Consider the following 72,089-nt stretch of genomic DNA (forward strand, 5'->3'; position numbering starts at 1 on the left):
GACAGAGGGATAGGAGGTTTTCGTGTGATTATTGAAAAAAAAGAAGGGAAAGATCAAAATAATGGATGTGTGGATTGTGGACCACACACTTGAACCTATGACCCCAAACATCGCCTGGATATGACAGGATCTTATTTAAAAACTGTATGGGCTGCTTCCTGAAAAGAAGACAGGGAATGCTATTATCATCCAACAACATTTTCCAAAAACCCACCACATAGTAGGTGCTGCAGGTGTGTAAGGAAACGTGGCTTGCAAGCTCGCTGCAAACTGAAACACGGCCTGAGCCCACCCAAAACCTAAGCACCCCTGGAAAGGTGGACGTCAGGTGCTGCCAGGGTGCAGCAGTTTAGGAGAGCTTTGTAGGGAGGCGGGCCAGGTGGAGGTAAAAAAAAAGCCAAGAGATCACTGGGGACGTTAACGCACCGAGCACTGCGCGGGGTGCCCCCTTGTCAGGCCGGCTTGCCAAAGCCAGGCCCAGAGAAGGGCGTGTCTTGGACGCAGCCAGCACCAAGGAGAGAGCCAGACAGGCCGGCCGGCCACTGGAAGAGGCCCTCCACCCCGCGGCGTCTCGTCTTGGCACGCTCCCAGGTACAGCGCTTGACTGCTGCCAGGAAAGGGCTCAGGAAACCCCAGCAGACCCCCAGGGCGGACAGTGGCGTCTCTCCAAGAAAGCTCGGGATGCCGTTCTCACTTCTCCCAGACAGTCATGGTCTCCCGGCCCCCTGTAATCTGCTGGTTCGTACTTCAAAACTGATGATGAAAAAGCGGTTGTCTGGACCTTTGCTATAAATGTGAAGGAATGGAAACGTTAGTTCCGTGTAAGATTTCCGTTGATTATATTCATTCACAGAAAGATTACAGCTTGCTTCATCGTCATGCTTTCTGGTGTAGCCAGCCTTTTTTTTTTTTTTCCTTTTTAATTCCCTTCCAGTAGGACTAATGACAAGGACAAGGGAAAAGTGTAAAATAAAAATATGTATTTTAAAATTAGGGTGGAAATTCGACATTTCAAAACGGCAGAGCGGCGTGTTGATCAGCACGTACCCCCACCCCCCCAGCCATATAAATTATCGTGTTCAGATGTTCTGCTACACATGTGGATTTTTGCATAAGTATATGGTGCATAAAGTGGAAAAAGGTACACTTCAGTGAGTTTGGTGAGGATTCGGCGAGCATCTCAGAAGCATAGCAGCGAGAGTAGAGCCCACGAGAAGCAGGCCGCGGAAGGAGACGGCGCTATCCGATTAGCTAATGCGCCCTCGTTCCTGATTGCGGGGACTCCTGCCTCTCCCCGGCAGCTGGGTCAACCCGAGTTTATCCACCCTGCAGGCAAAGGGCATCTGGTCTCCACTGCGGGAGGGGCGGTATAGGCTGAGGGTACGGTTTTTCCTCCGCGAGCAAGTAAAAAAGATTCCTGGACTCCTCAATTCCTTTATTTGTAGAGAATGAGACCCGGTGCAGCAACTATGCTGGTGCTTCCACCAGTAACGAAGCTGCAGAGCTGTGGGTGCCATTTAAACACTCAGCTCCTCACTGTCCCAGTGCGCAGAAGATCAAGTCCGCACACCAACCCGCACTCCGGGCCACGCGCTAGGAAGGAAGGGAAGAAAGAAACCTGGGCATGGGGAGCCCTGGGTGTACCAACGTGCTGTGTCTCTCCTGTTGACCTCTACGTTTGGAGCAGGGCGGGCAGGTAGGAAAACATGGCGCCTGTTAAGCCCTTCCCTGCCTACACGCACCATATTTGTGCAAGAACTATCGTTGTTCTTTCAGACTGATGGGCTGTTCCTGCGTTCTTGCAAGGCTGGAAAATCTTGACCAGGAGTGCGAGGTGCCTTTTCTCTCCCTCTCTTTCTGATATACTTTATTTATTTATATACATATACATATATATATATATATATATATATATATATATATATATTAAAGATTAGACAGAGGGGGAGGGAGGGAGGAAGAGAGGGAGAGAAATAGCACTGTGTGGTCGCCCCCTACTGGGGACCTAGCCAGCAACCCAGGCATGTGCCCTGACTGGGAATTGAACCGGTTACCCTTTGGTTCACAGGCTGGTGCTCAATTCACTGAGCCACACCAGCCAGGGCTCTTTCTGATATATTTTGAAGATTAGTTCAAATGCTAGAAAGTTGTGACTTAAAGCTTGTTAAAAAATTAATTCATTGAATTACATTTTTATTAACACTCTCCAGCCCATACTACGGGCCACATGAAATGGATCTTAGTATACCAAGTATAGCTCTCTCAGCCCGGGCCTGGGAACTGTCCAAATCTTTTGTTCTCTTTGTTTACAGAGATGGATAGAAATGAATCACTTCTGATTCCAAAGTAATCTACAGGTATAGAAATAAACTCAGCCTCCCCGTCTTCAAGAAGTCATTCTTTCAATCAGCTTCATTAGCACCCATTCTTAAATTCCGTGCCTTCACCCAGTGATTGCTAAGGTGAAGCCCCCAGAAAATCCTCAGGGTGATACACCACACACAGAGGTATTCCACGGGTGAAAAGCGCTTGCTTCCACAGGGTTAAAGGAAGAGCTCACGGGATGGGAAGACGGTATTTTGATTTTGCAAGGCTGGACAAATACAATGCCAGCCACTTGAGTTATGCTGCTTTCAGTGTCAAAGATTGATATGAATTATATGTTGTTGTGTCTGCCCACAAAGAGCAAATTGGCTCCAGCGTCTTGTGCCACACATGTGTGGACATTCTCGATTTTCTTCACAGTTGTTACGGATGAAAAAGACAACGTTACCCCTGAATGTGCCTCATGATAGGGTGCGGTAATAGGAATCTAATACGTTGATCTGCCCTCAGGAGCCAGAAATGACCACCACAGAAAAACGGTTGGCCAGAGTTATTATCTAAACAATCTAAGCAGTTATGTGTGAGCCACGGGTATTGAGCATAATGGCCCTGTCTAGACTCAGCCCTTGTGCATGGTTTATTGCTGTCTTTTCTGCACTAGCTGGTCCAGCAAGTTGTTAATGATCTCTTTAATGCCCCCCCCCACCCACGACATAACCAGAACCAGGCAAACCTTGGCATTCTGAAACTAGGAGATTGGAGGACTTTCCTTTTAACCCTTTGAAGTAATTGGAGTCATTTGATTTATATTTACCAAGAGTCGCTTCTTGGGTGAACGTCATTAGATAAACACTACTTCATGATTTCTGGTCGATGTCAGAGGAGCAGCAACAGTGAGTCCATGATTACAGGCCCCCGCTTCATTTACCACGAGGTGCTGTCGCAGAAGAACAATGCAATGACGTGAGGCAGAGAGTGGATGAACTTAATGCCAGGTCAGGTCTCTGTGTGAATGCTGCTTTGGCTCTTTGCTAAACTCTGTGATCTCAGAACCACACCCTAACCATCCGAAGAGCAAAGACAATGCCTTCATCACGGAATTGTTATGAGGACTAAATGGCATACGAGATGTAAAGATGCTCGAACAATGACAATCACGGTTACAACTTCAATGAACGGCAGCTATTACTGTCACGAAAAGGGTGAATCACATTGGTTTTTTTCTCCTTTTCAGTGTGACATGCCACTATTTTTGGAAAAGCACACTTAAACGTTTTTGCCGAATCTATGGTTTTTCAGGAGTGTCTATGGTGGTCAAGTTGCTCTCACCGTACCTACGGCTTGGCATCTGAAAAGGAGATGACAATGTCTTTTCAGTACATGTTAGTTCACTTGTTTTTTTAGGTCACAGTGTCTTAGGTTGGGCTCCCCACAGTTACACTCTGGGGAGAGGATCCAGGTACAAGAGAGTGCCGAGTGCTCCAGGAGACAGTGGGGAGGAGGACACGGCAGGAGACGGGAGCTCAGAAGGGTTCCACACAGGGACAGTCCCACATCGGGTCCCCCCAGGCAGACTCCAGGGAGAGCTCCGAAATGTGAGCTAGGCCTCAGAGCTGCCCCACCTAAGGCAGGGAGGCTGGGCGTGCGCACCGCACACCGGTCAGCCATTGACTGAGGCCGCCCGGGCCTCCGGGCAAGGCACACGGAGGGCTCTGGGAGCAAGCCTGCAGGGTGGGTGCGGATAGATCCTGAAAAGTTGAGCAGAAAACACTTTCTCCGTGTTTATATTACGTATACGTTTAAGGAATGCCTAGTGTATATACATAAACACATGGACAGATGGGAATTCAATCCTTTGATTTCTATGGCTGCTTCAACTTCTACAATTTCTTCAACCTCTATTTCTACATAGGCAAGTAGAAAAATGCAGCATGAGGTCATACATTTCCTGGTGTCAGATCTGCGGAAAGCAGCCAGAGTTCCGACTCAGACAAATCTTCTAACTGCTCTTAAATGGTCCTTTTATCTCCAGCAGGAACCAGGACATCATCTACCACTGAGGTCACGGGTAAGATGACAGGCAGGACCTAAAACTGCAAAGCAAACTCAGGCCGTTTATTGGACGTGGGTGAGGACAATGCTAAATTCCTGTCATTGTCACCGTCGTGTCCTCCTTCAGTTTACGTAGAAATGACTTGCTGAACTGTCTGTTATTGCTAAGTCCTATCATTTATAGGAAATATAAACTTAATGCAACAATTAAAGTCAAGAAAAATTTACACTTAATAAATCCTTACAATCCACTTACTTTGGGCAAAAAAATTACATTGATGAGGGCCTTTGTTCAAACCCTTGTGAAAACTTGATCTTTTTGTGATGTAGTCTCTTAGTCGATGGACATAACTGATCCAGGTCTTGTGCTTTCCTTCAAAAGTGGAGCAACTTAATACTTAAGAAGCGAACCACTCTTACAGAATTGTCGACATTGATGTGTTTGAATCGTGTGTCATTCTAGCTCTCCCAAAACAAGGAAAATAGAATGAAGGATAACAAAAAGCACACACAGAGAGATGTTCTAACCTGAGGCACCGTGTGTGGACTTTATTATCTCTATCATTATGGATCCTGTATTTTCCCTGTTTGATTGATTATTGTCTTTTTCATTCAGAAGTACTACATGAATCCCCCCTATATTATGCTAATAAACTGTGGGTGCTCCCAACTCCCAGCATTCCCTTCTAATTTCTTCCCAACTAACCACCTGGTTAATCTCTCTCAGCATGGCTTCGAACACACCCTTCTTCTGCAGGAGAACCTTCCAGAGCTCCCCGCTGAGCTCTCCCGCCCTCACATTCCGGGCCTTGTATGATCATCTCCTCTACCTACACGTTCAGACTCACCTTCCTCCGCCTTTCCTTGCAGTTACTTATTTACACGGTGACGCGAATACGCCCTGTCGTCCCTAGCTGTCTGCATTTGTTCTCCCAGAATCCTCTGCACTCTGGTCACTGCCTGCTGACATCAGACCCAGACAGCAACACCCCGAAATGTGATTGCTTTTGAGGGTGGTGATCTTTATTGTCATTTTTTATGTTTTCCTGTACTTGGTATGATTTCTACAACGAATGTTATATATATACATATATATTTATTTATATATATATATAGAATAGAATAATAAAACTTATATGTATATCAAGAATAGAATGATAAAACTTATAAATAATATCAGTTGTCTAAGAGCTGTCCCCTGTGTGGGCTGCCTTTCTGAAGGCTTCGTCCATCTTCCCGAGCAGATAGATGCCTGTCCAGGGTGCTCTCCGAAAACCGCCCCTCCCCCTCCCGCCCCGCCCCCACCACGCCCCAGCCCCGCGGGGTGAGGCCCCCTCCCTCCTGCGCCGCGCTGGGGTGAGCCAAGTGCTCCCCCGTTTCAGCTCCATTATGGGAAGGAGAGCTTCTTCCGGCCTTCGCTTCTGCTGCAGGGCTTGATTTTATTCTAAATGCGCAGCATTTAGCTCTCAGGCTGGTTTTTAGATAAATGTGAAGAAAAAAGAAGATTCTCAGAAGCCTCTTGATTTATATAATTTCCAGAAAACAGATGTACAAATGCAACGTTTTTCCCCGTAGTGAAAGCATAAATCAAGCCAGGGATCTCCAGTTTTGCAGGGGGAAAAAGTCCTGGTGTTGGACTCTACTAGTGGAGAGCTTCTTACTAGCCTCTCCTACTGACTAGCTCCGCGTTGTCAGGCCAGCTAGTTAAACTCCTCGTGCCTCAGAGTCTTCCTTTGCCAAACAAACAAACAAACAAACAATTATTCAGAGTCACAGTGAAGACTAAATGAGCTGCTACACCCGAAGCACTTAGGTCACGCCCTGCCCTGTCCTGAGTGGCCCTGAGTACCAGCCGTGGTCACGAGAACCAGCCTCGCCCTGACGTCACTGGAGCGTGGGTTGCAGATTATTCAGTGATGGAAAAACATGAACGCTGAATTGGCCGAATCCTAAGCTTACACAATCAGGGCATCCTCACTGTGCCTACATCCTGCCAACAGCTCGCAACATTTAATACTAACATTATGTGGAATGAGCGGAGAGAGAAAAAATGGCCGTTTTATGGAACTTGACTGTATGACTGCCTCCACACCCAAGTCTTTAAAAAATTGACAGTGATTTGCATAGTTGTTTATCCTCCAAACTAGACTGTCCTTATTATCTTTGCTGATTACGAATACAAGAAAAGCTCATTGTAAAATAATTTAACAATGCAAAGTGCATAAAGCAGTACATAAAAGCATTCCATGCCAAACTACGTTTATCTATATATCTATACACATGAACAAAACAGTTTTAAATATATGTTTGCAGCCCATTCCCTACATTTCTTTCCTTTTAATTCATGATATAGCACCACCATCTTTCCCTGGCAGCGCAAATGGGTCCACCTCATTCTGTTTAATGACGGCATGTTGACTAAATGAATGACCAGTGTTGTGCTGACAGACATTTGGGCTATTGCCCAGCTGTTGTTATAAGCGACAAAAGAAACACCTTTTCACTTAAATATGTTTGGTGCCATGTTTAATTAATTCCTTGGCAGAGATTCCAGTGTCGGGCTTGGTGGGTCAAAGGGCACACGCATGGACAATGTTCATAGACGAGCCAAATTGCCTTTCAGACAATGGAGCCATTCGCACCTGTAGCAACGACACAGGAAAGTCCCCATTTTCCCACTTCTGAACATACTGGGTATTATTATTATTGTTATCCGTTTGGCAAATCTGATTATTAGGTAATCTTCTGCATTTTTTCCTTTCTGTGAAATGCCTAATAAATCCTCTGTGCCTCTCTTAGAATATTCATCCCCAGAGAGCACAGATTGAATTTATTAATTGATCTCGATGTTTATTTTAGTAATTAACTCAAATTCCTACCTCCCATAAACACAGATGCATTTTAGAGAGGATTTGCATTTATTTTCCACCTAATGTTCTCGAAAATGCACAGAAGTGCAGGGTTGCCTTTTTGGCTCCCGCCTCCCCAGGCCCCAGGGCCTGCACTTGGTCAGGGTCACGGTGCCCCCGATGTTGGCAGGGAACCCTGAGTGTGGGCGTCTCTGCTACAGCATCGCTAATACAAAAGAACTGTTACCTCCTTCCACAAACAGTCCTGAGCCTGAAAGGCTGGGATGCTGCTGAGGCATTCTCATCGAATCTAATATTTAGAGAATATTCCTGTTTCTATTTGTGATAAGGTACACAGACACAAGTTATGTTGGGATACAAGCTGAAAGGGTTAGCAGTGTTTTTAAAACAGTTGTCAGACTCATGGGAAACACCTGGTGAAATGTCAAATTTTTTTTGCCTGAAAAGTCCTAACACTAGTACTACACATATATTAGGAAGTGTTATTTTTGTCTAAAAATCTGTGCTCTATAGAAACAAAACAATCATAGATGATGTCATTAATAAGAATACTTTTTAAAAGATTTTATTTATTTATTTTTTAGAGAGGGAAGGGAGGAAGAAAGAGAGAGAGAGAGAAACATCAATGTGCGGTTGCTGGGGGTCATGGCCTGCAACCCAGGCATGTGCCCTGACTGGGAATCGAACCTGTGATGCTTTGGTTAGCAGCCTGCGCTCAATCCACTGAGCTACTCCAGCCAGGGCCGTAAGAATCCATTTTTAGTTAATTTCCCTACATTTGTTTCCTGAACTTGACCATGATGTATTTATTAAGGATGGGAAAGCAAGAAGTTGGACTTGTTTTGTCAGATGCCAACTTTGGGGCTCAGTCCGCCTGCAAACACTCCAGCTCCAAACGGTCCTCACATCCACAACAAGAGACTTGGACTCCACATGGCAGAAACTGGCCCAACCCGTTTCATCACGGTGCCATACTCACACAGTGGTTTCCGCGGATGCCGAGTGTCCAAGGGTAACATTTAATGCAATGTACATTGAAAGTAAAAAGCTTGACCCGTAGCAGAGCAGCTGTGTATTTGTACCTGGAGTTAGCTTCGCGAGCACGTGACATCTTTAAAATCATAAACAAAAATCTTTCCTTTCAAGGGACCACAGTGGAGGGAGGGGAGTTTTCATGTTCTGTTGTGCTTCCCTGGACAGCTTTACTCTTTTCTAACGATGCACATATACTACTTACTAAAAAACGTTCCCTGAGATTATATAGTCGGTAAGATTTTAGCTTTTTGTTCTGTTCTTTGTACATTTTTATATCCCCAAAAGGTAACAGAACTTTGAAGTCTTGTTACGAGAGATTTGCACACGTATAGAGGGTGGGAACGTTCCCCACAGCGCCGGGGAGCCGCCCAGAACCCCAGAAGGAAGCCCGAGGCCCTGGGACTCTCCGGCCTTCCCCACCTGCCTTCTGCCCAGCTCGCTCCCGAAGGGCCTCAGGCCTCCCTCCAGCTCGGCACCATCTTCAGTGAAGCACGTGACTGCGAGGGAGTGTTAGCGGCTCGAACTCTCGTGGGCAGTTGGAAAGAACAGATTGCGCCAATAGGATAAATCACTGCTTTCGGTTTGAGCAACTGCTTTTTACTAAATCTTTGATCACAGATGGCATTACTGATCCTTCCATTTAATTTTTGTGTTTGCAGTCTGATAGATGAAAAATGTTTTCTTATTTTACTAGATGTTTGTTCAGCCTCAATGATACGGAGGTTGAACATCTTTCTCCTGTTTCGCTTCCATCCATTGTGTGCGTGCGTGCACGCATGCGCGCGAGGTTCTCTGGCTGCGCCCTTCGCTCCTTCCTCACCAAGCCACGTGGGGCAGGCGAAGGGAGAGCTTACCGAGCCCTTTGTCCGAGGTCAGGGACGGGTGTCCGCGTTGACCCTGAAGGATGGGTAGAGGTGCCCGCTGCGCGTGAGGAGAGAAGAGCGCTTGTGTCTCAGCTCGGCCCGCCTTTCCACATCCTCTGCTTTGTGAGGCTGGGACCAGAAACCCGACATCTGCCTCCCCGTGAGGTCTGCCATCGGGAAACTGAGGAACCTGGAAGGCAGGAGAAGGGCTTAAGCCTCCCTATGTACTTGCTGTTACTGTTAGTGCCTCCCCAGCAAAGTCTCTGCACCCTGGCAGTGCCGCCTTTTCTCCTCCTCCTCCTCTTCCTCCTCCTTCTTCTTCTTCCTCCTCCCCTCCCCCCTTCTTCTTCTCCTCCTTGACATTCCAGGAACCAGCTTCGCCATGACTCCGCCCACCCCGCTCACTCCTGGGATACCAGCTCCCATCCGGTGACTTCTCTCTCCATCCCTCGGAGCCCGTGGGATTCCTCCTCCAAATGGCTATGATCTGTGCACCCAGCTAGCTCCAGCCTCTCCCACTTGGAAGCTGCTTGCTCACGCTCCCCTCCCTATTTTACCATCCAGTGCCCCTTGAACCCATTTATACAGAATTCTTCCCATTGAAATAGCTGGTGTGATTGCTGTTTTCCTTACTGGGCCCTGAGCAACCTGTGCAGGGACACACGCAGTCCAGCTCTCCCCTGCCAAGGGCGTGGGGCGGGGAGCTGCAGGGCAAGTGCATGGGCGTCCAGCTGGCAGCTGGAAATGCCAGACTGGAATTCAAAAGGGATGTTAAGACTAAAAGTATCAGAACACTCTGCTTCCTTATCTACGGAGACCCAGGCTCGGTATAAACAATCACTTCCAGCTTTAACTTTTCTGACATAGAAATGTACACATATTTTTGTTATAAAGATGGGGTTCGCCCCAGGAGTAGCTGAGCAGATGGCTTTTGGAGATCGCAAGCTGCGAAGCAATAGGAAAGTATTAAAAAAACAAAACAAAACTCAGCGGCATTCTTCAAGCTTTGTGCCATCAATGAAACCAGAAATTTTACGCAGCAGCGTGGCCTCTGAAGTTTCTAGAGAGGGGTCGCAGTGCAAACGTCCTATTATTCCGAGTAGCTGGAGTAAAGCGGAGCGGAGACGTGGGTGGAACCCCGCAGCGGAGGCGTCTGGAGTGGATGAGCAGTTACCCATTACCGCCCCCCGAGAGCCCGCCTTCTTCCTTCCCCAGTTTTCTCAAAACAGAAATCTCAATGCCGCTGCAGAGCCTCAGATGGGAGGCTAAAGCTTTTTCAGATCTCGAGCATGAAAGACCAAGAGGAAGGTTGAGAAAACAAAACACTACAAAAACCATATCCTCGAATTATTATGTCATCGGAAACTTTCCAGTACACTTGAGACCTCTATTCCCGGCGCGTTGCCAACCAATTGAAGTGGCCGTCGTCGTTAATAAGCGGCTACGAGATGGCACTTTTGAAAAAGATACTGCGTTTGGGGTAGACCTCAGTGCGCCTCTGTAAGGTAATAAGTTCAAGGGAAGCCTGGCTGAGACACTCCAGTGGTTTCAAGGCGGTTTAAATGTAATAAAATAGGCGTGAAATGCTCTAATAAGTGCTCTTAAGTCGGGCTTCATCAGCCGGATATTTAGAGGTTTAAAGTAGAAAAACCTTTTTTCGAACACAACAGAACCTGAGGCGGGATCAAGAGCGGTGGATGTGAGCTCGGCCCGAGCACTGTTTTAAAGTTTATAATGCGCTACGACAGTGCAGGGGCACACTCGACAGTTGTGACAGGTTTGGGGGTTGTTTTTTTTTTTCATTTCTTGTTCCTCATCCTGACCCTAACCTTCTTCCTCCTCTCAATCTCTCCCATTGTTTCGCCGTTACTTGTCGGGCAGGGACTAGTTCAAGGCTTTTATTTCATTATGAGAAAGAGTCTTTCAGTTTGTCTGTGAGATGCTGATTTCCTATTTTGTTTTCCATGGGTTCTGTTGCTTACTACGTGATGGATTCTGTTATAGGGAAGGACCAAAATGTTTAACCACAGACAGAATCCATCAGGCCGATCTGGTGGTGTTACTGAGTTGTTGTACAGTGTTTTCGTGTGGCGTAGTTTTGAATGTTCGAGTGTGGATTTTAATTTCATACTCCAAGCTTCCTCTATTTTCCTATTTGTTAAGTTCTGTGGACAAACTAACAGAATAGAAGCATCAAGAACAACATCCTTGTTATAAGCATGAAGCGGGTCAGCATGTGGCGAAATGAGAGCGTTCGGGCTGCTGGACGTTTTTCCTCGGTACCTAATCACTGTTTCCATCTTTAATTAATTCTGGGCCCAGAAGGAATGGTTTTGAAAGGACTCCCCTGCTCGTTAAACCATATACAAATGCACTGATTTTCTTTGATGTCCAGGGTTTGCTGTCGGGCTAAACAAAATTACGCGGCACTCAGGGCCTGAGCAACGAACAGCTTGGCGGAAAGAGGCGATCCCAAAGCCACAGTTTCCAGAAAATGCCCTTGTGTTCCCACGTCAGGTCCGTGTATCGGTGCGCGGCCCTACAGGAGCAAAAGGCAACAAGGGGTGAGGCTGACCCATGCGAAGGTGACAAGGGGAGCAGGCCTGGAAAGTGCAGATCATGCGCAGTCCGCCTGCCTGCGCGTTCACTGATGACCCGGCTAGACCCCTGGGAGGCGCGGACGAGCTGTGGCGGCTCTGGCCGCGCACCGATTGCGCAAGGAATGCTGTTCGCCTCGAGCCTGAAGTTAATAACCTTTTCCAGAGACGGCTCCAAAGGGGTGTTTAACAACGGTAGGACCGGGCTGGGGATTGGGAGAACTGATCGAAATGGTTCTTAGCTGCCCACCAGCTTCTAGCATTATGACCCGAGGGTAGTCATTCTCGAGTTTTGTGAGTCCATTTTTTCCCTCCTCCATTCGATGGGAATTTCACTTTTTAAAACTTTGTTATGTTTGTAGTTCAGTGCTTTCTGAAAAAGCATTTATCAAAGTTATTTATTTGTCTACTTATTTTTATTTAATTTTTCAGCACCATTTTCACCCCATCCCCTCTTCCACCAACACACCCCCTGCAATCACCAAGTTCTTTATTTTATTTTTTTTAAAGATTTTATTTATTTATTTTTAGAGAGGTAAGGGAGAGAGAAAGAGAGAGTGAGAGAGAGAGAGAAACATGGATGTGCGGTTGCTGGGGGCCATGGCCTGCAACCTAGGCATGTGCCCTGACTGGGAATTGAACCTGTGATGCCTGGTTTGCAGCCCGCACTCAATCCACTGAGCTACACCAGCCAGGGCACCAAGTTCTTTATTGACCTAAAGCTTTATTAATCAAGTAATAACATTATTATCTGAATAAGCCTGTGTACTTTGGTAACTTGTAAGAAGAGTAAGCAATCATACTTGTCTTACTAATATAAATATATGGACTTCAAAAGACAATTTGGTTATATAAAAACATGGGGTCAAATGTATATGATAACAAAAATAAAAGCAATTTCCAAGAATTAAAAAAAGAACTCTGCACATTAGGGAAGTTCTGATTACAAACTGGTGAAGTGCTTCAGCACCATTTCGCTTCTATCAGAGGATGATTGAGAATTGACTATCAGGGCTGGCAAGATGGAAATCACCCACAACTTCTTCCTGTATGAAAATCATAGCTTAAAAACTCCGTGGGCTACTTCTTGAAGATTGGCTCTTGATATACCAAAGGGAAGATAAAGGAATATATAAAATACTCTTTTTCCCTTTCATCACGTATGACCTTCAAGCCTAAGGTCTTCTTTAAATCCTGTTTTGAATGTCAGAGACTGAAAAGTAACTCTTTCTTTTTCTTTCCATTTCTTCAGGCACCTTAAGCTCACCACCTCTATTAAACACTGGTGCTTTGGTTGATTATGTACATGGAAAGATAAGAAAGAAAAAAGCAATGCTTTTCAAATGATTAGCTGGATTTCTCTCTGCTATTAATCACCTCTCTCTATTAGTCTACATTAGCTATTCCTTCATTTATCATCTTATTAATCACCTGCCAATCTATGTGGCCATAACACATAAATAACTTCTTTTTTGTATACATGCAAAAAAAGTCTGGAATATTTGCTAATGAACACAAATATCTTTTTTATTTCCTCATTTTGGAGGTATTTTGCTTCCTTCTTTGCACTTTTGTGAGTAGCTCAATTTTCTTTTTCAATAAAAAGCAGTGTATTTTTTTAGAAAAACATTTTTCTTAGAATGAAAGGAACATTAAAATAATTTTTCTTTTTTTTAAGATTTTATTTATTTATTTTTAGAGAGGGAAGAAAGGGAGATAGAGAGAGAGAGAGAAACATCAATGTGTGGTTGCTGGGGGCCGTGGCCTGCAACCCAGGCATGTGCCCTGACTGGGAATCGAACCTGCGACACTTTGGTTCGCAGCCCGCGCACCGCGCACTGAGCTAGGCCAGCCAGGGCTTAAAATAATTTTTCCTTGGTAGCACAGGATAAAGCCCCAGAATTCAGGCCATGGTGTTGTAACCAGGATTAGATGAGATGACAGGGGCTAGGTGCTTCCCAGGACCTAATAAGGGACACGGCCGATGTGCACACGTGTTACTACTTCAACCCTTCTTAAAAATCATGTTTAAAAATTATGGATATTGTGTTGGTTTGGGTTTTTTTGGTGTGTACATAAGAAAATACCAATGTATTTTCTAGAAATTATCTTTCATAAAACAAATTTTGACTGTGGTTCGAAAAGTTGAGTCTAAAATAAATTAGAGATAACTTTAGCAGCCAAAACGGGACAAAAGGAGCAATGTAGGAGAGGATAAGGTAATGCTTACACAGAATAGGAATCATCCACATGTTAAGAGACAATTGGAAGAAATTTTAAATCTAGTCATAAAAGAAAACATCTAACATGAGTGCGACCATTTCCCTTCTGTTCCGTTGATAGCTGGACTGAACAATCCATTGTGAAAATATGAATTAAACTTGGTGTGCGTAAGTTCTGGTAAAATCTAAAAACAGCTTCATCATTTCCATGTGTATTTGCTAATACACCAGACAAAACAACAGTGGGAGTGCTCAAGACTGAACCCCAGTCATGTGAGGGGATCCTGCCAGAAAAGTTTCCCTTAAATACTTTTTTTTTAGTTACAGTAATGATTCCCAAGGGGAAGCAAGACAAATACATGTGGACCGATTCTTTGGCCATGAGATCTTTGACTCACACGATTCCAGATACAGTTTTAAAATTCTCCTCCTTTTATTTGCTTTACCTGTTTTATTTTTTCAAGTACTCTCATTCTTATTTATCCTCATAATGGTTGGATAGTTTCCTCTACTTTAAATATTTTCTGTGGGCATTGATTTCCTTATTAACTCAGATCTGAAAGACCTGAGCTGCTCTGACATGCCGTGTTTACGACCAAAGGGGTTTGCAAACTCAAGTTGAGTATTAAAGATACATTCCAGCTAAAGCAGGGTTCTGTGCCTCCACTATTTGCCTTTGGATATAAGAAATGCAAGCGTAAAACACGGCAGTCTCTGAGCGGGAAGTGAGAGCTGCAGTTAACCCCAAATTCTCAGACTCAGAGCCACAGTCTAGTCTTCAAAGAGGGGGACCTGGGAGACCCCCGTCCTACGCACACCGCCTTTTCAGTACCTCGGATCCCTAACCACTTATGGTGTTTCGTGTGAGGAACACGGCAATTCCTGCTCACAATAAACTGTATTTCTTGAACGAAAATAGTTTTTTTAACAGTGATTTTACTCAGATTATTTAGCGATGGTTTGTAATTTTCTAGCTTTTTAATGCTTTATGAGATGACACTGCAGACGCTCAAACATTGTTAGTTTTTCATACCTTTTACTTAGCCTGAGAAAATTAACCTATACTGCTGACTTTGTTAATGTAAATGTAATGAATTTTCTGGGTCATGATCGTGGAAAGAACTAAATATATACTCAGTCATTCAGGGGAAAAAGGAAGCTTTCTAATTCCTGAGCCATGAATTTTCCATTAAAATTTTAATTCTTTAATCCATAGAGGAAGCCGTGGCAGGTTAATAATATAATAGAAAGTTTACCTATAAATCTTCTTAAAAATACACTGCATATACAATTAAGGTATAGTCATATTTTAAAGGAAAAATGAGAACTTGTTTCATGTATAACATCCTGGAGTGACATTGAGACTTTGAAAATGAAGTTACTTTTATTACTCCCTTATTAAGGGGGACCCCTGGGTCAAGACAGCCGGAGATGGTCAATAAGCCCATCCTAAGAAAAACAGGAGTAGAGCTTATGTTTTCATCAGTCATCGCTGTGTTACTAACCACCGGGATTTCAAGGGTTTGTTCTTAAAATCTCCTTGAGTTTGTTTCCACAAAGCAACAACGATATATCTGAAAAGCAACGAAAGTCACTATTTCTGTGTTGTGCATTGTGTGCTGAATGAAATGCTTGGAAGAATGGCCTTTCTCGGATTCGTTAGACATCAGCTCATGCTTTTAGAAAAAGAAGGCACTAACACGTGGAAATGAAGGGAATAATATCGGAAACTTCCTTAGAGAGTGAAGTTTATTGAAATAACAAAATGTAATAGAGAAGAAAGATTCGGTTAAAAACAGGTGTCGTTGGCTTTTAGGTAACGTTGCTATGAAAGGGAAGTCTTATTCATATTTCTCAGCCCACAGCCTATGTAAAATTAACAGAAAAAAGAGCTCAGAATGAAAAATATGCTTAAAATGTATCTTAATACAATGTTCTTTTTCCCTGTAAAACTTGTCAATCAGCAGTGGGAACTTCCCACTGGTCCCACGCTCATTCTGAAAGCATTCCATTGTTCTTCACTAGAGCTTCCCATGGGGCGGGAGGTGGGGTTGAGATCTCGTTTGTGTTTCCTTTACCCACAACTATTCTTACTACCATTCCTTCTCTCACATGCTCACCTGACAGTGAATACCATCATAAGAAACAAAGGGAACAAACAAATTCAACATCGGGAGCAAGAGCGTACACTAACTCACTGGCAGTAAAAGGAACTCCTATTGTAATTCTAAGTTAGAGTCTCTGCATTTACATTGTCCCCTAGACTTTGGCTTTGGTCCTTGTCTTGCTCAGAGTGTGGTCCAAGGACCAGCAACCTTGCATCACCTGGGAGCCAGTTAGACAGGCAGCATCTCAGGCTCCACCCAGACCTCCTGGGGTGAAATCTGCATTTTAACCCAATCTCCTAGTGTCTCGTGTTTATTAAAATTTGAAAAAAAACACACCCCGGCTGGTGTAGTTCAGTGGATTGAGTGCGGGCTGTGAACCAAAGAATCGCAGGTTCGATTCCTAGTCAGGGCACATGCCTGGGTTGCAGGCCACGGCCCCCAGAAACCGCACATTGATGTTTCTCTCTCTCTCTTTCTCCTCCCTTCCCTCTCTGGAAATAAATAAATAAAATCTTTTAAAAAAACTGAAAAAAAAACCAACAACAAAACTCACTCAGCCTACCTAGAAAATGGTATTAAAACTTCTCATCATGCTGTTACATGAGCTGAAGACCAAACTAAAATGGTGCTGGATAACATAGCCAGGTGAACCGAGTCATTGAATTTTTAATTAATTTTCCACTTTAAGATGTTATCCAACCTCCTGTTTTCCATGGGATATTAGCCCCTGAAGTCTGAGAAGTCTCCACTACTAGACTGTGGCATTTATTTTACTCACACCCCTGTGATGGGGCTGGAAAATTCAGTTCTTTAATTTTCCTACCTCTCCATTCAAGACATCCAATGATTTTGTTAGGTGATCTTCTGCTTTCGTTTTCCTGCATTTTTCTCTAGCCACCAGTCGAGTGTCATCCCTCCCAGAGCCCTCGGTCCCGAAGCAGTCTCTACCTCTTCCACAGAGCTTCCTAAAACAGCATCTCCCAAAGTGAGTTGGCAGGAAAACCATTTCTACACCATAGTAATGAGAATGACGCCCTACAGCGTTCAGTGGGAGGGCGTGCTTAGGAAATGCTTGGTAAAGCATCAGCAGCATCTGGACCGGCAGGTGGGCCGCGCTTTGAATGGCACCCCAGTGCAGGCAGTGAGGCCCTCAATCTGGAAAAGACTGGAAGTTGAACAAATGCCGACGCTCACCCTTTTCCATTGGCTTATGGTCGTTGGGCAATCTTCAGTGGGCTACAGCCTTATCTGACCAGGGAATCTTTTCTTCACATAGCATCTGTGACTGTGTTTTAAAAGTGCAATTAGAGAAAACTGCTTTCTTACATCTTTCTCCTGCTTAGGAACTTGGACCAGCTTCTCTGTTTATTTTTTTCTCCCCTTCATAATTTATCTGATTGGAGTTTGCTGTTTTGTCCTACCTACCCCCAACTATGCTTCCCTTGGCTCTCCAATACCCACAGGTGGCTGTCATCTATGACATCTATTCTCTCTCTGACATCTGTGTGAAGGATATAAAACCCCACCTCGCCATGCCTTTGCACATGACATTCCCCCTTCCTAGGAAAAAAAAAAAACTTTCAACGCAGCTCACCTGAAGCACATTTAAAACTCAGTTAAATTTCAGACTTCTCTGTCTTAGCTTAAATTCCTCCAAAGTAGACCCAGAGAAAAGGGTTTGTCTGAAAGTGATGTATTAGGAAGGTACAAGAAAACGTAGGTAGGGGAGGAGCAAGTGGGTCAGGATGAGAAGGGGCCAAGCAAAGCTGCCATATGAACCAAAGTCCCAGAGAGGGTCACTCGGGCTCAGCCTCACAGGGGAGCTCTAGAGACAGGGTCGTGATGCCTCCTGGCCGGGCTCCTCCCTGGTGCAGGAACCAGGGGACCCAACGGCATTGATTAAAGGCTACGAGTTTGCATTGGGGCAGAAATGCACAGGCAGCCCCAGCTCTCCTCAGGCAAAGGCACCTGGGTGATGGCTGCCGGGAATGGAAGTGCAAATGGATGTGTGAGTGCAAAACTGCCTCAGTGGTGGGGGTGGGCAGAGCACCACGCTTCCACCACGGCTTCCCACCCCTCTCTCTTCTGAAGTGCGGCTCTCCGTGGATGCACGTCTCACTAAACGTGTCACTAGCATTGCTTAGTTTTGCACCTACTTGCTCTCTATCTCTTTGTATACAGTTTTTTTCCAAATTCAACAAGATTTTAGCTCTCCCCAATGTTCATGCATGATGATTGTCTTGTAACTTGTGCATTCTCAGGCAAACTCGTTTGTTTATTCAGGAAACATTACTGAACAAAAAGTTAAACTTTGCTCATCCAGAGGAGGAGTAGTGTAAGGCTGCCATAGAACTGCATGCTGCTGGGAGAAGTAGGGCAGGTGCTGGGATTTTTTTTTTTTACCACAGAATAGAAATTACACTGTACTGAAATTAAGAAATGAGTTTATTTCCCTTGGTGTTTTGATCATGATAAAATAGAATCTCTTGTCCTGGGTTGGAAATATAATGAAGATTCTTAGGTAGGTTGGTGGGAGGTGAGCTGATGATGGTGTTTGGAGTGAGGAGAGCTGAGTCAGTAGACTTGCATCACTCCCTACTTTATGGATTAAAGATATTTAGGACTCTATTTTCTTTTTCTCTAACATAAGGTTGATGATAATAATTTTTTCTCTCCCTCGGTATCGAGGACTAAAGGAGAACATATAAAAGGACTTTATAAATCATAAAGTACAGTGTCCATTTAGCAATCATACCAAGTATAACAGGCAAACAAATAGAACGGTTGTGTAATCAAAACCCAGGTCTGGCTGCCCGCAGCAACGAAGGCAGACTCAAGGGACAGGTGCTGGTGGGAAGGAAAGTGGTTTTTGCAAGTGCCAGCCACCTGAGAGAATGAGGGACTCTCATCCCAAAGCCCTTCTCAGCACCTCAGGGCAGGCAGAGGTGTTTAGAAGGAGGGAGAGGGAAAACAGAACAAAGAGACCAAGGGAGGGGACTGAGAGAACTCTACTGAGAGGACTACATGCAAGCCAACGGAGTCTCTTCAGATAACCGGTTGAAGGTCAGCAAACCTTCTGGAGCTGGAACGTTGGAAGGTCAGACAGAGCCTGTCTCCCCTGAAGTCAGCTCCTGGTATGCTCAAGCAAACGGGCTGCTCACCTGCAGTCACACATCAGCCAAAGTCGGGATCCACTGAAACAATGTCCAAGGGGTTGTGGGATGAGAGTTACAATTCTCTTACTGTTAAAGTTTTTATTTAAGAGCAGACAATATTGAAATCTAGTGCAATGTTTTTTGGGAGCCAGAAAGCTCTTAACCAGCTCAAAATTCTAAGTTGGTTTTTATTCCTTTAAAATTTTTATACCTAGAAAATATGTAGCATACCATCGCCAAGCGAAAGATTGGCCGCTGCTTAGAAGCCCAGAGTTGGTGATCTCCTGGTTGTTTGGGATGCATATTTCAAACCACATTGCCTTTCCATATCATTTCTTTTTTATTTTTAATCGTTAAGAAAGCTTTTAGCATGAGAGGTTCAAAATTGGCAATTAATTAAAACAGTTGCCCGGTTTCCTTCAGCCGTGTAGATAACCCTGATTGAACTCGGCAGCTGGGAGAGCACCACCCTTGAATCTCAATCTCATCTAATAATGAATTGGTTGCACAATGTTGCAACTCTTGAGTACTCAGGCTGACGAACCAAACCAAGACCAGAAAGCCTCAATTTTCCTCTACTTTTCAGAGATAAAGATTTAGACCGCATTCAATCTTGTAGAGAGCTCTTTGAAATGCGTATTTGGGACACGTGTTCTAGATTGTGACTTGTTCCGTTGCGTGTTGGAAACCTTCTTCTCGTGTGGCCCCTCCAGAGGGGACAGAGTAATGTTGCTGGTGATGGGGCTCCTTGGCTCCCCGCCATCCAGAGCTGAGAGAGGGGAAAACAGCAAAGGCCCCTGGGTGGTCCCTGGGCAGTCCCTGGGCAGTCCCTGGGCTCCGGCTGCCTGTCCCCAGCACCTTCGCAGGGAGCTCTCATTCCGTGGTACATGGCCGCCATCGCCTCTCGAAGAAAGCCAGCATCCTTAGGCTTCGAGAAGGGACATATGGCTGCCCCAGAATCTGGAATTTTCTGCACCTTGAATGTCACATCCAACTCTGGGCCCGGAGAAACCGAGAAGAGCTTTAGGAGCAGGTACCATGGGATTCCCTCTGGAGTTGTGCAAAAGGAGGTTTAGAATCACAGTGAGTTATCCCCAGCAGGGTGTCCCTGGGGCAGAACCAGCCACGAGGGTTCTGGGACAAGTGTTTTATTCAAGTGCTTCCAGGAGAAATCACCACGAAAGTGCTAGAAGCAGAGCAGGGGATGAGAGAAGCTCAGTAAGGAATGTTAAAGAGTAAAATGACAACAGACTCACAACTATCAACGACCAAACCTAAAAGGAAAAAAAAAAACTAAACAAAAAACTAAGATAGCAACAGAATCACAGAAATGGAGATCACATGGAGGGTTATCAGTTGTGGAATGGGAAGGGGAGACAAGGGGAAAAGGTACAGGGAATAAGTAGCATAAATGGTAGGTACAAAATAGACAGGGGGAGGTTAAGAATAGTACAGGAAATGGAGAAGCCAAAGAACTTATATGTACGACCCATGGACATGAACTACGGGGGGGATGTGGGTGGGAGGGGCTGAGCAGGGCAGAGGGGAATAAAGGGGGGCAAATGGGACAACCATAATAGCATAAACAGTAAAATACATTTTTTTAAAAAATAAGCATAAATACCAGGTACAAAACAGACAGCAGGATGTTAAGAACAGTAGAGAAGATGGAGAAGCCAAAGAACTTGAGTGTACAACCCATGAACATGAACTTAAGAGGAGGGAAAGCTGGAGGGATGAGGGACACAGGGCGGAGGGGGTTAAAGGGCAGGGCCTGGGGCAACTGTAATAGCATAATCAATTAAAACAAAGAATAAAATTCAGCTGAGAAATGTAAGGCCTGACTGGCCTCTTTACTAAGAGATCCGTGAGTTGAGCAGCATCTCACGTGGTGATGAGGAGGGTGCTCCGAGGGCTTGACTAACAGGGAAACATTTCTATAGGAAGAAGGGCGTGGCAGGGGAGTTATCAGCCAAGGAAAAGAAAGGATTACGTTTAGACCGGGACATCTTCTCTTGGGGAGAGAGACGTCAAGGGTTTCAACAGGCAGGTGGCCTCTTCTTCTGGGGGGAGGCAGAGAGGGCCCACACACGGGACAGGGGGCTTCCCTGGGGCTCGGCCAGGTGACTCCAGACCGGTCGGTTAAAGTCATATTTCTGGAAGAGGCTGAGCAGCCCTTAGCCCAGGCATTAAGTCTAGGTTTGGCTTTACGGGCTTTTAGCAAGAGTGGTGCCATTTAGGGCGTGCGGTTTTCTCTCTAACGAGGAGAAACTTGGCCATGTCTCTGCTGACAATGAACATTCAGCCCAGTCATTGTGAAGATCTAGTCGGCTTGCTGGAGGGATTCCTGCCGTGGGCACCACCACCCCACCCAGCAAGCAGAGGGCGCCCAGAGAAGCCAACCTCAAAGGCTCGTATAGGCAGAACCTGGGTGGACGTCAAGTTATTAGAAGGAGAAAAAATGATTGTTTTAGGCAAGGTTGCCTTCCCTTATGGAAGGGGGTTGGGGGTTCTCCTTGGGCAGATGGATGGCCTCAGCGCCCCTCCGCCAGGGGATGGAGAGGACCACCGAGTGAACGATGGCCTCACCAGCGGATGTCCTTGGTACCGCCCACAATTAATACACCCAGAGAGAAGGCCGAAACTGCAGTTAGGGCAGATGTTTATCTGAGTTTGGCGTCATGGGCTTTATTTAGCGGAAATGACACTATCTGGGGCCTGGGGTTTCCCCTTTAACACCTCACACCGTGGTCCTAGCCTGTTAGCCCTGGGGAGCTCTGGAGTATGAGGTCAGCCCGCGGGTCACCCAAATCTGAAGGAAGCCCAAGGACTCAGGCCTTCAGCTCCCCTCGCTGAGCAGCACCCCTGGAAGCTCACCCCTGGAAGGGCCACTGGCATTCCCCAGTGCTCCCCCCCGCTCTGAGCCAGCAGACAGGGCTGGCTTCTGAAGTCTGGGGACACAGGGCAGGGGAGGGGGGTGGATACTATTGATCAGAAGAGAAAGTTCAACAAAGGAGAGCTAGGATGGCCAACATATTCTATGCAGTTACATGGACAAAAGGAAGCAACACTGAGATTTCCACCAAGCTCTCCTTGAAAAACCTGGGCATTTTAACCGCTTTCCTGGATGTTAAGGAAAAGTGGTCTGATGTGTGTGGGTAACCAGGGTGAAGGAAGTTCGTATATCGCATCCCCCAGGGAGGTGGTAACAAAAGTTAACCAAGAGTGTCCTGAAGTCGGGGAAGCTCAGAGAGGAGAGAATGTTGTTACGCATTACTCTGAGGGCTGCCCTGCCCTTGGCAGTCGGAGTTGGGGCCAGGCTGCGTCTGAGAGCAGACAGACAATAAAGGGTGCAAATGACAGTGGGACAGATTGAGGCCTGATGTCATGGAGACTTTTAGGGCCACGGGACTTTTGCAGGAATGGAATCAGATGCTTCCACAGAGAAGAGTAGGCTCCCCCTCACCTTCTCAAACAGTCCGGAGCAGAGCTGTAATGTCCCACCACGTGGCAGTTTGCCTACAGAATGACGTCTAAAGTCCTCCGATTTTCCAAAATGAGGACTTCGTTTGTGGGACCCAGGCGAAAATGTTATGTTGATGTTACCAGCACACTGCTTTGTTTTAATGCAAAATCCAATGTGCTAACTTCCATTTGAGAGGTGAAATTTAAAAAGAGGGAATTGTGCCCTGGCTAGTGTAGCTCAGTGAATTGAGCATGGGTTGCAAACCAGAGTGTTGCTGGTTCAATTCCCAGTCAGGGCACATGCCTGGGTTGCAGGCCAGGTCCTCAGTGGGGACCATGTGAGAGGCAACCACACATTGATGTTTCTCTCCCTCTCTGTCTCCCTCCCTTCCCCTTTCTCTAAAAATAAATAAATACCTGGGTGGTGTAGCTCAGTGGATAGAGTGCAGGCTGCGAACCAAAGCATCGCAGGTTTGATTCCCAGGCAGGGCACATGCTTGGGTTGCCGGCCACAGCCCCCAGCAACTGCACATTGATGTTTCTCTCTCTCTCTCTCTCTCTTTCTCCCTCCCTTCCCTCTCTAAAAACAAATAAATAAAATCTTTAAAAAATAAAAATAAATAAATAAATAATCTTTAAAAAAAAAGAGCGAATTGCCCTGCTCACCTCCATCCCCTTTCCCATCACACCTGTTCTTTGGAATAAGCAAGTGACCCAGGAGACAGCATGACCGCTGCCCTAGGGGACTGCACATGTGCAAACACCCTAGGAAGTGCTCAGGATACATCGGAGCTCCATGAAACGGCAGCTCAACTGTCATAAAATAAAGCTAACAAAGAACTGGATCGCCACACAGAACGTGGCTACAAAACTGGTTCAAAACAACTCAGAATAACTAATGCAGTACAGACAAGTTCAGAGCTAATAACAATCCCACGTACAAGGAAACTATTTGCAGGCTGTCCACAAGAATTTTTATTTATGCTTTTACGTTTTTCAAAGACTGACACTGAAGGCCTTAAATTATTCAAATTCTATGTATTTATTGTAAAAATATTGAGGATCCTGAGAAAGACTCCTTTGTTCCAAAAAGAGGTTTTCTTTCCCTTTTCAAATAGTGTCATGTCGGAACAGTCAGTTAACAAGATCAGAGTGGTGAAGAGGAGACACCCAACTCATGAGAATTCGTTCTTCCTTTCCATGATGCTTCAGGCTACGCAGAATTTGCAGACTAAAAGCTTCCGTGGTTTCTGTAATAAAAATATCAATATTTTCTTAGCGATAGACCTGACTTCTGGTTGGAGACCTTTATTTTTTAATCTCCCCGCCTTCCACTCACCGTCTGTTTCTCTCTCCCTCTCCACAACTCTTCCTCTCTGCCAGGTGGATTTGGAAGGCAATCTGAGGGAAAAAGTGAAAAGACAGGATATCTTAGGGATTCCATAGAAAGAAAAAAATGAATGAAATTGTAAGAAGTGTAGAACACACAGGATTCTAAGTAACAGAACTGAAGCATATGGGGCCTAATGCAGCAGCGTGGAGGTTCCAAGAAGAACTCTGAACAACTGCCAGTGTTTGATTGTTTCAGGAGCCCACTTGAAACAACATGGTTGACTGTCGTTCCTGTCTTCTGCATGCAAGTGTTCACCAAGTCTGGGCAGTACCGCAGTCGCTGCAAAGGTGAGACACGGAGCTGCATTCCTGCCTGTTTGGAACAGCTGGCGGGTGGAAGGGAGACAGACGTCCAGGCCAACCCTGACCCTGCAATAGGGTCAGTGAGGGAGGCGGCTCCAAGGTGGGGGTGGGGGCACGTGGGTAATAACACCCTTCCCCAGGTCGACGTCAGCAACCTCTGGCCTCTTTGTGTCACGTTATAATTTAAACCTCAAAGCTAGATTCTCTGACCCTCAAACGACTTACAATTTTTCCTCTTCTACAAAGTGGGACGCAATCAAGGCTGTTCTTCTCCCTCACTGATTTCCGCTGCTCCTTTTTGCCCTTATTGTGCTCGATTCTGATTTCTCTCCTTACACTCAGATCCAGGGCGGACGTGGTGTCCGCTACGTGTCCGCTACGTGTCCGTTCCTCTGCGCGTCCCCACCCTGCTGTCTGCCTACGGCGGCGAGGTCATGCTCCGAGAAGGCTTGCGGGGCAGAGGGCTGGAAGTTTCTAGAGCCACCCCAGAGACCGTGTGCTCCCGCGATGCTGTCTTCCTTTGGATTTCAGAAAGAAATCAAGCGACCTCACTAAACGGTGACTCCGTTTCTCCTGCGCAATCACCCCGCTGAGAATCGATGGGAAGTGAATTACAGGCAGGGAGCCTGCGGGGAAAGTTGTGGCTGATTCCACGTCACGTTCGCTGAGCGCTCACGCGGGGTCCCGGTGGAGCCGAGCTTGAACCGTGGTCCGCGCTGAAGGAAAGGTGTTGCATGGGGAGCGGACCAGGATTCAGATTCAGCAAGGCCTCTTTTGGAAGAGAAATACAAGCTCGTCACGTGGGAGAATACTGCTCTCTAAACAGGAGACCCCTATGCGTGTATCACTTTTCTTACAGTATCATTGACTTTGTAATTGTGCTCACTACACTATTCCTGTAAAAATGAGGATCACTGTAGGATATAAACAAGCAGAAATGTACGTGGAAAAATGTTAACTTTCCCCTCATTCTTTCCTTCAAAGGTGACCTCTGTCAACACATTATTCCCATTTTCCATTTCTCTGCATACGCCAGGTACAATGGATTTTTAAAATGTAGAGGTGAGGTCATACACACTTTATTGTTAGATTTATGTTGCTCTGTGATTTTGTTATTTTTCACTTAAGTTTTTCTTTGGTTTAGATCACCAAGTTAGAGCTAGAAATTTATACTGTTGCAATGTATGAAGTTTTTTACCAAATGGATTCAAATTTAAAGCAGAGTTACCTAGGCTGTTGGACCTGTTTTCAAAGAAGCAATTGGGTCTCGAACAGGGAATTCATCTGGTGTTTGGTATTTGAAATAACTTAGAATATGAACAAACAAAGGTTAATCCTGGAGCTTGATACAGAGTAACTACTTATTTACTTTTTTTAATTTTATTTGAATCATTGTTCAAGTACAGTTTTCTCTCACCTACTCCCATTCCAGCCCACCCACCCAACCCTCCCCTCTTCCCTCCCATTACCACCCTCCCCCTAGTTTTTGGCCATGTGTCCTTTAAATTTGTTCCTGTAAACCCTACCCATTCTCCCCTGAAATTCCCTCTTCTCTCCCCTGTGGTCACTGTCAGCCTGTCCTCTATTCTAGTGTCTTTGGTTATATTTTGCTTGTTTCTTTGATTTGTTGTTTAGGTTCCTGTTAAAGGTGAGATCATATGGTATTTGTCTTTCACTGCCTGGCTTGTTTCGCTTAGCATAATGCTTTCCAGCTCCATCCATGCTGTCACAAAGGGCAGGAGCTCCTTCTCTCTTTCTGCTGCATAGAATTCCATTGTGTAAATGTACCACAGTTTTTTGATCCATTCATTTACTGATGGGCCTCTAGGTTGCTTCCAGCACTTGGGCTATTGTAAATTGTGCTGCTATCCTAGAAGAGAACGTAGGTAGGAAAATCTCAGATATTTCACGCAGAAACTTTTTTACTGACTTGTCTCCTGGAGCAAGGGACATAGAGGAAAGAATAAACAAATGGGACCTCATCAAAATAAAAAGCTTTTGCACAGCTAAAGAAAACAGTATCAAAATAAAAAGAGAACCAACCGTATGGGAAAACATATTTGCCAATGATACCTCAGACAAGGGTTTAATCTCCAAAATATATAAAGAACTTGCATGACTCCACTCTAAGAAGACAAGTAACCCAATTAAAAAATGGGCAAAGGACTTGAAGAGTAACTACTTATTCAATCCTTTTTCAATTGCATTCAGTTAGTGTCTCTTAGTTTGTTGTCTCAAGTGAATCGTCGGCTTCTTTTACTTAATTTATCTACATATTGTAAGAAACCTTCCAAAGAACTGAGTCTGTCTCACTTTATCAATCAGCCTACAAATGCTTACTGACTGCTTTCTGGGGTCAGTCAACAAAACTCCCCCACTATGATGAGTCTTTTCTGCATCCGGAGTTTGGGGGATGGTATGCCATTCTCAGATCAATAGAAATACCAATAATAATAAACCGTTCCCTTTGTAGACTACTTTGCTTTGGGCCTGCCTCACCCCACATAATACTCACAATGGCTCTGGGGGGAGGGTCTCATGCCCATTTTACGGAGAAAGGAAACGAGACGCAGACACAAGGCACAGAGCACACGAAATGAAAAGGTCGAGACAAACGTCCTCACTTCAGATTCAAGGATCCTCTGGTATATTTTTTTCTTGTGCAAAAGTTACTGCCATACGGGACAAGCCTGCTTTTTAAAAATTACCCCACATCTGAGCTGTTTATGTAGAGTGAGCAGAGGGTGTCTGTTGGAACAGGAAATAGGTCAGCACATGACACGGGCACGTGTGCCTTTGGCCAGTAGCGTACCCCACCCCACCGCTTCTCAACACCTGCTCCCCCCATCGGTAGCATTAGCCCGCTGGGGGGCTCGCTGGCAAAGCAAAGGCCCACCCGAGACTGACCAAATCAGAGCAGAGTCAGGGTGTGTGGGGGGCCCAGCGATCTGGGTTTTCTTAACCTGATGCACATTGAAACTCAAGAGCCATAGTCCTGCCCTGTGAGACGGGAGAAGATGAGTAACTTCCCATTCCAACAAAGCAACCACCACCGGCCCGTCTCCCCCTGTGGACACACGTTCCCACGGAGCCCACAGGCGCACCTTTAGGGAGACCAGAGCAGCCCTCCGACTGGGAGCGGGGCAGCTGCTCCCTGGCCGGTCCGGGGCGGGCCTCACTGCTCCGGGTACAGTGGTAAGGTTTCACGCACTTCCCTTAGTGCGTTCCGTTTCCTGCTCTTGTGACAATGCTTTTTAAAAGCCTCCCAATATATTTCTTTCTCCATATAAATGGAATTAACATTGCCCACATAGGATTAGGAAATAATTGTATCCTTTTTACTGATTCACAGAACTATGGAAGCTAAAAACAAAATAGACAACAAACAAAATGGCATAGAAATGAACTTCCCTAAATCTTAAGTGCACAATTGGATAATAATGGTGACAAGCAAGCTAAAAAGCATTTGAGAACTTTTGTGGTTTGTTGGTGTCCCCTTCAAACCCAAGTGTAGGAACCTTCACCCACAATCAGACGGATGGTAAGAGGAGGCGAGACCTTCAGAAGTTTCCCTCGAATGGGATCAGCGCCCCTGTGAGGTCACGGGACAGCGTGCCCCCTCTCCGCCCGCCCCTGCCTTGTGAGGACACGGGAAGGGGGCAGCCTGCCGCCCGGAAGAGGGTCCGCCCCAGACCTTGACCATGCTGACGCCTTGATCTAGGACGTGCAGCCTCCAGAAATGTGAGAAATGAAATTCTGTTATTTTTATAAGTCACTCAGTCTCTGCTAATTTGTTACAGCAGCCACAGGTGACTGAGGCAGTGACCGACGAGCACATACTTCAGGTAAGTGGAGCAGGGACACAAAAAACTGAAGGTCAGAGCCAAGGTCACTCTGCAGATCCGTTTCTCACATCATGTTCCGATTTGAACCAGCCTCGGACGCGGTCGCCACCACAGCAGAGACCTGGGAGTTTACTTCCATCCTCTTCTTTGGCTTAGCGTCGACTTCCCAGGCCTCACAGGGAGGGGTGCTCCTTGGACGCCCTATCGCCAGTCTAACGTGAGAAAATAATGTCAGGGGAAGAGGTCAGTGGTCGCCGTTTCCATCCAGCGAGAGGGGTTTTGACTTGTATGCGAAGAAAAGGCCGTCGCCCCAGGACAGGACTCGTGGTTGAATGAATCCATCAGACCTGTAAGAAGTAAGTTCTGAGCACCATGCACACTTCTTCTGTGGGAATAACCCAGCTGCATGTGGACGGTCGATAGAAACCTTGTGCTTTAAAAGTTAATAAGGTTTATTTTTTTAAATCAATGAAAGTTCACGTGGAAATGGAGCAGGAAGTTCAGAGTTCCCACCCACCGCTCGTCCCCGCCCCTGCAGGCTGCCCGGCTCCTGACGCCCGGCTCCACGGGGGGGCACCTGGTTGCAATCCGTGCATCTGCGGAGTCGGTAGTTTATCCCAGGGGCCCCTCTCTGTGCTGTCCATCCCGCAGTGTGCGCGTTCCGACAGGTGCACGACAGGTGCGCGGTATTGCGGTGTCATCCAGAACAGGCCCACTGCCCCAAGCCCCCCTCCCTCGGCTCTGCCCGTTCATCCCCCTCCTCCCCAGCTCCTGTGCACCACTGAGAGTTCTGCAGTCGTCACAGCTTTACTTTTCCCAGAATGCCACGTGGTTGGCACCATTCCGCAGGTACCTCCTCAGACTGGCTTCCTTCGCTTAGTGCCGTGCGTCTCGGTTTCCGTCAAGTGCCTCTGCGGCTTGCTGGCTCGTTTCTGTGTAGCGCTGAGTGACATGCCATCGTCCAGATGTGTCACAGCGCACTCATCCACTCAGTCACTGAGGGACACCTTGGTTGTGCTCAAGTCTTGGCAATTATGAATGAACTTGCTATAAACATCCGTGTGCAGGTTTTGGTGTGGAAATGAGTTTCCAGTGAATTAGGATAAATACCAGAGAACACAACTATGGTAAGAGTGTGCTCACTTTTGTAGGGAACTGCCCAACTGTCTCCCAAAGTGGTTGTTGTCCCACTTCGATTTCCCACTCCACCCATCCGCTGGCCGAGTCCTTCTGCGGTCTCCCACTGCTGTGGCTGCCGTGGCCGCAAGGTAAGTCTCCAGCACGTCATTTGCATCGAAGACAGGTCCTGTCCGCCCTCTGACCGTCCTTGCTCTTCTGCCTTGAGGTGGCCATCCTGGGTCTTTGGCTTCTACATGCATATTCTAGAGTGAGCTTGTTGAAACGCACACAGTAACTCGCAGGGGCTTGGATGACACTGCACGGGATACACAGACGGCGTCGGGAAGAGCTGGCGGCTTGGTGACATTGGTTGAATCTCCCTCCCCGGGAAGCCGCTGAGCCAGCTTTGCGTCCCTAGGGTAAGTGCTGCCTGGCCCTGGAGGATCATCTTTTCAAACATGGTGGAATTCAACTTGCTAATACTTTGTCGAGGACTTTTGCAACTATGTTAAGGAGAGATACTCTCCTATAGTTTTCTAGAAATGTCTTTGGTTTTAATTTAGGGTAACGCTGGCCTCAGAATGAGTTAGGAATGTGCCCTTCGCTTTTATCTTCTCGAAGGCATTGCAGAGAATTGGTATAGCTTCCTCCTGAAGTGTTGCATAAAACTCACCGGTGAAACCATCTGTGACTGGTGCTCTAAGGTTTGGAAGGTTACTAACTATTGATTTAATTTCTTGAATGAGCGTAGGCCTGGTCTGATTGTCTGTTTCCTCTTGTGTGAGTTTTGGCAGATTGGGTCTTTCAAGGGTTTGGTTGCTTTCATCCGAGTTATCAGATCTGTGAGTGTAGAGTTGTTCACAGTATTTCTTTCTTTTTTTAAATGTCCATGGTATCTGTAATGATGCCCCTTTTCATTGCTGATATTTGTCATTTGTATCTCTCTTTTCTCCTCGTTAGCCTGGCCGGAGGCTTATCAGTTTTATTGATCTCTGCAAAGAGCAAGCTTTTGGTTTCATCTGTATTTTCTATTGATTTCCATATTAAATTTCATTGCTTTCTGCTCCAATGTTTATTATTTATTTTCCCCTGTTCCCTTTGGATTTAAATTGCTTTTTTTTCTAGTTTCCTAAGGAGTAAACTTGATGTTAGAGCTCTCTTCATTTCTAATATATGCATTCACTGCTATGAATTTATAAATTATAAACTGTTGTCTATACATGCTTGTTTTGTACTTTTTTTCCAATCAGTCTTTTTTCTCTTTGCTTTTCAGTTTGGGGAGTTTTCATTGTTCTATGCTGAAGCTCAGTCATATCCTCAGTCATGTGTATTCTCTGCTAATAAGTCTATAAAAAGTATTCTCCGCTTATGTCACTGTTTTTGTTTGTTTCTAGCATTTCTTATTGTTAGAATTTCCATCTCGTTGTTTACACTATCTGTTCTTGCATATTGTTGACTTTTCCCATTAAATTCCTTACTCTATTAATCAAGTTTTTAAAAAGATTTTATTTATTTATTTTTAGAGAGGGAAGGGAGGGAGATAGAGAGAGAGAGAGAGAAACATCAATGTGCAGTTGCTGGGGGTCATGGCCTGCAACCCAGGCATGTACCCTGACTGGGAATCGAACCTGCGACACTTTGGTTCCCAGCCCGCGCTCAATCCACTGAGCTACGCCAGCCAGGGCTTTAATCGAGTTTTTAAAAGTTCTTGGTATAATAACTCTACCATCTCTGCCATATCTGACTCTGACTCTTATGCTTGCCCAGCCCCTTGAGACTGTGTGTTTTGCATTTCAGTGCTGAAAGGCGGACATCTTGCACTGTCTGAAACGCACTGCGGTAAACAGACCGTTAGTGATGGGATGCTAAGGTATGGGAGCGAGGATGAGTTCTATGATCCCACGATTCAGCCCCAGCTTGGTGCGCCCTGAGTGGTGAACTTCACCCTGGCTGCTTGGTCTCTCCCCTCCCTCCATCCCAGGTGCCAGAGGATGGCTGAGATTGGGCAGCTCCTTTTCCCCCCGGGTGAGTGGCTTGAAAGGTCTGGACTTGAGCATTTCCCCCCCAACCCCCCCGCACTGGGGTTCAATTAAGCTGTTAATAAAACAAACAAACTGTAGTTTGTGCTTTGGAAAAATAGTTAAGCACAGAATGCTCTGATGTATTTCAAAGTAGCTTCTTTACCTCTTTCCCAGCTGGAAGCAGCAGGTTTTTCTGACAGGCAGCAAAACGCATCCCTTGGAATTTCAGTTTCCTTGCCAGGGCAGGCGGTCCGTCCTGCCTGTGGGTGTCTGCCCTGACATGCTGGGGGTCTCTGTGTCCTCCCGTCTGTTACCCCACATCGGGGGTGGGAGGGGCAGTGCTTTGCCCCTGTGACCCTGCTTCTCTGGCGGATCTGAGTTGAGTTTTCAATGGGGTGGTAGCTTCGAACTCATTACAGGCCTGACCGGAAGCCCCGTTCTTTCCTTCCAGATGAATAAAATGCAAGTTAATGTGGGATTGTTTGCTTTTCCTTGACACCGAATAGTATGTCATTGAAGGGGCAGGTGACAGAAAGCTATACATTTGAATAAATTGCAACAGTGGAAAATCTGTACCATGTAACACAGCATAATATAACCCTGTGGTTATCTGGGAGAAGATTAATCACTAAGCACAGTACAATTTTTAATTAAAAAGAAGGTGGGAACTAGATGAAAAAAAATTAGGGATGTTCAGTAAGCTAGTGATCAAAGTCAAACATGAAATTAAAATGTTTGCTATGAAAATGTGAATCCGCTTATGCAGATTATCCCACTGAATTATTCCACCATCTGCAGAATTCATGCCTTTTTGTTTGACTCATTTGTTACAAGTAGCTTATCAACAATAGCACCCACTATTAACATGAATAAGAGGCCCGTAGATGACGACAGGAAGAGACAATTGGGAAGTCATACCCTCTTAGAAAAATTAAAGAAACCGGCACTATGTTTTCATGCCATGTATTACAGTATCAATGGGACTGCACCCTTAAGAAATTCGGCTGTGTTCCAAAAAGAAAAACAATGTTAATTGTGTCATGGAGAAGGTCGAAACGTCTGAAGATGCTCTTGTTTGTTGATTTCGTTATTATTTCCATGCACAAATATGCATAAAAATGGGATCCTATTCAGTGAGTCGTCTGTCCTACTGGCTGTGGTCAGATATCAAGAAATTCTTAAAATCGCACTTTTATTTAAAACACATTACAAAACAGGTCTGCAAAGACTTAATATTCACAACACACTCATTTTCCACTTTTGTTTACACGACAATGAATTGTTCAGGGACCACGTGGGCAAGCTCTCATGAACGGAGTGCCCAGTGCTGGTCCCCGCGTGATCTGTCTCTCCAGTGTGAGGAAGTCATGTGAGTCCACAAGAGGCATCAACAAGGGTTTTGTCTCTGCATCTCTTTAACCGTCTATTTAGCTGTCCAGCTAGTTACCCACCATCTGGCTTTGAGAAATTGGAAATGAAACATCCTCCTTAAGATCCCAAACATCCTTCGATGGGCAGTGAATCTATGAGTTTGGAGCCCTGGCTGGCGTAGCTCAGTGGATTGAGCGTGGGCTGCGAACCAAAGCATCGCAGGTTCGATTCCCAGTCAGGGTACATGCCTGGGTTGCAGGCCATGACCCCCAGCGACTGCACATTGATGTTTCTCTCTCTCTCTCTTTCTCCCTCCCTTCCCTCTCTAAAAACAAATAGATAAATCTTTAAAAAAAATTTTTTAATTTGCAATTTTGAAAGTACCAGAAAGAAATAAGTTCTTCCTTGGGAGCATGAAACTTTCCCCCATGAGCTGCTTTCAGTGTGATCACTGTTGACAGTGGCTGCTCTCTCTCCCAGATCAGCAGGCAGGAGGGAGGACTGTAGTTGCTGAGAAAAAAAAAAAGCGTTTAAAAATGGCTCCTAGTTGTGGATATTGCCAGAGGGAAAGCTGGAGATTATCTGGTTAGTGGGGGATGGAGACTCTTATCAGCATGCAAGGGAAGGTCCAAGCTAGAGGTCATCCTTCAGTGATCAAGCATGTGCCTTTGGGTGCTCACCACAGGACCCTCTATGATAGTTAGTGTGTCCCAGATTTCTCAAGGACCCCTAAGTGTGCACAGCTCTGGTGTGCTCCCCTGGACAGACATGGGGGGGGACAGAGCATGTTCGCAGGAAACTTACATCTGCTGTTACTGACATGTTTTATCTGTAAATATGTTTCATTAACAACAACAGATGGAAATGACTTCCCATGTGGAAGACTTGGAGAACAGTTGTTAAGCACGGAAATAAAGTTGTATTCTGTACAGCTGAATTCGGCAGAGCTCATCACATCAGAAAAAGGCCAAACGACAACAGGGTGATTAAACAGGATGGGGAACAGAAGGAGGGAAAAAATTACACTGAGAACACTGAGGGTTTGTTGACCCCTCCGGAGATCAAATCAAGTAGGAATCAAATTAAACTATGTTTAAAATTTGATTTTAAAATGATATAATTAATTAACGTCAGTGTTTTCTTTAGATTCCAAACCCTCGGTTGTTAAATCTAACCTAGTGTCCCTCCGGTTGCTGAACTCTCCAGGCGAGTGGTGGAGAAGGACAAATGCGGAGTCGCCACAGGCTGGGCGGTTTGGGGAAGCAGGGCGCTCTGGCCTGCGGTTCATATATGGCCATGTCAGCCCCAGCCCCAGCCCCACACTCGGGACTGTCAGCAACCCTATTCTTGGATGCGAAGGATTAGTAGCTTAGCGCAAAGTAAACAGTTTTGCTTACATTACGGAAGGCTGGATGAAAGGCTGCAGACAATACGAGCAAAGAGCTAAATTAACTCCTCAACTCAAGACAAGAGAACTCTGTATGTTAAGGGATAACAGGGGATTTTGGAATTCTGTACTTGAACTCTTCCAGAAATCAGGAACCCCAGTAAGTTAGCACGTGCGGTGTTACTGCACACATCTGTGAATGCTAACATAAACACCTTTAGGTGACCTGTGCACAGAAGATAAAATACACCTCTGATTTTAAAGTGGAGGCTTCAAATGTGTGGACAACCACTTTTCATGAACAGAGCGTTAAAAACGAATAGTTTTTTCTGTGATCTAGAATATAGAATATATTTAATGACTTCCCAGCTGTAATCATAAAGAGTATTGTTTTATTCTCCTCTGATTTTGCAGATTTATCAAATGGCAACTTTATTGCTTAATTTTGAACATCATGAAGTTTTTTTTAAAGATTTTATTTCTTTATTTTCAGAGGGAGAGGAGTGAGAAAGAGAGGGAGAGAAACAGTGATGTGAGGGAAACATCAGTCAGTTTGCCTCTCACGCCCCCAACCTGGCTTACGACCCCGGCCTGTGCCCTGACCGGGAATGGAACTGCCTGGCGACCTTTCGGTTCCCTGGACGACATCCAACCCACCAGACCGCACCAGTCATGGTCATCCTGATGCTCTTAAGAACCAATCTTGAGTCTGGATGAGGAAGTCATCAATTTTCAGAATTCAGTGGCCAAAAAAACTAGTTAGTATTACCAGAACCAGGACAGAGATCTCTTGACTTTCTATCAACTTTCCTGATGCACCATTTTCAAAGGGGAGGTCCGCTCCAGTATAATGACAATGAGGCGGAACTCCAACTTTCAAAATGTCAAGAGAACCATTTCTTCAACATCTGTTCAAATGTTGTCAATTAATATTTTTTGGAGAGATAGGGTAGGAGATCATAGTGTATAAATATTTATAGCACCAGGAAACAAAAGTAAATGAGGCACAATTCCCATTATTGAGAAACAAAGAGTCTATTGAGGGATAAGAACCAATAAAAAGATTTATAAGTTCTTGTCCTAAGAGCCATGAACTGGAAAAGCATAGCATGTTATTGTAAGGCATAGGAATACCTCCTTATGAGCCCTGGCTGGAGTAGCTCAGTGGATTGAGCACGGGCTGCGAACCAAAGCATCGCAGGTTCGATTCCCAGCCAGGGTACACACCTGGGTTGCAGGCCACGGCCCCCAGGAACCGCACATTGATGTTTCTCTCTCTCTCTCTTTCTCCCTCCCTTCCCTCTTTAAAAATAAATAAATAAATTCTTTTTAAAAAGTATACTTCCTTATGTTCAATAACATATTACGAAATAATTCAATTCTTTAAAGACAGGGCTGCACAGACGAAAGGGAGAGGGGGAGACCAAAAAAGCAGTCCAACCAGGGAGGGCTGTGACTGCGAAGGCTCGGCAGAGGGAGAGAGGCCTCGGGACAGGCGACGGAAAGACTCCTCCAGAACCGAAGAGCTTGTAGGACCAGAAAAAGGGAAGGTGGAGGGCGAGATGGAGATGGGTCACGTGCATGCTGAGGAACCTGGGCTGGTTCCCGAAAGCCATAATAATCCACTGACTGATTTAAAGGTGCATGTTTTGTGTATGCTGAGAAGAAACACCTTCATTAATTAATTTTTTTCATTATTAATTATACTCAGGGAAGTTGCTGAATGTCGGGGAGAGGGCTACTGTGGAAAAAGTAAAAACCAAACACCAAGACCATAATCCGCTTGAATTCCTATACCGTCTAACACTGTCATTTTGCGATCGGCAATCACGAGACTATTTCTGCTCCCACATGCGTGTGTAGCTGTGACTAATGCAAGTAGGTCATCAAGGTAAGGTACAAAGAAATATCGTATTTTCTCTATCTTATTATTCATTCAAAATGCAAACACATCTCATAGCTGTTAAATTGGGAGTTTGGACAATTTGATCCTTCTCCATTTGAAACGGTTGCAATGCTGTATAAGGTTTACTGTTCCCCAGCTAAAAAACAGTCTGTGAGATGAACAAAATAAATTAGAAATCAGCTAAAGTCTTAGGTTCTATTGCAAGAGAACTCAATATTTAGTTGACCTTTAACTTTAAAAATGAGAAAATGTCTTAGTCAATGTATTCTGAAAAAAAAATACTGGACTACAACAGTGGTTGGTAATATTCACAATCAATTTCATATGTTTAAATGTTCCTAATAACTTTATTCATATTATAATGTAATTTAGCGTATCTGATAGTGCAAGCATGGAACAAAAGAATGGAGGGTATAAATTTATTTTACAATGAAGAAACTGTGTTATAGATGTACGATGATTTCATTGAAGGGAATAGGGGGGAGAACATATAATATTTATTTATTAATATTCCAGAACAATATAGACTCATAAAGCGTGCAACTCTATCCCTGAGTGAATTATTTTGTGTGTTCTAGCTCACGGAACACAGCCTGATGCGGAACTCAGGACAACGGTGTAGAGAAGAGCACACGGGTCAGTGTGTGGGAGCGCCGGGGCTGGGAGGTGGCGGTGAGGTTTGGGTCTTCTTTTATTGTAAACACTGATAGAAAAACACAAGATAAGGTATAAATATAATCATTAATGAGAAAGAAATAAGATGTGCAACTTCCAAATTATTGAAGAAAAAAGAGAATAAAGAAACTGGATTTTATAGCTGATGACAAAAAAAAAAAAAAAAAAAAGGATGAAAGGAACCTGCAGAGCCCTGGCTATCAAGGCTCAATTGGTTGGAGCATTGTCCATAAACCGAAGGGTGGCTGGTTCGAATCCCAGTCAGGGTACATTCCTGGGTGGGGTTTGGTCCCCAGTTAGGGCACTTACAAGAGGCAAACAACTGATGTTTCCCTCTCAGCTTGATGTCCCTCTCTCTCTCTCTCTCCTTCCCTTCCCCTCCCCTCTCTCTAAAATCATTAAGCATGTTCTTAGGTGAGGATAAAAAAGGAACCAGAAAAAAACACATAAGATACACATAGCAGACCTAGTAGAAAAAATGGGCCAGATATCAGTTATCTCAATAAATATTAATAGATTAAACTCTGATATGAAGTTGCCAATATAAAACTGTATTAAGAAACATAAATAGCTGTGGATTGTTAAGGGACACGCTGAGAATTAAATGGCACAGAAACGTTGAAGATACAAGGATACGCAAGGAGATCGCAATGGCAAACATTTAAAAAAATCATGTATGCTTATTGACAAAATAATAAGAGGCATTAAAATTTAAAGCAAAAGTTAATCAACAAGACTCCATATTATATAATTTATAAAATGAACATATAAGTTATAAAATTTTACATGTCAAAAATCCTAGAAAGTGTTTACCAAAGTAGCAATTTGGGTAAGTATGAGAGCTTATGAATAGTATTCATAAATTACAACTAGTTATTGAATACTTAAGAGGTGTCACGCATGTGCTAGTAATGGTAACATCAGTACATTCTGGGAGTTATATGTACTGGGAGCTTTGCCCCAGCATTCTTTTTTTCATTGTCTGCTTTCAAAACCAATAAATCAAGGTTGATTCGTACAGTCAGAAGAGAACGGGTAATTTAAAGTGCATTAGTTATTAAATGTGGAAGAACAACAAAGACTAAACTAAGCTGATGAATAAAAAATTGTAGGAAAACAAGAAGGAGTTAAAGCATATACGAAGCACAAATTAGAGAATCTGAGAAGACATTAACCACGAATTGATAAATAAACCCTCCTTCATCTCTACTCTTTGGGAAATATAATAAAACACATCCTTTCCCCCAAGAGTGCTTTAGTAATTATAAAGTGTCCAAAACTTTCTCACACAAGTGAGTTGATTTGAACATTTCCCTTTAGTCAGAGCCCCAGGGCACCAACCAGCTGCCCTGGGAGGGTGGGGAAGGGGGCGTGTGTTGTGGGGGAAGGTGGGGGGAGAGGGCGGGGCGGGGTCAGCAGGGGCTCAGGGTCTGACCTTCGGGCTCAGCTCCTCCTCCTCCAGCCCCTGCAGGCTGGCAGGCAGTCCTCCGTCTCCTCTGCCCAGTGGGGTAGTAACACACTTTTCTGTGTAAGTAATGAGCTGTGACCACACCCAAATATTATGAACAAAATTATTCTAATAATTAAAACAACTGCATGAGGAAAATTTAAATTGTCAAATTGTTTTAAGAAGGATAGACAATCTGAGTAAGTTAAAAAACAATGATCACTAATAAAGTTAAAAAACAAATCCCTTCCCATCCGAAAGTATTATCCTGATTTTATAAGCAAGTTCTTAGACATCTTTTAAAGGAAAAGTTAATTCCCATAATAGTAAACCATCTTTAGAGGTTGTAATATAATTTAACATTTTTAGTTTATTTTAATAGTATGTCCTTTACCTTGATGCCAAAGTCTGATAGCAAATAAATTACCCTCTCTCATATCCAGCTGACCGAGTCTGAAACACAGAGTTGTCCTTGATTCTTAGTCCCCACTTCTCACTTTATTTTTTTTTATTTTTTTTAAAGATTTTGTTTATAGCCCTGGCTGGCATAGCTCAGTGGATTGAGTGCGGGCTGAGAACCAAAGCGTCGCAGGTTGGATTCCCAGTCAGGGCACATGCCTGGGTTGCAGGCCACAGTCCCCAGCAACCGCACATTGATGTTTCTCTCTCTCTCTCTCTCTCCCTCCCTTCCCTCTCTAAAAAGAAATAGATAAAATCTTTTAAAAAAAAGATTTTGTTTCTCTCTCTCTCTCTTTCTCCCTCCCTTCCATCTCTAAAAATAAATTAAAAAATCTTTAAAAAAATTTTTGTTTATTTTTAGAGAGAGAAGGGAGGGAGATAGGGAGAAACATCAATGTGTGGTTGCTGGGGGCCGTGACCTGCAACCTAGGCATGTGCCCTGACTGGGAATCAAACCTGCAACACTTTGATTCGCAGCCCGTGTTCAATCCACTGAGCTATGCCAGCCAGGGTCACTTTTCACTTGAAATGATCATGAAGACCCAGGGATTCTACTCTCAAAATACAACCGGAATTAGTCTACTTCCCTCCATCCCCACTGTCTCCATGTAATCTAGGCCATTGCCACCTTTCGTCTTGGCTCATCAACAATGTGCCACTTGTGTCATTGTGTCTATTGCTGGCCACTTCCCATCTGTTCCCATCTTCCACATTAAGGGAATGTTAGCAGTCCAACAGAAGGAAGTTGAAACACGTAAAAACTTCATAATGTTTAAGGATGTGTCAAAACCCCATCCCATCCATTTCCTGTGCTGTAGTCTGGGAGCTCTTCTTAAAACTTAGATAGAAAACTGAATGAGGCATCACTTCCACCCTTACTGCTTATCAGGGGACTCCCGCTGTCACTGAGACAGGGTCCGACATCCGTCTCCTTTTCAGAGCTCACAAGCCCCCCCGTGGTCTGGGTCCTGTCTGCATTTTATAGCGGAGATCACCGGCCCACCCCAGCGCTCCGAGGGCTCCTAGCACCTGGAACACTTCCTCAACGCAGTGAATGGTAGCAGTCCAACAGAAGGAAGTTGGAACACGTAAAAACTTCATAATGTTTAAGGATGTGTCAAAACCCCATTCCTCTTCGCTCCGACACTGGCATTCGCCCCAGCAGTGCGCGGAACGCTTGGCATGCCGGGGACCGCGAGTAAACAAGTGATGAGTGAGTTCACGCAGGTGGCAGGCGTTCAGGCTTCGGTGACAGCCCGGCACCCACACACAGCTTGCTCCTCTGAGCTCAGGGGCAGAGAGATACTCTCCACAAACATCACAGAATCGAAGTCCTGTAGATCAATTCATGCTACAAACGCATGGAATAATGCTGCCCATTTCCTCCATTGCATATAACAGAATACAGCCCTAGGTGAGCGTATCTGTGACACTGAAATCTGACAATCATGCAGACCCTTGAGTGAAAGTAATTCACGGAAGACAGCTCTGAGGCAGATTCCTGTGATCCTGTCCAGCAAAAGCCCCGCATGTTGACCCTGGGGAATCTGCATTTTGAGTAAAAGACTTTACACAAGGAGTTAGTGTGAAGAAGTGTATAGGGTACGAGTGTGTTTGTCTCAGAAAACATTTTAAATAGTTTCAATAGATTTCCCTACAGTTTTTTTTCCCAGTGTAAAATGATTAATCAGATGTGATATAATGACGGGGGTAAATGGACTCCCATGTAGCAGACCCGGGGGGGTTGTGCCTGGAGTTTTCAGTTTGTCCCTTCAGATCCATTTTCCACTCTGCTCTGTGCCTCGGAGGGTGGCCTTTATAACTCTCCCTGGTTTGGGTCCTTCCGGCCCAAGATGGAAGACGGAAAGAGAGAAAAGTCGGGGAAGTTCTTCTCCCGGCTTCCTTCTTGGTGGTCCTCAATTTGCCAGTGACCTCATGCTTCTGCAGGCCACCCAGCCCTTGGTAGGAGGCCCCTCCTGTGCTGCAGACTCAGACAAAGCCCTTGCCAGGCCATGGTGACCGCTCCCCCCCGGTGCCCCTTCAGGCCTAGAGATGGGTGAGGCTCCTAGGCATTGCTGCCTTGGGGGCCACGCCATCCCTGTTGGCCTTCCTGTGAACCCCAGATCTTTGCAATTAGTCTTTTTTGTGTGTTCTTTTAAAAAAGTTTATTAAGTGTATTGGGGTGACTTTGGTCAATAAGATCATACAGGTTTCAAGTATGTTTCTATGATGCAAGATCTGTACGTTGCCCTGTGGCCCCCCATCCAAAGTCAAACCATCTGCTGTCACCATATAGTGGGCCCCTTCCACCCCATGCCTGTCCCTCTAGTAACCACCTCACTGCTGCCTATGCCCATGAGTCTCAGTTTTTATCCCACATGTGAGTGAAGTCACAGGGTTCTTAGTTTTATATTTTCAGAGTCCATCCATGTTGTCACAAATGGCAGTTTTTTGTCTTTTGTTATGGCTGAATAGCAGTCCATTATGTACAAGGTGTGTTCGGAAAAAGTCCAGTCATTATTAATGACAAGAGCAGATTGCGTGACATCGATGTGACCTGGCAGCCAGGGAGAGTGGACTGGAATGCACCTGTGTGAACAACCAGGGAAGTGACAACTTCCCTGGACTAGTCCGTGGGGGTGGTGGATGCCATTGAGTGGGCATGGGTACTGTGTGGCTGTCGTATTCCAAATGACTGGGCAAGTAGAGCAATGCATCTGCATCAGATTTTGCCTTAAGCTTGAACCTTCCTCTGTAGAAACTATTCGGATGATTCAGAAGGCTGCAGGTCTGGGCAACTTCATCATCACAACATACCCACTTATATGCATCACGTCTTGTGCAGAGATTTTGGTGACACATCAAGTCACCCAGGTGACTCAGCCCTCCTACAGCCCAGATTTTGGGCCCTATGACTTCTGGCTTTTCCCAAAACTAAAATCATCTTTGAAAGGGAAGAGATTTTAGACCATCAATGACATTCAGAGAAATACAATGGGGCAGCTGATGACAATTGGGAGGTCTGTGTGAGGTCCCAGGGTGCTTACTTTCAAGGGGACCAGGGCATCATTTCCCTATGTACAATGTTTCTTGTATCTTGTATATTCTTCAATAAATGTCTCCATTTCTCATAGGACGTGGCTGGATACTTTCTGGACAGACCTTGTATGTATATAATCTACCACATCTTTTTTTAAAGTATATTTTATTGATTATCCTATTAAAGTTGTCCAATTTTTTTCTATCTTTTATCCCCTCTGCCCTGCACCCCCTTTCTCTCGAGCATCCCCCACCACTTAGTTCATGTCCACGGGTCATACATGGTTTTCCCATTTCCTATACTATTCTTAACCTCTCTCTGTCTATCTGGTACCTACCATTTATGCTTCCTATATCCTGTACCTTTTCCCCTATTCTTCCCATCCCCCTTCCCCGTTGATAACCCTCCATTTCTGTGATCCTGTTCCTGTTTTAGTTGTTTGCTTAGTTTTTTTTTTTTTAGGTTTAGTTGTTGATAGTTGTGAGTTTGTTGTCATTTTACTGTTCATAGTTTTTGATCTTCTATTTCTTAGATAAGTCTCTTTAACATTTCATATAATAAGGGCTTGGTGATGATGAACTCCTTTAACTTGACCTTATCTGGGAAGCACTTTATCTGCTCTTCTATTATAAATGATAGCTTTGCTGGATAGACTAATATTGGATGGAAGTCCTTGCCTTTCATGACTTGGAATACTTCTTTCCAGCCCCTTCTTGCCTGCAAGTTCTCTTTTGAGAAATCAGCTGATCGTCTTATGGAAATTCCTTTGAAAGTAACTGTCTCCTTTTCTCTTGGTGCTTTTAAGATTCTCTCCTTATTTTAATCTTGGATAATTTAATTATGATGTGTCTCAGTGTGTTCCTCCTTGGGTCCAATTTCTTTGGGACTCTCTGGGCTTCCTGGACTTCCTGGTAGTCTATTTCCTTTGCTAGATTGAGGAAGTTTTCCTTCATTATTTGCTCAAATCAGTTTTCCATTTCTTGCTTTTCCTCTCCTCCTTCTGGCACCGCTGTGAGTCAGATGTTGGAGTGTTTAAAGTTGTCCTAGATGTTCCTAAGCCTCTCCTCAAATTTTTTAACTCTTTTTTCTTTATTCTGTTCTGGTTGAATATTTATTTCTTCCTTCTGTTCCAAATCATTGATTTGAGTCCCAATTTCCTTCCCTATACTATTTGTTCTCTCTATATTTTTATTTCACTTTGTATAGCCTTTACTTCTTCCTTTATTTTGCATCCATATTCAACCATTTCTGAGAGCATCCTGATTACCAGTGTGTTGAACTCTGCATCTGATAGGTTGGCTATCTTCTTGTCACTTAGGTCTCTTTCTGGAGTTTTAATCTGTTCTTTCATTTGGACCATATTGCTTTGTCTCTGCACACCTGTTATATAGTAAGGGGTGTTGCTATTCACCAGGGTGCATTGTGGCGCTGTGTGGGGGGGAAGGGTCCAAGAGGGAACAATGCCACTTGCTTGGCTCTTGCCCCACTTCCAGTCACTTCCCTTGCTTCCCACAAGCGAATTGTGCCCTTCTGATTTTGTTCCCTGGTGGGTGGGGTTGTGTGTGTTCTAGGATCCTGTGGACCCCTCCAAGGAACTCTCTTGTGAGGCTAGGAGTTTCTCCCACTGCCACAACCCCCACAGACTTTTACAGCTAGAGGTTTTGAGGGTTTGTTTTTCCACTCTGGAACCCTGGGTTGTGTTGCTCCCCAGTAGTTCCTCCCCGCTTACCAACATGGGAATGTGGGATCACCCAGTGTGCCAGCCACTGCCTTGCCCACCTGGTCGACCTCTTTGCCATGCATCCTCTCCATCCCAGCTACCCAACTCCACCCCTCCTACCAGTCTGGACGAATGTTTCTTCTTTAGCTCCTTGGTTGTCAGACTTCCATACAGTTCTATTTTCTGGTAGTTCTGGTTGTTTTTTTGGCTTTTAAATTGGTGGTGGTCCTTTTTTTAGTTGTGTGAGGAAGGGTGGCATATCTACCTATGCCTCCATCTTGGCTGGCAGTGATTTAATGGACCACATCTTCTTTATCCCGTCTTCTACTGAAGGACACTTCGGTTGTCTCTGTATCTTGACCACTGTGAGTGATGCTTCAGTGAATCCAGGAGTGCATATATCTTTGTGAATACATGTTTTCAAATTTTTCAGGTAGATACCCAAGAGAAAAATTGCTGGATCCTTTGGTAACTTTATTCTTCATTTTTTGAGGAACCACCACACTGTTTTTCAGAGTGGCTGTGCCACTCTGCGTTCCTACCAGTAGTGGATGAGGTTCCCTTGTCTCTCCAACCTCTCCAACACTTGTTGTCACTTGTTGGTAACAGCCATTCTAACAGGGGTGAGGTGGCATCTCACTATAGTTTTGAGTTACATTTCCCTCCCAGCTAGTGAAGTTGAGCGTCTTTTCATTCATCTATTGGCCATTTGTTTATCTTCTTGGGCAAGGTGTCTGTCCAGGTCCTCTGCCCAACAAAGAGACTCTTTATTAAATCTTGCCCACAAACTCCTTTGTGCTTGCTATTAAATTGAGAGGAATATCTCAGACAGTCACGAAGTGATGTGCATCTCTCCACTCTGTCTTAGTGAATCCATGCGATGAGCATCCACAGCATCAAGCCATTTTTGGTTCTGACGACAAAGCCGAACGTTTTCCACTGAGAATTGCTGGAGTCAAATGTTGCTGTTTGTGTAAGTTGCTTATGGGAGGATTTAACGTTAAGCCTTTTTGAACGTCTTTATGGATTCCTCATAGTTCTGAAAAAGATCTTGGGAGGATTTTCTTGGCTTTCCATTTGTTTGAGTCAAAATAGGAACCAAGGAAACAACCCCTCATCGCTCAGCCGTGGGGCAGTCAGAGCATGGCATTCGGGCGTGTCTGTGATCAGCCGGGGACTCAGGGAGACTCTCCCCGACATGTGCTCTCCGCCTCAACCCTTACAGACTGTTGTTGTCACCCCATCCATTCTGAGACCCGGGGACAGCGATACAGAGACCTCTCGAGAAACAATAATACCTTAAAACTTTTTCTAGGACAGTTGGGCATTCAGATTATCATTAGCCCGTTGGGCTGTTATAGGCATTAGCTGCTTAAAGGGGGGTTAGAGGAAGAAAGGACTACCATGAGCTGAGGTTATTATGGAACTCTTCCTGAAATCGGCAACATTTGAGTTAAATCATTAAGATGTGTGTTTTATTACTATCACCATTATTACCATTTTCCCTTTTTTAAAAAAAATATTTATTTATTTATTCTTAGAGAGGGAAGGGAGGGAGAAAGAGCGAGAGAGAGAGAAACATCAATGTGCAGTTGCTGGGGGCTATGGCCTGCAACCCAGGCATGTGCTCTGGCTGGGAATCGAACCTGCGATGCTTTGGTTCGCAGCCCGCGCTCAGTCCAATGAGCTACGCCAGCCAGGGCGCTATTTTCCCCTCATAGGGGAAAGGACACTATTGAAAAGGCAGCTGTAAACAAGGGCACCGGAATGTGTAAATATAAAGGTAAGGAGCGGTTAAGTGATAGCAGTTGAGCAGGCCAGTCTGAGGGGAGCTGATTTTAAAAGATTGGACAGCAATACTGGGGGAGGTAGGCTGGAATCGGATCCCTAGGGGAAGCACTAGTTTCGAGTCAGGACACTGAGAGCATCGGCGCTGGTGTGGGGCTCAGGCTGTCGGGGTTGTGCGATGCAGGCTGAGGTGGCAAAGGTGCAGGCTGTTGTGACTGCCTGTGTCTGAGGCCTCGTGGGTCTGAGCTGGCCCGGTGGCAGCAAGAGGTTGAGTGGGAAGAAGGTATCAATGGAAAAAAAAAACAGGTTGTAGAAAAATTAACAAAATCTAGACAGATGCGGATGGTTTTACTTTCAACCCTCTCAATAGTCCAGTTAAGCCAAGTCAACTTTTCATTGCTCTGTTCGTCTGTTTTCAGTATAGATGACTTTACTCTTTCCTGAACTGCGTTTGGTGAATGTAGTATTCTGGAACCACTTCCAAATTCTGTACGATGGTAGGAAAAATCACCACCAAAAATGGTTTCATCATGTCGTTTGCCTGCACTCTTTGTTTGGCTTCTTTCAAGAAGAGTATATGCTAATTATGTTTGCCACCAGATAATGACGGTTTGGTTGGGTGGATAAAAGCCACAGTGACTCGAGGGCTTACAAAGAGACAAAAATTACATCACTAAACTCAATGGGGTGATAATGACCTCATCCCCCTTCTAATCCTGCGGTGTGTACAGATACTTTATTAGGCCTTACTTGGTTAGAACATAACAAAAAGAATAAAAGTACAGGATGATTTCACATAAATCAAAACTCTTTCTTAAAGAAGCAGAAGGTTAGCCCTTGGCTGGTGTTGCTCAGTGGACCGAGCACGGGCTGCTAACCAAAGTGTCGCAGGTTCGATTCCCAGTCAGGGCACATGCCTGGCTTGCAGGCCATGACCCCCAGCAACCGCACATTGATGTTTCTCTCTCTCTCTCTCTCTCTCTCTCTCCCCTTCCCTTCCCTCTCTAAAAATAAATAAATTAATTAAATCTTAAAAAAATAAATTTTAAAAAAAAGTTTAAAAAAGAAGCAGAAGGGATGTGTATATTGGGAGGACAAGGAGCCTATATTTTTAACATTTTTCCTCAATTACACTGAAGGTACAATGAATGCAAGCTATTTATAAATTTTTGTACAAGAATAAAGCAATTTAATTATGAGCTAGGTAAGCTAACATCTGGTAAAACCATATTAGATTTATTTGTTTTAAATTTTAATCAAGGATACCTCTCCAAAATCATTTAGCTGGGTCGAAACTCAGCTAAAACATTAAAAACCTCAATTTCAGACATATGTAATATTCCAGCCATACCATTGAAACGAAACAGAAATTTTAAAACAAATCAACATATATTGCAGACTCTTCAGGGTCAGATCTCGGACCTGTGAACGCCCTCATTCTGCTGAGAAGCCTTCATTTTATATTTAACAGGAAAACAATTCACCCCGGAGAAGACCAGTTCACTGGCGTGGGGCTACGGTCATAGCTCAATTTTCAACTTTAAAATTTCCCATCATCGGCCATTACTCACCCTTCTTGGAGGGTGCTGGCAGTGCGAGCTGGAACACCACGCAACCCAACCCCCCAGCCCTGGATTCAGTGCTTCCTGCGCCCTGGCGAGGGCCTCCTCTCGGTAAAAAGCACTTGGAACGCTTCCCAGACGTGCGTTTGCACTCGGAAGCAGGGAGGCTGCGGCAGAGCGCTGGGCGGGGAGACGCGGTGTGTCCCTGTGTCCGGAGCAAGCCGAACACGGGTCCTCCCCGACTTCCTCTCCTCTCCGTGCTGGTCAGTCGCTGTGAGAGCTGATTATTACTGAGCATCTCATTTTACGGATAGATCCAGACTTGGACACAGTTGCTGATTCTCCAAGGCAAGACTCAATGGCGGGCCCGTGAGAAGCCACACAGGATGGGGCAGAAGCAGGCTTACAGCTGTAAGGAAAATAATACAACTAATAAATAAAAATACAAGAGAAAACTCTGTTCTGCATACCCACAGCTGGAAACCTCATTTTTGCCCATCCCTGTATTTATTTTTAAAAATAAGTAGCTTTTAAAAATCATTTCTCTGGGACACATTTGCAGACCATGTCCCTAGAAATGCAGTTTCTTGATGAGAGTGCGTCTGCTAAATGAAATGCCTTTAATGGCGTCGTGTGTCTGGACTAAGATGTTTTTCAAAGAATATGTTATTGCATTAGTTAAAGCAACCACTTTACATTTTTTTTTACCTTTTAACATATCTATTTCTAAGTTGCTTTATACCCTTTATTTGCAACGGGAACAATAATTCATCCTTCGGTGGCATCATCAAAGGAACGTCATTATGGAAGAAACGTAAAGGGTTATACAGACATTTCTAGGCGTACCTGTGTCTCGTGCAGTGAGTGAGCAGTGACCGAATCAGCTGTCATGTGTTCTAGGAGGGTTAAATTTGTGGATGAGGCACGGTTGTGAAGAGCATCACTAAGCACTATCATTTGGGGAAACGTTAGCGTTTACTCAATAGAAGGTACGCACATATGACATAGGGTCCCCTTGGCCAAAGATGGAATCCGGAACAGAGGAGTCTCGCAGGACTTTGTGGTGTGCAAGAAATTCCAGAGTCAGTAGAGGGCAAAGCTTTGGTCCTAAAGAGAATGAAGGGACTCTGGGACTCAAGGTAGCAAATCAGTGCAGACCAGGGGCTGGGTCACCAGAGCACAAACACCATCCGAAGCCATGATGTCGAGGCCATCTGTGCATGCTCCACCCCAGCTCTGGGTGGCGGTGGAGTGGAGAGTTTGGAGAACCCGGAGTCTGGGGCTGGAGTCACCCGAGTGGAAGTCAAGCCCAAACCAGCGCCAGAGCTGGCGTCAGTGCACTAATGTGCTCTGCGTGGATCAGAGCCTGCCCACCGCTGAAGGCTCTTCACGGAAGCGGATATGAACAGCTAACAACAGCAAAGGGAGCATAAAAAAAAACAGATGAAACAGCAAAAATGAACACCCACCCACATCGGGGTGGGATCAGAACAATAAATAGAAGACATTATTTCCTTCCTTTGGAAATATTGTTACAGAACCCAACATCTAAACAACTCAACTCATCTAAAAGAGGCAGGGCACTTCAAATGGTAATACCCACTTTCACACATCAGAGATGCATAGTTAAAGAACCGACTTTAAAGACTGTGTTTAGAATGTTGTGGGGTTATTGTCCTTGTCACATTCAACATCGAAACCACACGGCTTTGGAAAAGTTTCTTGGACTTGGGAACGCGTTCTATAGCTTTAACCTTCCACAAGTATCTAGTTTGGTGAGTGTTTTGAAAATGTCCTGGGGGAAGGATTTTGAGATGGATCTAAAAGAGTGGTACATATAGGAACTACACAGAATGGATCGTCCAGTCAAAGGAAATACTATCTGAAAAGTCCAAAATACTTTTGAGATTCATGAGGAAGAAGACAATTATATTGGCAATATTGATGAGGGGTGTCTTGAATTAACCTTACCAGACTATAATTACTGTCAGTGAGTTTTAAAATAAAGGATTATTTTCCAAATTGGTTAGTAGTATTATCGAAAATATAAATTAAACCTATGACATATAGTTTGCTTATATTCTGTAGTCTCCAAGTTGAGATGTCACATCCTGTTCTTAGAAGAATATGTTGATGCAGCATTTTATAAATGCAAGTGGATAAAATCATCAATTCACGTTTTAAATTTTGAAGTGCATCTGCACACAAAAATTAACTCATTAGGTTCAAATAACCATGTCTAATTCTTAATCTGTACTGACAATGATTAATAAGATAATTAGAATTTTATCAAAATTTGATTTAAAAAATTAGCCCCAACAAATAATCTGTCACTGAATCACAATGCTTGAATTAACTACCCACGTAACATTAGAGCTAGAAGGAGACCTAAAAATATTCATCCAGCCATTCCTATTTTATGGACAAGAGATGGAAGACGTAGAGAAACAAGCCTCCAGAATCACTATGTGCAGAAAGCAACAGGATCCAGAGCAGACTGTGACTCTCATTCTTGGCCTAGAGCCCTTTCTTCATCAACCACATCATATTTCTTCTTTCTACAGTAAAGTCCAACGTCCCAGAAAATGCCATACTCGCGGCGCCTTCAACCCACTGCGGACATGTCGAAGGTCTTTTGCTTGCTTGCCTTCTACCTCATTTCTCACCAATGCCCGTATCTTGATTGTGAGTCCTTCTCATCTTCCCCAAACATAGTTGACCAATCAAAGTGAGTTACTCTCAATGCCTGTATCTGCAAAGTAAGTGGCTTCCATAAATGTTTTATCATCCCCTGGGTTATCGGGGTGAGAAACTTAAATTGTTATGGTCCTTATATGAAGGGTAAGGGAAGAAAGTGTCCTTGGGAATTTTTAAAACATCTTTATTGTAAAATATAGATAATATAAAATTTGCTATTTTAACCATTTTAGGTGTACAATTGAGTGTCATTAATTGCATTCATCATTTGTGCAAACATCACTACTATTTCTGAAACCCTTTCATCATTCCAAAATGAAATTCTTTACATATTAATTAATAACTTCCTATTCATCCCTTTCCCCAGCCTACAGTCATCTACAATCTGCTTGGATTCTCTATGGATCTGCCTACTTCAGACAGGACATAAAGAAGAAGCAGAATCATGAAACTGGTGTCCTTTTGGGTCTGGCTTGTTTCTCTTAGCGTAATTTCTTCCAAGTTCATTCATGTTGTAGCGAGTATCAGATCTTCGTTCCTTTTTAGGACTGCATAACATTCCATTTTATTTATATACTACATTTTGTTTATCTACTCAGTTTTTCATGGACCAGGTTATTTTTTTATACTTGGAAATGCCATTCTCTAATATTACATCCTTTCAAAGTCCATACCAAGCATAAAATCTAATAGATGTATCTTTATATCTGAACTTTGGGAAGATAAGTGTTAAAAATGAAGTTGTTGCATGGTTTCCCACCATCAAATGGCATTAAAAATTTTTCAATATTATGCAATTGGATATCAGGTCACACAATCTATTAAGCCAGTCACAAAAATGTGGTCACCATTAATTTATTAATATTGTCTAATAGGTTTTATTTTGGATGTTATGACTTATGTTCTTTAAATGAATTTTTATACTAGGGTGGAGTTATAGCCACATAAATACAATATATACCATCTTTAAACATGTTAGGGTCATGAATACCTGTGAATATGTCATAAAACCACTAACACAAAAGCACACACACAAAATCTGGCAGGTGATATGGCCCCTATAGAAGCCCGCTTCCAAGATTTGAATTCCAAGGTAAAGAATTCTAAGTTTGACTGATATATGACCAAAAGTTCTGGGAGGCAGAGATAGGAGTTGCAAATGATCTCTTAACTCATCCTTCTCTTTTATGGATACTTCCACCCTCATAGCTCCCACAGAATTCTCTCTCCCATGCTTAAAATTCATGACTTACTGTGTTTTGACTAATTATCCTACAACAGTGGGCTTTGTTTTCCTTCCTAAATGGCAACCATTTATGGTAAATAGCCAGGCATGTACTTCTGCTAAAATTTTCATGCTCTCCAACATACATTATATATTCAGTACAAATTATTTACGTTTATTACATTTACCTCTTTTGAGTTTCAATGATACTTTAGCAACATACTTTATGCATAAAGGATATTCCATAATTGTTAGTTAGATCTGATTTTGTTTTAGATTCTTCCTCCCTAAGATCATTTTCCTTGGTGTGAGGGGCTGGCTTCTTCTACTGGGAAAGACAGTGAAGAGGTCACGTGCCGTACGTTCTATCCTTCAGAAGAATTACACTTCCACCATGAAGAATAACTTAGCTGATACTTTTCAATATGGGTCCAGTAAACATTTTTAATATTGTTAAACATTTTAAAGCACTTCCAAAGAGAGTCCAAAAGTGGTTTCAATACTTTCAGAGAAAAGTTAATTCACAAAGGAAGCATGTGTTTTACGAGGCTTTCCTGAATTACAGAAATTAAAGATGGAAGGACCCATTAGGTCATTCCGTTCATTCCCTTAAGAGTGCGGAATTGCTCCCTAAAGAATATACAGTGGGGTTTTTCTGGAAGGAAACATTAAAACCCAATGGCAATTGAGATAGTAAATTTGTAATTTATGCACAATAAAGGATTTTTCTCCTCAGATATTAATACGACTGCATGTTTTACAGTCCGGCTAAAGCATTAATAAAGTGATTAGCACAAGTCGAGGAAGCCATTTGCTGGTGTACTTCCTCATGACATAAAAGCTCCCGGGCAGTTCGCGTGGAAGGAAATGAAAACGAACCCCTAATTCCTCCTCCCTGTGCCACCCATCTAAGGCTTTCCCTCTTTGTTCCCCAAAACACAGTTTCAATGTTCTGGAATGAATGGGGCAAAGATTTCTGCTTGAGACCTGTCCCGGGTAGACTTTTCGTATTAACTTTCGCTCAAGTATAGGGTCCACGCCAGCCTTCTAGGAAGGTACAGTTCAAAATATTACTTTGAAAATCCAGGAGGTCACCTTTGGAAAGACTGAAGTTGTTAAGTCTCTTAGGGTCTCAAAAATAGATTTTCACCTCAAAGCTACCTTCCCACCAGACTACAATGGCACCTTACAATGTGCCCGTAGCATTTATTTCTTAGGTTAATTTCTTCCTGCACGTTTTTCACAGGACACTCCACACAGTGGCTGTATGGGCAAGTGTAGGAAATGATGGAATATTTTATTTCATACCTGGCCACCAGTGACTTATACACTAAGAAGCTCACAGTAAAGAAAGATGCTTAACTCTGAGAAGCCAAATATTTAACCCAGAAAGTTTCCCATTTCCTGACCAGGTACTAATGATTATGAAATATACTTTTGAAAATGCTGCCTTAGAATGACCAAGATTATGCCTTTTAATTAGGAATGCCTTGGGTAGGGTAACTCGTCCATCAGAGACTTAATCTGTAGTATGAATCAGTCTCCTTGAGGACTTTGGCAGGTGGGTTTCTGCAGAAAGAGCTGAAGGAGTAACCAAGGCTAGCACAAACAGGACTGGCTGTGGGGCGTGAGCATGCGCCCTCAATGTCTTCGTCACATGCTCCACCTCCTTCTGGCCTTCACCTTTCCCGTGTGGTTAGCGTGGGTCTCTCCTTGGAGAGCTGTTGCTTGTCGTAGACAATGCCACTGATAATTGATCTGTGTCTTTGCAAGTCTGTATTGACCCTGTAACTTCCTGATTCCCTCAGGCTAAACGGTCTCGTGGGATTCCTCCTTACAAGGTGGGTTCCTCACTTGTGTTTTAGCTTTTGCACTGTGATTAAACCAGCACTGGCACAGTGGGCCTGTTGCCCAGGCTGACCTCTGGAGTTCAGCTCTCTGTTTAGGGCGGAGGAGAAGCCAGAAAAAGGAAAACAACCAGCAGCCGGATCAGTCTCCTACTTTGCCCAGATTCACGCGGGCCTCTGGTGTCCACACAGTATGGCAGCCTCTCTGGCTCTCAGTTTCATCGTATGAAAATTAAATAGAAGTGGGAAAAGATGACTTTTATGATTTCTTCCAACTTTATCTGTGACTAAAATGTATACAAACAGATTCTAGGACATAGGAAGAGGAAGACAAAATTGTGACCCTGAAGATAATGATAACAATAGCAACATTAACTAGTTGCAATGATATTATAAAAACCACTGAATTCCTTGTATATTAATGTCCTTGACAACATAATCGGAATACACCTAGTTTCTAGAAACAATACATTACTCTGTTGGCTTAGAAATTGTTGTTACTCTTCCTGGCCACGATAGAGAAACAGTAGCTGAATACACCTTCTGAGATGAAACAACGATAACGAAAAGACCAAACGTGTGAAAGAAAACAGTGGTTTTCAAGACTCTGGACATGAACACCACTAGAGAGAGTGAACCCCGAGACGAAGGGAGTGAGACGGGCCTCATGACTCGCTCAGCTTTCTGCCTGGATATAGTGTCTAGGGTGCAACTCAGGGAAGGACAGCCCACCCAGAGACTGGGGGTCTCCCGCAAGTCCAGAGGCTGGGCAGAGGGTCTGGAAAGACAGAGGGGCTGGCTCCCAGGCAACACGGGCCAGAACACTTCATGGGAAAAGAAACTCGGAGGCCACTGAGGTGGCATAGCCCTGCTCAGCACACGCCTGTGAGGCGAAGGGAAGAGCCACCAGAAATGATGCAAGACGACAGCAGCCACAGCTTCCCCCCGCCGGGGAGAAAGGATGTTTGTACCTTCCAGCCTGGGAAGGCTCACAATCCCAGGGGGACTGGGTGGGGTCCTCTGTAAGATCTGCCTTACAGGGAAGGATGGTTAGCCCTGGAAGGGGCACTGATCCAGAACCACCCCAAAATCTTACAATGAGACTTCCAGTAATTGAACTACGTATCAATACATCCTAGAGCAAAGTTCAAAATCATTGATGGGAATGCAACAATATTTCTCACTTAACAATGTTTGGTATGTAACCAGAGATATCCAGAGAGGCAAAGAAGCAGGGAAAAAAAAAAAACCATAATGAGGAGAATAATCAGTCTGTGGAAACTGACCCATATCTGACAGGCATGCTAAAATGAGCAGACAAGGACATCAAAACAATTGTTGTAACTGTATTCTACATATTCAAACGTTAATTGGAGATTATGGAAGATATAAAAAGACCCGAATTACATTTGTGAGATGAAAAGTACCATGTGTGAGATAAAAAGTAAACTAGATGGGATTAACAGCAGTTTAGGTGCTACAGAAGAAGAGATGAGTGACCTCGAAAATATGGCAATAGACACAATCCAAAACAAAACACAGAGGAAAAGAGAATAGACTTTTAAATAAATAGAGTCCCAGCATCCTGGAGGATAACTTCAAACCCCTTAACATACATGTGCTTGGAACCCCTAAAAAAGAGATGTGGGATTTGGAGAAAAATATGAAGAAATAAAGGCTAAAACTATTCTAATGACAACTATAAAACTATGTATCTAAGCAGTAAACTCCAAACAAAAGGAACATGGAGAAAACCATACCAAGGCACCTCATAACCAAATTACTCATGGACAGTGATAAACAAAACATCTTAAAGGCAGCCAAAGCAATCAGAAGGGGAAGGAACACACCCATAGCCTATACACAGAGAAACAGAAAGGAGGATGAAAGCAGGCTTCTCACTGGAAATAATACAAATGAAAAGATAGTGGAGCATCATCTTTATTGGAAGAAAATCTGTCAGCCTGTAATTCTATTGTTGGTAAAAAAAAATACCTTCCAAATACTAAGGCAACATAAGGACATGTAAAAGCCAAAAGACTTAATCACCAGGAAACTTGTACTACAAAGAATGCTCAAGGAAGTCCTTCAGGCAGAAAAAAAAATGATATAAGATGAAATACATTAGCTGAATAACACTGGTAAACGGCCTCCACAATGGAGCAGCAGATGTTGTCAGGTTGGATAAAAAAAAAATCAAGACCCAACTATATGATGCCAATATAAAATACACATAAATGTAAAGAAACGAATAGGTTCCATGATGGAAAAACGTATGTGCATGCCAGGGTGGCTATATTAATAGAAAACAGAGTAGATTTCAGACCAAAGATCCTTTCCAGAACTGAGGTGGTCATTCATAATGAAAAGCGAGTCGATTCATAACAATCCTAAAAAGTAAGCACCTAGTAAAAGAGTTTCAAAATATATATAGCAAAGCTGATGAAACTGCAGGAAGATATAGATAAACTCACAATTATAATAACAGATTACAATACCCATCTCTGTAAATTTGAGCAATACAACCGACCAACTTAGCCTAATTAATATTTGTAAAACACCCCACCCAATTATAGTAGAATACATGTATTTTCAAGCATGCACAGAAAATTTACCAAGAAATTCAATTTTAAACAATTCAGTTTAGATCCCACTTATTATTAAGATGTTTTGATCTTCATTTTAAAATCTTTATACAATTTACTTAAAAACTAATTTGTCAGCATTTATTCTGCTTTGCTTCCTATAGAAATGAATTCTTCTTCACAACCTTTTCTTTGGAAATTTTAAATGTAGCATGTGTAAAATACGGAAATATACTTAATTATAGAGATGCATTTGATATTTCAAATAAATGTCTGGCCTAAAGAAAGAAAATAAAGTTTCATGCCATATAAAACCAAAGTCAAAGCAACAATTAACATAAGAATTATTATCCAGTATAACCCAGTCCCATTGGGAGAATTCTTATCTTTATCCAACATTAAAGATATTAATATTTGGGGATTAGGAGCACCGCCAGAAGATGCTATTTTTGCAAATGTCCTAAATTTATTGGTTTAATCAATGGGTTTTACTTTAAAAAACTGCCTAGAATATCGCTGTACATTCTTTTGTCAAAGGCTGTTGCTGTTTTCCAGAGGGCTACTCAGTAGTCCAAGATTTAATAGCATCTGCTTATCTACCGCAAAGGTTAAACAGGGATAAAATTGGCAATAGCTTGAAAGAAACAAGCCGTGTAGGGGAGTGAACAAATTTAGGATAGGGTTGGCTTTAATGTCACAAATCAACTTAAAAGCAAACTTTTGATAGTGTTCAGAAGCAACCTCCTTCAGTAAATTCTGCCTGAGCCGTGCCAGAGCTGGGGATGACCTGATTTTTTCTCTCCCCTTCTACCCACATTCAGAAGAGAGAAAACCACTTTTGCGTGCAGAATGCCTATAAAGAACAGGACACAGCTCAAGACTCCCAGATGCACTTTTGTGGTATGTGACAGAGCTTAGCCAGTGTTAACGATACCCTCCACACACCTCCACACTGTCGTCACCAGCGTTATCTCGGTTCTTATGAAAGCATGATGATGTAACTTAGCTAACCCCATTTACAGGGGAGAGCAGCCAGGCACACAGAAACTCAGCAATTTATGGCAGCTCAGACACGAGGAGGTAGGAGGTGGCAAAGGCGTTTTTCAGCTCAGACCTCCAGTTCACACACCTCAGCTGCTTCTTGTCCTTAGACTTCTGTCTTCCTGGGGCAAATGCTCTTCATCCCTGCTCTCCACGGGGTGGAGTCAACCAGCCAGTCCTGGGTTAGCGTCGGCCTCTGTTTCTCATGGGTGACTTCATTGGAGCCTCATTACGTTTCATCTGAAAAGGAGGAATCCTAAAAATGGATAAATAAGGTAACATGCCCCAACTACCTATTAGCACATTGTTTGCGGGTAGTTTTTATCGCGCGTTCTACCACCAGTCAACATACAACGTATAAATAGGTTTCCCGCATACAATGTGTTAGAATACATGGACAACAGAAGACATTCAACAAATATTAGTTCTTATCTCAGCATCCTACAGGCTCTTAAATCTGTGACTTTGGTAGCTTTGTGTTAAATAAAACTCAAGCAGTAAATGTTGCAGATTCATGCAGGGCATCTAAACATGGTCGCGAACACAAGCTGTGGAGAGAGGTAAAAAACACATACAGGTCATTAGGAGCCATGCCTTGCAGAATATTTCTGAGGGTTAATGTTATTTATTAGTGACTCAGTCTTAAGAATATGTTGTGTCCTGGCTGGTGTAGCTCAGTGGGTTGAGCTCAGGCTGTGAACCAAACAGTTGCCGGTTCGATTCCCAGTCAGGGCACAGGCCTGGGTTGCAGGCCAGGTCCCCAGTGGGGGCCATGTGAGAGGCAACCACACATTGATGTTCCTCTCCCTCTCTTTCTCCTTCCCTTCCCCTCTCTCTAAATAAATAAATAAGATCTTTTTTAAAAAAATCCTTTAAAAATATTTTGTAATGTAAAGTTTTGGGTTATGGTTGGAGTTTTATTATAATTATGTCAATAAAGAATTATTGTCTTGATTTTCTTATGTAATTATGTGATAGCTGAAGATGGATCATTTTTAATCTTTCAAGCTTGAGTTAGGGACTTCTTATGATCATACAGTAAGTATAAAAAGCGTACTTTCACCCACCTTTTAAAGAGGTTTATTAGCTGGAGACCAAGAAAAGTGCATGCATACATCATGAACATCTGGGACTCTAGTACAGGCCTTCTTTCCTATTTACGTTGGCAATTCTGATTTCCTTCCTTTAATAAATTTTTCACCAAAGCATTGTGACAATTAATAAAGATGTCTCAGAAAAAATAAATGTTCTCCTTAAGTAGATGCTTTCTCAATACTAATAAATAATGTTGTGTTTAAAGTTTTCATAACCAACACAGCCCATGCAAAAATGCACCATAAAATAGAGATACCCATCTTTAGTAATGCAGAGCCTGTCCCGTGTCAGACACATTAAATACAGAGAACTTTAAAACAGCCCTGCTTGCTGTGGCTGGTATTGTGTGCTCACTGTTTGTAGGCATATTAAATATCTCAGTTTCAGCTCCCTAATACCTCACTTTGGCTATTTTGTACATAATTAGCAAGCAACTCGCAAACACTAGCACCCTTAAACCGCTTTACAAGGATAAGGGGCTATTAGTTTTGGTCAAGTGAAGCCGGGTGCCAATGGGTTAACGGGGATCATTGCTTCAGAGCCCGTTCCTCTCCGGGACTTGGGGGACTTCGAAGCCCTTGCAGAGGCCGGCTCTGTGCTAAGTCTCACGTTACAAGCGGATTAGATTTGTAGAAATCCTGTAACTCAATAGGTACCTGCCTGTTCTCTCCTGGCGTCAGGCTGCCTCCGCTGCTCTGCTTGCACACATACCTGGCATTCCACCCATGCTTCTCACTTAACCCAGTGCACGGGAGTCCGTCCACCCACCCAACCCGGGGGCGGGCGGCTTGCGAAGGAGGAAAACCCCTGGCCGGGGAGCACTTCGGGCTTGCCGTGCCTTGCTACCTGCCTCTGCCGTGTGCACGCTCCATCCCTCCTTCCTCCCGTCCCCCAGCCGGGTTGCAGCTCAGCCTGTTTCCAGGGTTCGCGAGCACAGCGCAGCGCACGCTCCACCCGCACAATAAGATGGTGTTCGGGCTGCCTCGCCCAGCGCTCGGCGTCCCTCCCGACCGTGTGCCTGGACAAACATGTTTACATCCAAGGTGGGCAAACAAAACCAGCCACCCAGCACAACAAAAAAACAGGCTTGGCACCGAGTCCCGGAACAGTCAGGGCCCCGGTTTCTGGGAGCCGTGCCAAACGCGATAAGCATTTTGCCATTTTAACACATATCTCTCTTTCTCGACTCAAATCACTCATTAAATAATTAGCATGTTACCTTGTTAAGAATCTTTTAAAACTAAGGTAAGGTTTTCCCATTCAGGAAGCACACGAGGTTGTTTGGCATCTTTTTCTAATTAAGCATTAATCCCTCCCAGGAAGAATGAGTCACTCAAGCAAGTGAACTTTGAAAGATAAGGGATTTCTCCTTTGTAAACTGCAATTAACAGCTTTTAACAGCCGTCTGCTGACTCCAGATTTCTCAGCCCTGGAAATGATTCTGATGATTGTTTTTTTTTTTTTTTTTTTTTCCTTCTGGCTCCTCATGCAGCAAACCAAACTCATGAAAGGCAGGGCAAACGGGGAGATGAGGTGAATGGGATAAACCCAGGCCAGACTAAAGCACCCAAACGCCGACTCACAGGGCAACTCCATAGGGCAGCGGCTTCTTGCTGGCGTCTGGCCCTTGTGGCAAACAACAGCACCCTCTTTGGGGCCACAGCTTGGGGGCAGCCGGCCTTTCTCAGGTTGCAGAGCTTACCTACCCCTGCAGTCAGTCAGACTGCCACACGCCCTCGGGAGAAGCGCCCTCTCTAAAACAAAACTTCATTGACACAGTTGTCTGCAGAAGCAGCTTTGAAGACAGCTTCAGGTCCTGTAATTGTGTGCCATTCAAGTATTTATTTGTAATTTTTAGCGGCAAAAGCAAAGATAAAATCTTCAGTCTTGCATCTAAATACAGGGATTGAACTAATTCTAGAATAGTAGTCAGTCCTGTTCTAAGTGGATTCTTACACTACTTATTTATTGTTTGTTTGTTTATTGGTATGGGCAAAACTGTAAGCTGTTTTTTTTAAAGTTCTCTAACTCCACCGTTTTCAAAAAGGGCCAGGTGAGAAACAAAGTGGGCGTGGGGCAGCCTACAGGTGTCATGCTGTTCAAAAGGAAAGCAATAATGACTTTTTGTGAACAGTTTTGTTATTAGAGTCTGTCTCGGCTGCCTCAGGGAGCAATGTCACCTGTGAACCGGTGTCATAGGGTTTTAGACCTGTCAGGGACTGGAAAAGCAATCCCATCTGCCCTGACCAGGTTGCTCAGTTGCTTGGTGTGTGGTCCCACACACCAAAAGGTTGTGGGTTCAATTCCTGGTCAGGACACAGACCTGGGTTATTTGTTCTGCCCCAGCTGGGGTACACGTGGGAGGCAACAGGTCCATGTTTCCCATCACCAGTATTTCTCTCTCCCTTCCTCTCTCTCGAAAAGTCAGTAAACATATGCTCAGATGAAGATTTAAAAAAAAAAAAAGCAATCCAATCCAACTTCCCCACCTGATAGAAAACTAGATTGAAACGAGGGAAGCAAAGGGACTCATACAAAATCACTCACTAGTCCCTGGCAACGCCAAGAGCAGACCCAGGCTCATGAACACCCCTCCCGGGACGGTCTGCTCTTGGCACCCCCCCGCGGTCCCGGAGAGTGTCCCTCTGGCTTCGGGAAAACGTCACTTCCTCGGGTCCCTCCAGGGAAGGATTCTCAGTGGCCGCAGGCTTTCCTTCTGCCGGATCTCCGTTAGGCAACATCACGCGTAACTCAGGCGGAAAGAGGAAAGACTGGCCTCCCGCAGGCCCTTTTAAAACGACCACTACATAGATAGAGGGGCAGTCAACCAGCCGACGGGTCGGCAAACTCTACCTTGGAAAGCAGAGGAAGGTGACGCGGTTCCTGGCGGGGGAGCAGAGGTCCCTCTTCTGTCTGATCTTCACGATCACGGCAGCTGGTCCGATACTGCGACACGCTGTGAAAGTAGGAAACTTTGGTTCAGGTTTTAAAAAAACTATCTACGTATTAAAGACCAACTTTTTTCTCAATAACTTAATACTTTATTATGGGGACGGGAAAAACATAAAGAAGCACAAAGAGCCAACTTTCATCAGGAGTGCGAATTAATCAAGTGAGGTTGGGATTACTGTAATGCTACTTGGCATCGCGCATGTAAAGCCGATGGTTTGTAACTTGGTGCAGATGCTCATTATATTTGTCAAGCTTTTATATTTGTTTTCTGCATTTTAATTGTTTTAAAACCATGCTGGAAAAATATAGATTTCAACACACAGACACACACACACCCCTACATTTGAATGCACATACCAAACTCTTGGTGTAGTCTGAGAACTACCATGTTGGCTATTCTTATTCCCATTTATTCAGCCAGTGTTATTGAGAGCCTACTGTTGTGCTAATAGTACAACAGTAGCCTACTGCTATGGAAACCCCCAAATTATGCAATACAGCGATCTTTCTCTGGAGGTTTACCATCTGTCTTGGAGAGATGGAAAATACGGTAAAAGAGCTAGTGACATTGATGACAGTTAATGAAATGCCAAAAAGAGAGCTTCAAACAATAAGGTACATTTAGAAGCAGGAAAGCCAATTAGAATTGCTTTAGGTGGGAAATCCTTACTAAGAAACTGAGAATTAAGTTGGGTCTTCAAGATTGTGTCAGAGGAGATAGCGGTTTTACTTTTCTGTTCAGGAATTGGAGGATGGCGTACACATGGAAGAGACTGAAGACAAATCTCCGTAAATCGACATAGCTGTACGTACGTGGCACTGTGGATAGACTCTTCCGTGTTAATTCTTCGGTCAGGGATCCGCAGATCCCCTAAACACAAATTTCCAAGTGAGCACGTTGCCATCAAAATGTCCACCTTTGAAGAATGTACGTTGATATTAACACTGTTGAAATTATTCCAAATATTTAACGTTATCTTTTGGATCGGACTTCAGAGTAGATTTTTACCCATAGAGGTGCATTCTTCACTATTCATGGATAGGCCAGAATTTGGGGAGATGTCTAAAAGTTTGAGAAAAGTGGGCTAAAATACAGAAGTGGGCCTGTATAGACACAGGAATTAATTTGGGGGTTCCTCCTGGGGCTCTACAAAAGCAGCTCCAAAAAGAGCAGTGTTCTGAGTGTGGCACACCCTTTCACTTCCTCCCCAAGGGGTCGGCTTCAGAGTTGGGGGGGACTTCGGTTAAGAGTGTCGGCACGGACACTGGGCACACCGGGGCTGCCTGACCTGGTGAGCGTGTTTCTTCGTCTTCACACGAGCTTAGTGATGGTCACGGAGAGTCTTCCGTGCTTCCAAGGGCAGGAAAGTCCGTGAGAAAAGAGAAAATATTAAACACCGGTCTTTAATTTTTTCAATGAGAAAAAATTTCTTTCAATGAGAAAATGATAATCTCCTACAGGTAACGTTAACTGATCCAGGTTCTGACAAACACGGTAAGAACACAGGTGGTGGATGCATGTTTTACCAAAAAAGTGTACGTGCCATGTGGTCAGTCGGCTCACCACGAATGTGTGCGGAGGGCTCCCCCTTTCACTCGCCTGATGGTTCTGCTCGTACCATCGCTGGTACGACTGAAAGGGGCTAACATCCCCTTTAAATGAGGACATTTTTTTCAAATCTGTGGACTAAACCACATACTTCTATAGTTCACGTAACACTTAAAACGGACTTCGTTTCAGAAACTAAGGACTCTGTGACGGCCTTCATTTCTAGCAGGATCCTGCTGATATTCATGACCTCTCTTTATGTTTCTAATATGCTCCTAACGGTGGGGACTCCCCAGCCATGTTCTCTTATTCCAAGTGAATGTTTACAATTTGTAAATGTACTGAATTTTTCATCATTAAAATAATATTGCCACATTACAAAAAATTCAGAAAATGTATTTGCTATTCTACTACTCAAAAGCAACACTGTTACAATATTGATATTTTACATTTCTGGTTTTTATTTATATAAATATGTTATTTAATGTAATTTAATCACAGTTTTGTATCCTACTTTTTTCACTCACCTTGATAAAAACGAAACTGTTCCCAGCCAATCATCGCCATGACTTAAATTTTCTATTAACTACATTCAGCACTTAAAATTCTTCCTCTCAAACACGTAATGCTAGCGTGTCTTATCTCCATGTGGCATACGATGAGTAGGACAGTGAATGCATCGCCCACGCCGTGTACCAAGAGATTCATTGGCCGAGAAAGAATGCTGGTGGACTCTGTGGCCTGACATTGAACCCTGGCTTGGCCACTGTGTACATTTGGGCAAGTTGTTTAAACTCTTCAACCCTCAGTATCCTCCTCTGTAAGTGGGGAAATACTTTCTCATAGAGCTTTTATGGGAATTAGTTAATTAATATAAAAGCACTCGGTATGATGTCTTAAAGGTGGCGAGCGCTCGGCCAACAGGCGTGATCCAGCGGTCAGCTCTCCCACTGCCCCGTCCAAGGCTCCACTTTCCGGACCACGCAGAAACCCCGGGAGTCAGCACCAGGATGACCACGTGCCTTAATTTGCATAGCTCCGGTACATCGTTGATGGGGCTGTGGATTAGCTCAATCAATATTTCACTATCACTATACAACTCACGGTCTCTCAGAAATGCGTTGGCTGCGTTCACTGTGCGGGCTTACCGTTTTTCCCCAGTGCTAAACATGATTGACAAAGAAAAGTGAGAGAACCGCTCCATGAAATCCCCACACAAAGTGCTCACATTTGAAATGCTAAGATCCTCCAAATGCAGAGGCCCGTCATTTACAGACATGCACGTAGATTCAAAATACACAATTTGCTCTCACTCTGTAAGACTAAGTTGACATCCATACATCTCCCGCTCCCCCAACCCTGCGTCACGCACACCAGCCGCGGATGCCGGGATAATGTAAACACCGCAGGCTTAGCACTTCCAACGTGACGCGGGGTTTTGGAGGCTCCTCGGGACTTCAGCTTGCCTGCATGTGAAATAGAGGATGGAATTTGTAAAATGGAGTGAGATTAGGATGCATTAATCTTATTCCAAATGTTAATTTATGGGTTTCATAAGATCTACTTTGCTTTAGAGCTCAGAAAATGTTTTTGCTCAGTAGCTCAATGGCTCAATTTCCATGGCAGTGCCACTCCAAGAAAATTGAGTTGTTATTAGAATAGGATTTTTTGTTCCGTCGCGTCTGAGTATCTAGTAGTAAATTTCACCCTGCCCCAGGCAGAGCACCGTAATTTACACACACACAGACAGAGAGGGCACGCGCATTGGTGAAATAAAACCACATTTTTTCATAAGAACATATCTTTGCTTTCAGCCTAGGGTTCTGTTTATACATTACAAATGTAAATGCGAAAATAAATTCCGGCACTTTTATTAAATTCATGTCTTCTAAAAGTGGGGCTTTATAATCATGCCAAGGACAAATGGTGGTGAAAAGTGCGTTGGATTGGAATTCTCGTGTCCAGGGTGTGGGTTAGCCCCTGCCACTGCTCTGCGGTGACATTCGAGGGCAGTTACAGGGTTATGTAGCCCACGGTTAGGGTTATCAGCTCATTGGGTTTGAAGTCCTGGGTGTGAGAACCCCTGCAGTCCCGGGCACCCTGGAACCGGGGGTCCCCCTGTAAAGGGAGGGAGCATTAGGAGAGACCTGTGCTTTAGCCTGGGGTTTGGGGTTGGGGGAGGAATAACAGATGGTAATGGACTGCAAAGCTAGGAACATTCATGTCTTTTGGGGCTTCCAGAAAACTCCTGAGTTACCCTGAAGAGAAAGTACTGCCCCAGAGCGTTGCTGGGCCAGAGGCTGGGCAGGGTCTGTACACCTGGGCCGGACCTGCCCGAACCCCGGTCCGTTTAGAAGCCCTCCAGGGATGCTAGGTTGTTCTAAGCTGCCGGTCTGCAGGCAGAGACCGCCCTGCTCTTAGGATCATGTGATCACACGCCCCTTCCTCCGCCTTCCCTGCTTTCTTTGCTCCTCCTGCTTCCCCACCCTGGACCCTGGTGCATTTCTGACCTTGACCTCCTTATGGTTTTTGCCTCCTTGTGGCTTAGGCTCCCAGCTGACCCGACCTCGTTTCAGCTGCACACGCGAATGTCCTCCTCCCGTAGCTGCCTTCTGGGCCAAGCCTAGATGGCGGCTCCTCATCGCTGCATCTGGCATTTGTTTCTGGGGTTCCCCTGTAGAAGATGCAGTCTCTGGCCTCACGCACACTTTTGAAAAGCAGACACATGTGTTTTTTTTTCTTCAGAGGCTAAATGACTTCAACAAAATGGGTTCATTCAGTGTCACAGGTTCAATTCCCAGTCAGGGCACATGCTTGGGTTGCAGGCCATGACCCCCAGCAACTGCACATTGGTGTTTCTCTCTCTCTCTCTCTCCCTCCCTTCCCTCTCTAAAAATGAATAAATAAAATCTTTAAAAAGATGGGTTCATTAGGTTTTGCTTCCCCAGGGCAGGAAAGCTCTTCCTCATGGCACGCAGAATGTCACCCGGTAATCCAGCTCACAAGGCTTGGGTTGTTGCCATTGTCCTTTCTGGTCTTAATGAACCTGCACACTTCTAAGGCGGGGGTGGCGGGGGCAGGAAGGCGTCCTTTAAAGCCATTTCTTAGGCAACTTTTGTGTCTGAAATATTTCCTTGCGCCTACCCTGTGCTAGGGACATCCCGTGGCGAGGAGGACCTCGGATAAGGGATAAGGTCGGAGGAACGGCGGAGCCGCAGCCGTGCCACGCCAGATGGGCAGAGCAGCCGCCAATGTGCGTGACGGAGGATGCATGGATAACGACTTCATGAAAGTATTGTGGTTTTTTGAAGCAGGTTTCATGGTATTTCTCAGTTCTTTATACTTTGCATAATGTGATTTCTTTCACACTTGAATTACTGTACCTAATTTTCAACTAGCAAGTTATTTTTCTCTTTCTTACACAACGGCCTCCCACTTAACTCTCTGTACACCCCAGGCACACAACACTTAGACCTGCCCATGCTGATTAAGAAAAATAAATCAACAAGTACTACTTCATTTTAAGCTCAGGAGTTTTTCTCCTTAAAAAAATTTTTTTTAACCCGGATGTCCTTTGGCTTCTACGACAGAAACTGCTAGTTACCCAAATAACCAGATTTCTAGAAAATTAAAGTTATATTTGGACATCAGCAATTACAAAGATTCACCATACTTTCATGGCATATGAAATAGATATTTGTGTGGATTGAAAAGAAAATCCTTGTTAGCTTCCCAAGTATTTTGGACTAGATCTTGGTGTGGCGATGACTCGGGAGCAAGCTTTCTTGCGGTCATGACAAAGTTTTACAGTTTCACTCGGTCTTCTAACTGTGGTTTACAGAGATTGGTGAAACCAAATGGAGAAGAAGATGAAAGAGAGAGGTTTTAGCTCGTTGCCAACACTACCAGTTTATTAAGTTATAAACCATGTGTTCTATGCATACTTGCTGTAATCTCTTACTTAACGCTTTGTGACAGGTTTAATATAGCAAAATTAGACACGCTGCCACAGCCTTTGGACAGCTACCTGGTTTCCACACGCTAATACCCCTGGCTCCCAGCCCAGCACAAATACACTCGGAAAGGAGGCCAAGGACCACGCCGGGTAACACTGGGGAGCAGACGACTAAGAAGTGGGTCTTGACACGCAGGCGCTGCGTGCTTCTGGGGGACTCTTTTGACGTCACTCAGCACTGACTGGTTTGGAAGGAGGGGAAGTGACTGTGTACCTGTTGCAGGTATTCAGAAACTGCTCAATCAAAGGCGAATCATCTAAATCAGACTTAAATTCAAAATAATGTTGCATAACTTTCTTTCACTTTCTATCAGTTAGGGACCTTGGAGTAAATTCAGATGAAGCAGTTTGATAGTCAGTCCATTGTTTCTGTACAGGGACAATTAGAAAAAGGTGCCTATGTTTCTTTGTAGTAATTTCCTTTCACTTGCACTGAAATAGTTTAATCATGTTGTAGCCCAGGCTAGACAATCATGTAGCACCATTACTCAAGAAGACAAACATTAGATTTGAAACCATTGTTTTCTTTTTGGTTCACAACCTTAGTGATAATTGTATCTATAAGATATTAGTAAATGCCAAGTACCAACATAACATCACCACCATAGGACCTAGGAGGGAAAAGTGGATGTAGAATAAAAAATATTGAAAAGGGTAAAATTCTTGACAATTTATCCATGTGTACCTCTGTTCAAAAATCCTGATGTCATGGTCTTATCAGGCAAGGCAATGGAAGAAAGAAGAAAAGAAAACAGCAACCCTATAAACATTCAGAGGGTAACAATTCCTATTAGCAATTTTTCTTCCTTATGTCCACTCATGTAAGTTGTTACATTTTGGATTAACGTACTCCATCATATACTGAGTCATATTCTATAGTCATTATCTATCTGTCCTGTATTTGTATTTTCAGTATTAGCTTTAAATAGGATTTTTGTTATGATTTTTGGTGTCATTTTACCCTCCAATAAACCATTTTTGACCCACTGATTTATTTTAGTGAATTGAGAAACTAATACAAGTCAATAATAAAAATAAAATGAGCAAATTTAGTGATTTATTTACAACTACAAATGACAGAAAAATGTATTTGTGTACATAATTGGTCTCCATTTAATTATGCTAGCCAAGTTGATCTTATCTGAACAGTTTTGAAACAGAACTATAATCTGCAGGAACATAATAATTATTAAGAATGTAACAATTTGGGGAAAATTTATAATAACATATATGATACATCAGAAAATTTAAAAGTCTAGCAATAGTAAATGTTGCTGAGATTATGGAAAAATGGGAAATATGTGGTTGTTGGGAATGACAGTTTCTAGAAAAGCTATCGTGTGCCTGACCAATTTATCCAGCAACTCTACTGCACCTTTATTCTCATTCTAATTTATTACTCATGAGCACAAGAAGACATGCACTAACAGAGGATGAAGTTACCCAAAACCCAGTGAATGAAAAAGTGAAAGAATTTGTAGTCCAGGTACTTGAAGTTATCAGATACAGATTTAAAATAACTACGATTAATATGCTGAAGAAAATAGAAAAGTTATACGTACCTATAATTGGAGTGCTGGAAAAAGAAAAAAAGAATGGAGCAGAACTTTACAGGACTGATGAAATTATGAAGTCAAATATTTAAGAAGCTCTGTAGTCACTTCTAATTACATCTTCTACATTCTTGGGCCTTGACCTACAACTTTAACATTTAAGCTCCTTCAACTGTAGACAGGGGATCAGGTTTTGAGAGGCCAAGTTGAATGCAAATTTAGACAATATGGTTTACCAAGAAGAATTATCGGCATTAATTTCTCAGAGATACGGTCAGTATTATAAACGAGCAATGGCCATAGTATGTATTTAGATACACGACAAGGCTGTGAGTCTTTTCCCACTACCTCTTTGCACATTTAAATATAAACTTGTATATCGTGTATGTCTATTCAAACATTGGGAAGACACAATTAACTGTATTTAACCATGTGGTTGTCCTGGTGAGAGTTTTATCAGTTGGTTGTGCAGACCATACTCAACCACGCCTCCCACATCACCACTGTGTGACCGGAAGGTCACACTGCACCTTCTCCAGAGCTGCCAAGACACCTCGGCCCTGCTTCTCTCAGATGACAAGAGTCCGTATCAGTGTTTTCAGGTTGGTTCCGTTTTCTGAGTGTGGCCTCACACCAGTAAATGTTCACTTCCTTTTGTGGTATTTGTACCTTGTAATTTATTTTTAATCACAAAAGTTTATATAACCATTACAAATATATAGATGTAGGTAAAATAAGAAGTGAAGTTCCCTTACTCTTTATCCTGTTAAGTCCCTCAGAGGTAACAGTTGCTTCCAATCTGGGATATTTGTTATCGGTAACATTTCTGACAAAAGATAACCCTCAATATAAAAACAAGTGCAAGATTTTAAGGTCCTACTTACAACAATCCTAGATCCTCAGTTTTATTAACTGGTTAGGATGAGGGAAATGATGCTTCTGAAATTGAGATAGGATGCTTTTGTATGGAGATGAGTATCCAAAAATTGGAATTGGGAATGAGGACAACTCAAGAAAAAATTAAAAACTGCAAACAGAAGTAATGTGAACACTCATAGATCTTTGTAGAAATGTTTCAGTGGCCAGAGTCTTTGTATTTTTCTCAAACAATTCTCCTCTATCTCTGTCTTCTAAACTTCAACACAATGTCTGTCTGGACTGATAACTTCCTCAGACCACTCCCCTATAAATCTGAAACTTTCTGTTTTCTCTTTACTTGACCACAAGATCATCTAGGCAAGGACTTTGTCTTATTATTCATGTCCATTCCTGGAGCTTAGCATTATGCCTGGCCCTTGGTAAGGGTTGAATGAATAAATTTAGTCCCTTATTTTCAAAAACGGAAGGGAGAGATGTTTGGATTCAATTACAACTAATCTTGAGCTGTCTGTGAGAGTATGATAATTACATCACTACTGTCCAGAATGTTCACGCAACTCATTCGCCCCTTCAACAAGCACACTCAGGGCGTACATTTGTGAAAGACTCGCCAAAGAGCACATCAGGCCTGTAAGATGGCAGTTGGGTTGACTTAATCTAAATAATCGCTATTAAATGTGGTCGAACTCTCTTGCACTTGCAGGACTCCTTGGATGTGCCGGAACTCCCGCCTGGGAATTCTACGAGTAGCACTTTCAGATTAATTTTCGGTCTAAGGTCAATTTTCAATTTGTGGCCTCTACGGACAAATCACGCCACAGCACATCAGTGCGACCACTCAGATGCGACCTTCACACCCGTCTCCTGCGTTTCTCCATCTCGTCTGGAATAATAAAAATATGTGTGCTGTTTTCTTGTGCATTCACTTTATTCACTCGAGCACCCAAATTTAGAAAGACAGCGTGGATTTGCACGTGGCTTTAATAAAATGATCAGTCTGCTCCGAAGAAGGTGTGTGGTGTGTGGTTTGTGTCCAGTGTCCGAAGCCTTCATGAAAACGTCCTACACACGTTCCACGCTGTGTCTTCATCATAGCAGTGGCGGCCCCCGGGCAATGCTGCGGAAGTGCGAAGGGGCACGTTACTCGTGTCGTTTTGACACGGGCTCAACCAACTGAAAAGTTAAATGTTCAGTCACCCTCGAAATAAACTTTGGACTATTTTTTCACACTGAACTGATTTTTATTTGAATCCATAGATGAGCTGTAAACCTTTAGGAATGCGACAGATCCTCTTGTAGACTTAAAGAATAAATTATAGTTAACTCACTAATTTTTGTTCAATTTATCGCATAGTGATTGAGAAATTGATTCAGCAGAATTTCAACAAGTCCGAATGGCAGAAGGAAAGGCACATAAGCAAAGGCAGGGAAACAATGAGGGTACGTGGAGGCGGCTCACGGTCCCGTTTGGCTCTGAGTACTGGAAGCCGTGGGAAGGCGGTGGCAGGTGGGGTCGGGCCTTGGACTGGTAAGAGTTTATCCTCATTTCTCAAGCAACTGAAAACCATGGGAGGCTTTTGTATAGGGGAGTGAGACCCTAAGGGACACTGTTTAAGAAAACCAATCTGCAAATAGTGTCAAGATCAGGGGTGTTGGAGAAACTGGGGAAAAGGAGACCTGTAATAGGTCATTACCATACGATTCAATACATTTTATTCAAATTCTATTGGATTTCTGCCTGACTGAATTTCTGATGAGCCATAGTAATACGCTTCTCCTCAAAACAGAAACATTTCAGATTCATAAGTTCACATGTACTTAGCTTCTACAGTGTTCACATGCATCATCTCATTAAACTCGTACAAGAGATTCTGCTGATGAAAAAAGCTGAGAACCAGAAAGGGTCCCTTTCTCAAGATTGCACAGGCAGTAAGGCACGGACGTTTAGTGCAGAAGGACGGAACTAGAGCAGCGTTTCCGGGGGGAACCATCCAGGGGAACACAACTGCGCAGGCTACCAGTGAGGAGCAACTGCAGCCGGTGCGGGGGCTGCTGCAGTCACTGGACTTGCCAGTAACAGACCTGGATTCACACACCATCGCCTGTCCGATTCGAGTGCTAAGCTAGACTTTTGATTCTCTTTGTAGGGTAGAGCTGGAACAACACACTCCGCACGTTTCAGCCATTCCCTTTCCTGGGTGTTTGTGGCTGTGGCTGCATGTTTATTTGCTGGTTGTCTGTCAGTCTGTGGGGAGGGTAGAAGGGGGCGTGTAAAGGATCTAAGTCACTGAATTTGAGTAGCCTACGGCTTCTCTCAGGTCCCCTTTACTCACAGGGATGTCCTCTCCTCCCTTTTATATAATTTGCGGAAATTCACATGTGCTATTTGTCTCTAACATATCAATGCTTTCTCTTGGAGTCGTACTTTTAAAATGGTTTCCATAAATTAAAAAAAAAAAATCAACCCAGGCGAAATATGAGGAAGTCGGATATCTAGCCACGCTGAGAAGTTTTGTGTTACTCCACGGTAAGTCAGGATTGGTCAATTAAAGCTTCACATTTAAGGGCAGAAGAATGGATGCTGAAATAATTGCCCTTCTAAATCAAGCGGGTAAAGCTTAAACACTCTGCCATTTGTTGTGTGGGTGATTTTTTTTTTCACCCATGCTTATTACAAGTTTCGATAAACTAAACCTACACATTTTTCTTACCTCGGGTTAAATCACACTTCTACTTTGCTTTCAACAAGCATGCTTATTTATAAATCAGAACTAATCCAGGGAAAATGATGGCATAAATAAATGTTGGTGGGAGGGAGCTAATTGTGTATGCCATCCGTGTAGGAAATAGTACTCTGAACGTTATAGCACTTCGGAATATGAAAGATGGAGTCTGCGATATTTATACTTCAGTCCTTTTTGCCCCTAAATCACATTTCTTGTGCGGGAGTGCCTATTGGCTGAAGGGAAGTTTAGTGAACCGGGCCTTAAATTATTGCACTCAGTAATTGTTGACATATGTGTACTTTACAGCGCTAATTTATTTCACCATGAACCCAGTGTTTATGAACGCACAAAAGCAGATTTATAGTATGTGAGATCAAGAGCATTTTTATTCTTGATTTTAGATTTTGAGGTGAGATGGATTTAAAAAGATAACATACATTTGAAAAGGGTGTGACTCTGCCCAAGCACAGCACAGCGAGCTGTGATATTCTCGAGTGACTGAGAGAGAAACTAACCTCACTTAAAGGATGGTATTCCATGTTTGAAATGCTGAGATGATTTGAAGATCTGGGATCCAAGGTCATGTTAACAGATAAGATCTTGAGGGAGCGCAGGATTAAGTGACGTTTGGGGTAATGAGGCGATCTGACGTTTCCTGAGCCCCCGGCCCTCGCGGGGCTCTGCCCTGAGCCCTTCACATCGATTACCTCCCTTAGTCGTCAAAACAACCCTCCGAACGGGCCACGCTTAATATCCCGGTGTAATAGCGAAACATCTGAGTCAGGAAAGGTAACGGACTTCCTTAGTTTCACACAGTTAATAAGGGGGGGGGGGCACTGGGATTCGAACCGGGGGAGTCTGTCCCCCGGAGGCGGGAGGAAGCCTTCACCCTCCCATGCTACAATGGAGGCCGCTCTCTCCAGTGAGCATAGAGAAAATGACAGCTTTTAACTTGCTTGGTATTTCTCAGAAAATAGTAACTTCTTTCAACATCCGTAAGTACAGGCTGAGGCAGGGTAAAATGGAAGTTAATTAGATTAAATTATAAGAGAGACGCACCAGACATGAGCAAAGATCACTGAGGGAAAAAAAAATGATTAAATTTGCTGCAAGGCCCATTTTCTCTTGATGTTTTTTTCTTTTCTTCCTCCTGCTCCCCACCCTTTGTTTCCCTACCCCTCTAAAGGAATAAATCAAT

This window comes from Phyllostomus discolor, chromosome 3 (genome assembly GCF_004126475.2).
Source record: "Phyllostomus discolor isolate MPI-MPIP mPhyDis1 chromosome 3, mPhyDis1.pri.v3, whole genome shotgun sequence".
Classification (NCBI taxonomy): domain Eukaryota; kingdom Metazoa; phylum Chordata; class Mammalia; order Chiroptera; family Phyllostomidae; genus Phyllostomus; species Phyllostomus discolor.